The 71,533-nt window shown below is 47.4% G+C and overlaps 2 protein-coding genes across 2 annotated transcripts; one reads left to right on the top strand and one right to left on the bottom strand.

Moving 5' to 3' along the window:
• The first annotated feature begins 18,285 nt into the window (after positions 1-18,285).
• Positions 18,286-19,350, top strand: NPBWR2 (neuropeptides B and W receptor 2). The gene has a single exon (XM_010215617.2). The coding sequence runs from the start codon at positions 18,351-18,353 to the stop codon at positions 19,347-19,349; it is 999 nt and encodes a 332-aa protein (XP_010213919.2). The 5' UTR covers positions 18,286-18,350; the 3' UTR covers position 19,350.
• An 8,973-nt stretch (positions 19,351-28,323) lies between these two features.
• Positions 28,324-37,985, bottom strand: OPRL1 (opioid related nociceptin receptor 1). The gene is made up of 3 exons (XM_088529220.1): positions 37,721-37,985; positions 30,033-30,388; positions 28,324-29,766 (listed from the first exon to the last, which is right to left on the bottom strand). The coding sequence occupies exons 1-3, from the start codon at positions 37,945-37,947 to the stop codon at positions 29,243-29,245; spliced, it is 1,107 nt and encodes a 368-aa protein (XP_088385346.1). The 5' UTR covers positions 37,948-37,985; the 3' UTR covers positions 28,324-29,242.
• Between the last annotated feature and the right edge of the window lie 33,548 nt (positions 37,986-71,533).

A 71,533-nucleotide genomic window follows, 5' to 3' on the forward strand; every position in this document is an offset into this window, starting at 1 on the left:
CCTGGAGCTTTGCATTCACTTCATTGCACCCCTTCAGAGAGGCCAAATGCAGCTCCTTGCACGGGGATTATCAGCTCTCGGTCAAACCACATGGATGTTGCATTGCCAACCTTCTCACTGGGTGCAAGAAGGAAATGCAAAACCCTGGCAAACAGCTTGCAGCATCGTGACGCACAAATCAGTTAAATTAAATGAAATTGTCCTTGACCAGCTGCCTCTCAGTGCCTCGTTTCATATCAGTGGCATTAGCAAATCATCGCTGGTGTGAATAGACCTGTCAAACTGATGGTTCTGCGTGCTGTGGGGAGCAATTACCAGTCCTGCCTACTCACAGTAACATTATTTTGGTACTTGGGTACTTAAAAAGTGCAAACATATTCCTTTTAATTTGCTAAACTGTCAAATTCACTCCGCGCAAGACACAAGCTTATCTCCACCTTCAGCTCAGCCTATGGTTCGTAACGTGAAAAGGTCCTTTCTCTTTTTTCCTCCGGGAAAAAGGGAATTGATTTTTTTTTTTTTTTTTTAGTGTGAGTAAATTGACAAGTTGACCAAAAAAAATCCACTGCTTGTCACATCGAAAGCTGGTTCAATAGTCCCTGTTACTCCAGTAACAGAGATCAAGGATGAGCGAATTAGTACAACAGGAAGCAGTAGATGCAATCCAGCTCACTCAAAGGAGCTTGGATCACCACCAAACTTCAAGAACTTTCTGGTGCTGCTTCATGAACCCCAACCACATGTTGGAACTGGGATCAATCCACCACTAGGTACTAGTTGCATCCATCAGTGCTCAAGTCAACCTGGACCTCATCAGCCTGGAGTGAGGACTCTTGGCCTCCCATCAACCAAATGCTAGGTTAAAAAGATCTGCTCCAATGACTCTGAAAAATACCATGCTAAGATTTTTTTCTTCAATATTTCTCAACTCATAATTCTTACTGCAAAAGTTTATTTAGGCAGTGCAAGTTGTTCAAAAGCAGGACGCTCTTGTGCATTTTGGTAAGAAGTTTTTTGAAGACTGAGGATAATGGAGAGATTTCACCCATTCTCACAAATATTTCAGCATCCTGTTGCTTCAGAATTCCCATTTTTATCTCCTGCTGTCTGTTACCTGCTGGATTACCTCATTTTGCTGGCGACTGTCATTCTCATGTGCCATTTGTTGAGCCCAAAGCTGAGGGAGGACCGACATACTAATTTTTCAGGACTGGAGGAGATCTTGCTTGCTCAGGTTGGAAGCAAGATACTTTGCTTTGCAAAGCCACCCCACATGGTATCACGGATACATCTGTGACTCAAAGAAATCAGCCTATTGCCTGCCCTTGAATAAAGTGAGAGCTGATCCTGCAAGTAACATTGTGGCACAGGAAACACAAATAGATGGTTATTAGATCTCTGCTTCTGGAGAGATTGTGCCTTGTTTTTCAGATAAGATTAAGAGCTCAATTACAGTACAGAAAGGGTCTTTCATTAAAAATTCTCCCATTAAATAGCATGTAGAACAAATTACAAATCTTTTGAGGAGCACCTCTGTGCCACACTGCTAGGTAGGAAGGCCCATCAGAGGGAGCGTCAGATGCTCTACCATCCTTCCAAAGAAACGAGCCTCACGCATCTCATCTAAGGAGGGAGCCCAGCTTTTTGAGGAAAACACACCAATAGACACCTATCTGGAGCATCCAATGCTTTGAACATATCTCTTCCAGTGATGGAGAGGAACAGTATACACAAACACCTACTTGTGCTTGCCGTCACGGAGGTGAAGCCTGGCACAGCTTAGCTGGGTTCATCTAGCTTGAAGAAAGGCTAGAAGATCCATCCCAGGTAGGAAAGATGAGATGTTTCACAGCATTTCAATGTTCTAGGTGGCAGAAGGGACATGGCAATAAGTTGAAGCCCCCACATAGGAAAGGATGGGTGCCAACCAGCTCAAGAGTCTCAGCCACAGAGTTGTCACTGCTTTTTTTTCCTTCTGTGATTCTGTTCTCTTGAAATAGGTTATGTTTAATTACCAGAGGCAGTTAGCTAATTGAATTGTATTTAAATGGTAGTGAAAAAACACTATTCCTAGCTGAAACACAAAACCAGGACTCACTGAAGTTCCCTTTGAAAAACATATAAAAGCAAAAAAAAAATCCTAAGAACTAATAATCTACTGGGGAAAACATGGGGAAAACAGTCACATGATAGGGAAGAAACACAAACTTCTTCAGCTGGTTTCACCATTCAGGCAACTGTCACCACCCTCAAGCAACAAAATTGCAATTTTTGTACCTGGAAATCCTTTGAATACCTCAAAAATCTTTCTCAGGACATTGTGCCATGCAGAACGATCTATGAAGGATTGATATTTTCATCTGGGAGAGAATGAGAGCAGTAGAAAAATATGATTGCAGTTTCTCAAAAGCACTCTCTTCTCCAGTCCTAACTTAATTGGGATAATTCATAAGGCATGAGGAAGACCTCAGCAGGCAAGAGTGTTCATAACAAAATATTAGCAAGCATGCAGGAGGAGTAAGAGAAAATATGGCTGAATATATCCTGATGCTGTTTGCTGGGCTGCCTTGATGACGAGCACATGGTGCAGTGAGTCATTGGCACCTGGCTCAAGGACGTGGGTGGCAGAACTGAAAAGTCCATTGAGAATCAATAAAAATAATTAAAAGCAGGTGGAAGAGATGGTGACAGGTAGGACTTAGAGAAGAATGAAGCTGAAAAGGCTAATCATATAATAATTGGTGTAGTGAAGACAAAATAGATGCTGCTATTCATCATTTATCAAAAGAATGACAGACCATTCAAAAGGCTATAGATTGAATCTTAGCAGCAAACAGTGCTGAAATCAACTAACAATTATAACTGAAAAAATAACTTTCAGAGCATCTTTGAACCAAAACTCAATCAATACAGAGACAATAGTCTAGTCTTTATGGAGATAACAATATGCCACTTGTCCTGGGACGGAAAAGGATGCCGGGCCACAGCTTCAGGGCTGTAGGAACCAGCAACTGGGTAAAATAGAGACAATAGAAAATCCAAGATATCGCCATGGTCTTGTGTGCCCAGCTCAGCTTCAGCCCCTTTGCAATGACAGAGCCATCAGGAGCTGCAGATCACAGGCCCCATTCATCAGCACATGGCCAGGTTTCCTCAACTTCTGACATTGCCCGGCTCAAAAGAGGTGGCAAAACAGCTGGTCACGTCTGTCCTTAAGTCTGCTTTGTCCATCTGACAGGGTCACAGGCACTGGGGTGGCATCACACATGCAAGAAAAGCCTTGGACAAGGTTGTTTGTTAGCAGAACAACCCTTGAGGCTGCTTTTTACAAAAGGAAAGCAGCTCCAGCTCTTCCAGGGCACCCAAAAACGAGGGCTTTGGCAAAGAACAGCCCGGCTACAGGACAGGGATGAGACACTCATCTTTCAATTTATCTTTTTGATTATTCCATTTATCTTTTCAATTCCCTCCAGAATTGAGGGGAAAAGGATAGTCTACCATAGTTCAATTTAAAAAAGGTTTCTTTCACTAACCTGTTGCTTCTGAGAAGCAGAAGTTCAAGCTTTGTCTCTTTTCCACACAGGAGGCCAGCTAAAGACTTACACCTCTCCTCTCAAACCACGTTCTTCTCTAAGGACCTCTGTTATAGCCCATCCAGCATGTCACCTGCAATGAGAGATTTACAAAGAGGTGTCGTGGGAGGGTGGGATGCAACCACAGGAGGTTTTCAGGTCAAAACTGATTTGGGGCAAATGGAGGATAAATCCCAGCCAGGTGTGGACCCCACCTGCACATAACTGCAGCATCTCTCCTACAGAACAAGGCAGTTGCTGTCTGTGTTTCACTCAGCTCTGAGCTTCTCTGGGAAAATAAACAAAAAACCCCCCACACGCTGCAGAACAACCAGCAGGAGAAACCCACCATCGCAGCAGAGCAGCAGGCTGGGTTAAATTCTTCTCATTAGGTCATTAACTGCTGGTTTCATTAGGCTGCCTACAGACAAAATGTAATTGCTTGGTGGCTACTGCAGAGCAAATGGCCATTTCAGTTCATTAATGCTTTCACAGCTGTGGAGCCTGCCAGGGAAACTCGGTGAAACGTGCCTTGCAAAGTTTGCTCCTCTCCAAGAAGAAATTCCTTCTGCAAAAGCTGTTTTAATGCAGGCTCCCGGCTCAATCTCGAGTGTCTTGTAGTTCTTTAAAGGGTTCTGCCCCAAGCCTCTGCCTCCCAAATACAGACATTCCGCTTGGCTGGAGCCCTTAGGAAATCTGGGGAAACTATAAATTCTGGGTTCATTTTACAGAAGCCCAAGGCCATAAAAATCCTGAGCTCTGAGTTCTCTCAAACTGAAGACAAATGTATCTCTACGCATCTCTTTGGAAGTCACATCTACCAAGTCCTGTTTAGCAGGTGTCAGTTTTAAAGCTTAGCTTGCAATGAAAACACACCGTTAGTTTCATGTAGTTAATGCTCCCCTGAGCTGGCATAAGCTGTCATCATTCTGCTAAACCTCACAGCCCATCCATTCCCAATTCACTTTTCTTTTTAGTGGGTCCTAAGCACCATCCTCACTCCCCAACAGCTCGATGGCTCCTGTTTCACTCCCCATCGTGCAGACACACAGGGGAATGGGGCAAAGCAAACTGCAATGGGATCTCTATGCAGTTTCTGCAGAAGCTAATGGAGAAGATATTTCAGTGCATGCAATGCAGCTATTGCCTCAAAATAAAAGTTGCTTAAATTAGAATAAAAGTTCTGCCAGGAATCAGTATTCTTTTGCTTCACCCAAGCATTCCCTGAAATATCACTTTTTATATCATTTCTAGCATTCACGTTGTAGCTAATTCTTAAAAGAGCTGGATTGATAGTGCTGTTAATGATACTCTCTGGCATATTTTTTAATTTTCTTTTTCTTCACAGGTTCTTCAATAGCAGATAAACCAGGTTCCCTGCCCCTTTTATCTCCCACTTGATCCATTTATTGTCATCTTTCATGCCATGGCACATGGTGCCCACAGCAAAGCCAAGGTCAGTCAGATGCAAACGAGATATTTGAAAGCAAGGCATGTAGTGGTCCTGACTGCTTGATTAGTACAAAAGGAGCAAAAGGTCTTGGCTGTGCCTCATTTATTAAATCACTGTTGGTTGTGCAAGGAAAGTTAAGGACAGGACCATGACACTTCTGAGGCTGCCTTCCCCATGCCACCGTTACTGCCACCCAGACAGACACGTGGGTTACAAATATCCTCCTAGCCCGACTCCTGCCGCAACGAAAATGTTGCTTCTGCCCTCCAGAAAAAGAACTGCAGATTTTCATCACTTAGGCTTGGGATTTCCAGCTTCTCACAAACAGGGCAGAGAATATAAAGGTGAGCCTCAGATCCTCAGAAATATCAATAGAGATGATTTTTCCTCTGCAAGCCAAGTAGGTCTGCCTTTTTTGGACCTGTTTGCATTTCTGTGCAGTTGCTAGGACACATCTTGTGGAGGGTACCTATACGTATAGCCCTGCCACATCCCTGCCAGCTCCAACACAGACACCGTGCAGCTGGAGCAGACGCTGCCCCACTGGAAGAGACACGTTTGCATCTTGATGGAAGGAAGAACAAGTGCTCATCATCCTCCTGCTACCCAAGCCCTTTTTCCCAGTAAAGGGCTGAAGACCTTCAGTTTATCAGTTGGGATATCCAATCTGTCCCTTCCCTGATTCATTCCCTCCCATTCCCTTAATTTGTCTGCCCAAACAAGCTTGTCCATTTATCCCCAGAGAGCCACATAATGGTAGCCTTGTCCTTGCAAGGAGAGTCATCGTTTCATATCTCGAATCTCTGCCCCAAGACTCCATCCCCCTAAAGTGGTCCAGGGACTCAGTGTTGAGGAAGGGATTTAAGCATGATGATTTTGACCCAGCAAAGCTTCCTTGAGAAAGCGAGCTGCGATGAACAGTGGGGAGCAAATTAATCTTCACGTAGCAGGGGTGTAATAGCCATGTGACAGGCAGAAAGTTGAATTCAAAGAATGAAAGGAATACTAGAAAGAAAGCGGAAAAAACAGTAAGGAATAAAAGGTTAGAAAAATCCATCATCCCATCAGGTAGGAAAATGGAGGTAAACAGTTTAAAGAAACATATAAGTAATTTGGGGGAAAAAAAACAAGTAGCAAATAGCGAGCATGACAACCAGAGCAGAAACAAGCCCACGGAGATAGATAAGAGCTAAACAGTTGCTCCCCCACCACGCAGAGGCAACATGAGCTCCTGGTACAGGGGAATAAAAGGAAAAGAGATGCTGCAGGAAGAGGAAAAAATATGTCCACTCTTCCCAAGCATCTGATCCATTCCCTGCCCATGGCATTTTAATAACCCATTGCTTCTTGTATCACTAGATAGAAATCTGGGAGCATGAGATTAAAGCCTGCAAGAGGGCAGCTTTCCAGAAATGTCCCTGTAGATTATATGGGATGTCACCATGCACAACAGCAGGGTCACACCTGAGGGACAAGACAGCCCCGAGACAGCACAAAATGAGGAAAAAGAGGCTCAGGAAACACCAGCAACCTGCAAGGTGCTGCTCCAGGCCTGGCACCCACCTCCCGAGGCAGGGAAGGGAGAGCCAGCTGCAGCAACAGGATCCAAGCTACGGCAACGCACCATGCGGATGCATTTACAGAAGCTGGGCCTAATTACTCCAATAATTAGCACTCACAGTGGTGATTGCTTCCTTCCCTCATTCCAGGGATGCAGAGCTGCCTTCTCCAAGTCAACTTGCTTCTCCCCTTGGCAAGCGCTCCCAGGGCTGCGTCCTCCTCAGTGCACCCAAACCAAAGGCAGCGGGTTCATTTGCCACTAATTACGTTGATTAACTTCCCTGGGCACCATGTTCAAGGGCCTCGGAGTGCCTTGGGCTGCGATGGACTGCACAGAGAAAAAGCACAGGGAAAAAGCAATGCCAAGCAGAGCCTGCAGATAAAATTGCTCTGTTTTGCCTATTGAGTGCACCAGGCGCTCTCCCACCGACTGCTGAAAACATCCCTTTGTTTGTGAGCTATTGAAATCACTTAGTGTTCAGGGCAGCGCGTATCCATGCAAAATTAAATGGGATATTTGCAATTCCCCTTGTGCAGGTGTGCATCCAAATGGAAAAATAAAAGACCTTCTTCTCCTTATTCCCAGGCCTAAAGTCACTCCAAACCTAGTAACAGCTCTTTCCATTGAATATCCTAATTTCACAAGGAAAGGAACCCACCAAGCCCCTCTTTTTCCTTTGCATCCAGCTCTTCAAAAATCAACAAGAGCTCCTCAGAAAGGGCTGCTACCAGCTCACCTTATTTGTCTGTGCTTGGGGGAACCATTTCTGTGGGGTGTTGTTGTTTTTGTTGTCTGAAGCAGTTTATTTTTACAGCCGGCTGAGGCTGCTTAAAATAGCCCAGCTAGGTAGCAAGGCACCAGAGATGCAAAACTCGCTCGTACGCACCCAGAGTTTCTTTTGTTGGAGGCCTCGAACCCCACCGCTCTGGAGGGAATAAATAGATGTTACTAATCCAGCTTCTAAAATAGAAAACTTTCAAGCTGACGCTATTCTAAGATTAGAAAAGAAAAGCCAATTTAATCAAACCTCTGCTATTTTCTCTTCTTTCTTTTTTTCTACTTCACAGTTTAAGGAGGAAGGGAGGAGAGGGAGGGTGTTTTGGGAACAGTGTTTTCAAACCTCTAAAAATAAAATCAAATTGCTCCATCGCACAAGGGGCTGTCAGACCCACAGGCACCAGCCCCAGATGCACCCGCTCAGCTGGCACCCAGACCCCAGCCATTGTGGTGGGACCATCACACCAGAGCACCCACCACAGCAGCAGCGACTCCTCCACCACAAAATTCAAGTTTGCAGCCCAAAAACCTTCTGTATCGAGTCAGAACCAGCCTTAAGCCTCTGCTGGAAGATGCATCGCTGTGCCCTGACGGCGGCTCCGCAGCCAGGAGGGCTTCGCTCTCTGCTTGCTCCACGTTGCTCGGAGCACGGCAGGATCGCATCCGTCCTTCCCTGTCTGTGCCGCCACTAATTGACAGGTATAAAGCAGGAAAACCATTCATGAGCAGCGATGAATTATTTAATCGTTGTTTTTGTTGCTGCCACTGAGAAAACGCGCTGGCGCTCCTGATGTGCTACCCGGGCTCTGATTTTTTTTTTTTTTTTTTGGTCCTCGTTTGCATTCCACGGAGGTTCAGAGCAGATTATTTACCGGCTTCAAACGCGTTACCTTTTGCTCTGATGAGTGGATGGAGAAGAATTCAATTAATTGTAACGAGATGCAAAAGTCACAGCCCGCGAGCAGCCTGCAAAGCAGCCAGGCAGAGCAGGGGTCCACGAACCACCAGCTCGGAGCCCTCCATCCCTGGCATCCACAGGGATCTTGGGTGATGTTTGTCCTCACCAAGGCCTGGCCGAAGGGCACAGGTGCCTGGGACGCTGGGATGGGACCCCACGTGATAGCACTAATAAATACAGCACTCCTGCATAGGAAAGCAAACACAAACCTGTTTTAATGGCCCTTGAAATTGGATGAGAGACATCAGATACATGGAATTAGAAGGCAGCAGAAATCACAGCCCCCAGTATGAGAGAAATTAAATATATGGAATTAGAAGCCAGGAGAAATGACAGCCTCCAGTCTGTGATCTGTGAACGCGTCTTCAGGTTCATCCCACAAATATAAACCCCTGGTCTCATATTCTGCATTTTCCTGCCTGTCCACATGGGTTTTACCTTGGCCCTCATCCTGCATGCTCAGGAAATGGGGCTGGGAGCTTGCCAATAGAGATGTTCATTTTTTCCCTATCCTAAGGGAAAAGCAAAGCATTCTTGAATCTGCTCTTCTAGGGTGATGCAGGTATTAATGATGGTATAGACCAAAAAAAAAAAAAAAAAAACACTCCATTAAAGTTTAAGTCCAACATGGGTGAGATCTGAGTGCATCCTGTGTGGTCCACTCCTCCCTGGATCCACTTTGCTGGCTGCAGGATGCACATGCAGGAGGCCACAGGCTTTTAGAAGAAAAACACTGTTAAATAATTAATATTATGGAATGAAACAAAAAGAAAAAAAAAAAAAAAAAAAAAAAGAAACCTCCCTCTGCTCTCTGCCTTGTTCCTGATTTGCAAACACCTGATTCTTGCTCACTGACGGGAAGCTTTGATGTCACCAGGCCAATGGGTCAGCCGTGGTTCCCAGCTTCCCAAGGGAGCTGTGACCAGAACTGCTGCGAGGCCGAAGATCAGCGGGATCCAGGTCTCGAAGATGCATCGTCGCTTCTCGCTGAGCCAGAAGCGCCTGTGAATCCTCGCTTGCCTGAACAGGACTCAGGTTCGTACAAGTGACAGTGAAGTAAAACCGCAGTGTAAGAATATATTTTTCCTAAGAGCAGCATCATCCATATGCATGAATAATTACATAGATGAATAAGTGAAGTAAAGGAATACAAGCGCTCTGCTGTTCACAAACAAACAAATACGACGTTGTTTGAGGGAGAAAAGTCTTGCAGCAACCAGAGAACCTTCGGTGAAGACCCAAATCCATGAGCTGGGAAGGTTTTTCCTGGACTAGGGGTGGCCATGGATGGAGATGCCAGAGTTCACCTCCCACCGTGCTCGATGCTGCACAAGGAAGGAGGTCCCCACACATATCTCTCTTTTTTCGCAGGGCAAAATTGGAACCAATGTGACAGACCAAAAATAAACAAATAAATAAAAGCAGGAAGAAAAATGAGGCAATGTTAACGAGCTCCACCACGAGGAGGGACAGATCTTCCTACCAGCTGCTGCGCAGTTTTTATTGATTTTAGCTGTCCCGGCAGAGACAAATCCAAGTGCAATGCTCCCATTTCTCTGGTGAATCTGCACTTTGCAGCTGATTCTATTTGTCATCTTCCCGCTCGCTTTCCTTGGATCCAATCTGTTGCCCTTCTGCCTGAGAAGAAACGAATTTCTCCTCTTTCTGGTTAACTTCGCAGTTTTGCAAATTCTCCTCCTTTTGATCAACAGTTTGGAGCCCAGGATGCAGCAGGAAGCAAGAACGGAGTTTTTCAAATGCAAGAGGCTGCTGGATTCATCCCCCAAGGCTGCTAAGCCTAAAGGCAACTTGAGGTACCTTCCGCGATGAACATACCTTGCAAGGGTTTGCACCTGCAAAACGATGCTTTTTTACCCCAGTATAACACTGATTATTAATTAATACATTGCTGAGCTGCTGAGTGCTTTCTGGAGCATCTCTTTTGGCAGTCCATTATGCAGTTCATTCTGTAGTCTTTCTTGAGTATTTTTCTATGCTTTTGCTTGGTTATTGCTGCTGCTGCCTCCATGTGTGGGTTCCAGCATATTTAGCCCAATTTCTTCACCCTGTGCAGTCCAACAGCTGTGTTTTCAGTTTGTTGGCAAATACTCCCCGTTGTATCCCGGAGCCCGTGCTCGAGCTGGCTGCGTAGGAAGCAGCGGATCTTCCTCTAAATACACTGGAGCACAATCCAAAATTTAGAAATGCTAAAATAAGGTTTTCCGCTGCTGACAGAGTTACAGTCCAGGACCGGGCAGGATCCTGCAGGAGGAATCTGTGCCCACAAGGCAAAGGAAGGTTTTCCAAATAGCCAAAATAACCAAACCCTTACCATGGCAAAGGAAACCCTTATCTGAAAGCCAATGAGAGAGTCTCTTTAGAGAAGCAAAGATATGGAGTGAAAAAAAAATCTGTTTAAAATCACCACTTCGCCTGGTTTTCTCATCTGACTTTACGATGCAGAAGAGTCTGCTGAGATCAGAGCCAACTCACTCAGAGAGAGCACCCAAAAACCACTGGGCTCATCCAGTTGGATTTGATGGATGAGCCAGAATGAATCTCCAAGCGCCCATGGCCAAAGCAGTTGGGCTCCCATCTGCCCAAAGATCCCATCCCTCCTCAGCCAGCAGCTTCGAGAAATCAGCTTTAACAGGCTGTAAGGAGACATCATTAACGGGAGCCAACCTGGAAAGACTCTATTTGATACAAAGAGAAAAACAGGGAGCTGATTTTTATATATATATATTATATATATATAGAGAGAGAGATAGCACGCATAGAAGAAAAAATATGGTCATTTGGCATCTAGAAATTATCCTGCACCCATCCTGACAAAGCGGGATCCCTTCAGCACAGGCGGTTTGGCTGCGCCAGGACATGAGCAGGGAATCCCTTATCCCCAGGATGGGATCCTGGCACATTGTGCAGGTGTTCCAGATTTCCCCAAAATAAGCATTTTTCTCCCCTTTATATTCAGACTTGCAATCAGCTACATTTTAGTGCTGCAGAAATTCAGAGAGCAAAGCAATAATCAGGTTTAGGCATAAGGAGATGCCCCAGTTTTGGGGCATATTCAGCTGCTATTGTAGTGCTGAATTTTTAAAGCAAACTGCAGCTGAGAGGAGAGACATTTTACAAATAAAAACCGCAAATAAACCTGGCTTTGGGGAAACAGGCAGCGCAGAAGAACAGGCACAGAGAAAAGTGATCCGACATGTGTGTCCAAAACCCCAATAAATCTAGAATTTTGCCATTCATTATCCCCCATGACCTCTCCCATGAAACCACAGAGAACTGCCTCATCAGCTCTAAACTCATGCAAAACAACCTTTAAAAACTGTTTCATCGCTGCATAAACATGAAAACCTTCAATGCTATGGCATGTCTGCGTATCTTTTCTAACCAACTTATATATTATTCAAATAACACTTATTGCCATAAAATAAATCAAGTTTTTAGCATCCGGTTTTCAGGAAAAAGCTATGATAATCTGATTTTTTTTTTTTTATTAGAAAGATTTGAAAAATGCATGGCGCTGGGAAAGGCATATGGGAATCAAAATTCTGTGTTATGTCTAATGTGTTTTCATCACACTAACCAGATAACTCATTCTTTTTCCCCTCTCCCTTTGCCATTAATAACCTACATGACTTTCCTAACCATTTGCTACTATTTTGTGTTTTAGAAGCTGCTCCAAAGTTTGGAAAACTTCCTTCCTTCCAGAGGAAACAAGATGGATTCAACATGCTCACAAAGAGGAAAATCCCTGTGTCCAAGCTAAAATAAGGGTCAGAAGCAGAAAAATTTGCGTGTGAATTAAAGGGTAGCATAGTTAAATGAAATACTTGATAACAGGAAGATATGATGGACTGGAGGAAGAGCTGAAGCCAGCAGATAGAAGCTATACAATCTATTTATGCTACAAAGCTTTTCATCAGGATTCCTAATAACCCAAAGATTTTTTTTTGTCCAATGGAGCCACCAATAACCAAGCACTGTAACTTGGGTATTGACAGCAAATGAAGATGGGCTTGATCTGCTGTCTTTTTGTGTCCTCAAACTGTAATTAAACCTAATCTTTGGAAAAACCAACTGCTGAAAGCAGTTGGAGGCAAAGGGTTTCTTCTCACTACCTACTTTTAATTGGTCAAAAGAGAAATGCTTTCTAAGAAAATCTCTTCAAAATTTAGAGTTATTTTTAGTATCAAAATAAAGCAGCTCTTATTAAAAAAAAAAAAAAAAAGGGGGGGAGGGAAAAATCAACTTCCTAGAAAGGGGAGCATAGTGGAAATAGGCTGTTTAGGAGAAAATCCTTTTGGCCATCTTCAAGTAAAATTGAAAAGTGGGTAGAAACAGAGCAGCTCCCTGGGGCCCAAGGTGCTATTTATTGACCAAACGAGGCTCAGATATTGCTTCAAATCCCTGGCATTAGGAGGGCCAAGATGTTCCTGGCCATAACTGAGCCTCCAGAATCAAAAACCTCCTCCTGCTTCAGCAGCTCTCACCCGAAATCCCTCACCTGGAGGAGGCCTTTCCAGGCCCATGGAGTTTTAGGCTTCAGGAATTATCCCCAATGGAAAATGTGGAGTGTTTCCCACCCAATTTCTCATTTCTCAGTGAGAGTTGCTCTAATAAGTTTTCTGATGGGGACCCGATTTTGCCCTGCACACTGAAATCCCCAGGCAGAGACTTGGCCATTCCCAGAGTTTTTCCCCCTGGAAATTTGCTTTTTTGGGGTTTCCTCAGGGGCAAACCTGAGCTTTGGGGTTGGAAGGAGATATTCAAAGGGATAGAATTAAGTCCTGACGAGACACATTCCCTGCTTGGGGGGTTATTTCTGGTGCACGTGCTACGCCCATCCCTGCTGCTTGCTCAGAGCTAAGGATCCCTGGTGCATCCATGCCCACAGGACATGGATGAGGAGATGCCACCCACCCAAAGCCTCAGCAGGCAGCAATCCTTCCCCTCTCCTTTCCACTCCATATTTCACACCGTTTCCTACCAAAGCCCCCCTGGCTCATCACGCATCCGCTTGCTCCGTCACGCCAGCACTTGCAAGGAGGACCGTGCTCTTCAGACGGAGTTTTCATTAGCAGAGCTCGGCTGCATGAATTATGATGACCTATTTAAGCAGGTCAGGCAGGCGTGGATTGCAAGAGGGAGCTGTAATTAATGAGCGAGTCAGAAGCCAGGCAGTTGAGCTCAAATCTGGCCTCCTCTTCTCCCCTTTCTTCCTTAGGATAATCAAGGCTAAGTAATCAAATCCTTGCAATCAGCTCTGCTGCTTGGCACGAATAGCGCACGAAAAAAGGTGCCGGCTCTGTGTAATTGCCCTGGAAAACATCGTGCTGGAGGACAGATTTCATGTTTTTTTTTTTTTTCCTTTTTTTTTTTTTTTAAAGCAATGAGCATTGCACAAAATATTAAAACATTTCTCTAAAACATGGTATTAAGTTGAAGATGAGTCATTTTGCTGTCATAACACAGCCAGGGAGGGGGAACGGGAGCAAGCAAAGCTGCAAATTCGTTCAGCAATTGGTTCTCATAACCCTGTGCCGGGGAGGCTTTTAGGGAGGCCAAGCCACTTAAGTGGCCGAGGTGACAGGTTCAGCTCTTGTTCTGCGCTGGGGACGTGTCGCACAGAGCCAGCTCTTTGGCGAGCAGTTTTCTGATGTTTCTCGGGGATACATGAGCTCTACCCTGATGCTGATTGCTGCACGGCAGCGCTTTCAAAGAGAGGCCAGTGATGACAGAAGGAGCAACTTTTACAGAAGTGACATTAAAACGGTAAAGAAAAAAAAAGCCCAAAAGACTCCTGTCACTCAAAAGCAGCATAAAGAAACTAGGGCTTATTATTGATTGAAAAACAACCAGTTCAATAGCAACTAAATAACAGAGAGCTAGTGCATCAATTAGAGCAGTCAACCTCCTTTTACCTATCCTTTGCTCCTACTTATTTTTATCTAGAATTGCTCCTTCTTATGTCCTGCTTCGTGCCCCTGCCATTAAACTACTTCACTGGAAAATCCCCTTGACCATATCTACTAAAGGGGACTAGCAAGGAAATAGAAGCTTGTTAATATTTCAATGGTCATTGATGGGATGCTGTTAACCCCCGAACCTAAGCCAGTCAAAAAAACAAGCCACTAAATGCAGCTGCAGCACTGTGGCATAGGCAGCACAAAGTAGAGTTGTACATGGTGATTTTTTTCTTATATAGTCAGGTTACCTAAAAGCCCTGATGGAAGAAACCTGCGCAAACCGAGGGCAGCAGCTCAAATGCGGCAGTGAGGCTCCCTCCCAGCCCATTCCCTGCCCTGGGAGTCCTGAAAACAATCATGAAAAAATGCAAGGAAAAAGGTATTTAAAGACTACCTGGATGCATCCCACCTGTGCTCTTTAAATCCTTGTGCGTATTTTTGCATCACAACCAGACTGGTTCATGTCACTGCCATGAGGCCTCAGGTCCTTCCAGAGCTCCTGCTTGCCCCGAACTGCAGAGGACGAGCTCAAACTCACGACAGCTGTTGCTGCCCCCACCCTGCCTGGCCTGCAGGGAGAAGCAGCAGCTCCAGCCACCACCACATCCCCACAAGACACCTTTTATCATCCTTATCTCCCCTGCTCCTCAGCAGGGGATGGAAGTCATTGATACATTCCTTTCCTTGCATAAATGAAGCTGTTTCTCAGCAGATAAGACTCATTACTCCAATTTTCTTTATAAAGCGCCTCCAGTACCACCTTATCCAGAAAACCACCACCCCACTCCATCCTCATCATCAGTACCTGCTGCTTGGCAGACGCTGTGTGATAACAACTGCTCTTCTGCACTGATCTGCCCGGCCAGGGATACGGCCCTGGCTCCATAAGAGCCAGCATCTCCCAAGTACTCGATACAATCAGCTGTAGATATTAACCTGCAGGTGCTCTAACGCCTTTTGGAAAGCGCTGAACGCCTCACACACATAAATCACCCCTATGGCAGCAGCGGCCAGACGGTTATCAGAGAACATTTTGTTTCGGCAAGTGGGGAGTATTGATTGAGCATCGGTGTCCTTGAGACGAGCTCAGCTCAGGAGACAAACACCCCGGAGCATCTTCCCTGCTAATCTGCCAGAGGACGTTATGGTGAAAAAAGCAGCCCCTTATCAGCCCCAGCTGGTCCTGGGTCTTCTCCGGCCTGGCCTCCAGGTTCCTGAAAGCTTCATTTGGATCTTGAAGGCAAAAGCAGCACCAGCAGCAAGGTTCAACTTCCTCCTCCTGGCCCGGTCCCTCACTGCGGGGCTGAGACATTGCAGACATTGCGTGGCACTCAAACTGCCTTGCTGGCACCATTGCTATGGAAAGAGTTAATATACCGAAAAATATAGAAATTGCTGTGAATTACTCCTCTCTAAAATTCCCTTTGTTTTCTGTTTGCCTTGCTCATTGAGCTGTGCAGCAGAGCTCCGAGAAAGCAGGGGCACTGCTTATTTCTGGGAGGCATAAAGGAAACGAAAGCTCCTCTACCCACATGAGAAGGTAGGAGGAGATTTCCAGCCACCATCTCATTCCACCTGTGTCCTCACAGCTCTTTGTACCACCTTTGAACACAGTTTTGCACAAAAAATTCCCCAAAGCAGGAGCGGCTCTTCCAGTGGGGGCCTCCAACCAGATTTGCCCCCAGGACTCTCCCAGGCAGCCCCACTCAGCCAGGTGGGTGGCACCAGGACAGTCCCACTTGCTATGGGGCACATCTGCACCAACCTGCACATGCTGAGTTATGACCAGGCAGATCCAAAACTCTCATATTCTTCTACACATTTTCCCCCAGAGCAGCCCTCTGAGGACAGTAAATTTCACGTTGCATTCCTCTGAAATTTTCCATCTTCCAGTATTTCTTTCTCTTTGTCCAAGGCAACACCTACTCCTGAAAATTTCCTCCCCTCTAAGGGGTTTATCATCAAAATCCATTTTCCTGTACAACTACTCACAAACAGTGCCAGCTTTCCCAGAACAGGTGAGAAGAGCACTCTGGGGGTCTTTCACCTGAAGACATCATCCAATTCATTATCATTCCCAGGGACCTTCTCGATCCCCCCTCCAATTTCTGTTTAGTTTTGCTGGAGCCAAATAGCTGCTCAGTTTTCCCACTCAGGCATAAGAAATACCTGCAAGAATTGCACACCATGTGCAAGAAAAAAAAGAAAGTATCCCTGTCTGCTGAAAAGTCAGTTACACCCATGAAGGAGTTACATCCCTGCACATAGTGGAGCACTTACTTCCCTGCAGGAAAGCACTAAACTTGCCAGCAAAGGGTGAGCATCCTCGGAGCAGCAGCAGTCGAGCACAGCCCGTAGCTACGTGGCTCATAAGAACAGACCCCTTCACTGCCACAGACAACCTGCCCCGCTCCAGGGTGCAGTTCATGTGGATACTTGCATTTTTTTTCTCTCTGGTATTAAAACCAAGGTCAGAGAAGACATAACTGCATACTGCATTTAGGGGACTAAGACGGAATCGAGTTCCTTGCTTTGCTTTGTTTTCCTCCCCTCTCTTTACAGGCAGGTGAAGGTAGAGTGCTCACATCTCACTGCTGGTTCTGCTTGCTCTGGGGGGTGTTTCTGGCAGGCTCTGCTCCTGAGACTCCAGCTGCATTTCCAAGCCGGAGCAGAGACCCTGCTTGGGAAAAAGCAGCTCCCGGAGCAGCTGAAGGCAGCACAGCCCTGGCAGGGACATCACCCGGACCCGCGATGCCTGCCCTGCTCTCCCTCCTTGCACATTTGTGCATCCTCCCCTGCTGAAACCAGCCCGTTTTTAACCCAGCCGCTGGGGTTATCCGATTGCTCCAATGCTCCAAGCGCATCCAGAGCCACCACCGTGATGCGACGAGGACCGGCAACGTCAGCGGCTCCGGACCCTCCTCCACCGGGAGCGCAGCCTGGGCAGAGCTCGGCAGCCGGAGCCGCGGACGCAGCCGTACCAGGTAAGAGCAGCTCCGGCCGCGGCTCCTCCGTCCTCGCTGCAGTGGGATGCACGTGGGGACACTTCTCCTAGCCGAGCCTGGGGCCACGTTGTGGCTTTGATCCCCACGGGGGGTTGCTGCTCGTTTCCCTGTGGAAGAATTCTTGCAAGCGTGGGACAAGCAACAGCTACACGTGCGGTAACAGCTAGAGAGCTGCAAAGTGATGGGGTGATTCTCGCAGTAAACCTGAAGCGGAGCTGTCTTCAGGGCACTTTCTTTTTTCCCTTTGCTGGATAATCCCAAACTCTTGAGATCATACGTTTCTCCATCCAAGTTTTGTGGGATGGGGATAGTCTGCATATTGACTGAGATCATAATCTACCTCTGGCTTAAAACTTGTGTTGATTGTGGGTTAAGTCTCTTACATTTCTAGTTACATTTTTAAATTATTTAAATGCTCCTTGAAGTCTATTGCTTTTCCTTTCTTTTTTTTTTTTCCCTCTCCTTCTTTTGCCAGGGAGCCACTGTGTCTCCCACTGCCTCGTCTGGGAAGTCTTGGTCGATGAAGTGTCTGAAGTCCCTGACCCCAGGAAACGCACTGATTAAATACTGCCTTGCTTCTGCTCCGGTACGGAAAATCATGTGTTGTGCGAGTGAAATGGCAGACTTCCAGAAGAGCTCTGAGGGCTGGAAATCAGCTCCAGGTGCCAAGCAGATTCCTCTTCCCTCCGCTCCGCTCCTACAGCCCCAATGAGGATTCTTGCCACAGCCCGTTGAAGAGGAACAGCCGGGACTCAGGGGATGCTCGGAGCGAGAAGACCAGCTCTCCCCACCCTCTTAATCGCTTTGCTCATGGAGCCTTGTGTTATCCTTCCCTTTTCTCTGCTCTTTGGAAAGTGTTCCTTTTGCAAAGGCAGGGGACAGCAGAGATAAGCTAGGTGGTCCATGCTGCCTCGGGACCTGCTGTCTGGAAACGACCCACCTCTACATGAGAGCTCAGCTCAGCAGCACGGACAAGAGGCTCCGTCCCGGCTAAGGAGGCTCTCGGGGCACCTGAAAGCAGTTGGTGACCAGCAGGAGCCGGCATGGGAAACAGCTCTCGGTGGGATGATGGCAACGGCAGCTGCGGCAACGCAGGCAACAGCTGCTACCCGGACAGCAGCATGAAGTTCAACTTCACCTTCCAAGAGCAGGCACCCGATTTCTATGTTGTCCTACCTGTGATTTACTCCGTGATCTGTGCAGTTGGGCTCACAGGCAACACTGCTGTCATCTATGTGATCCTCAAGGCCCCCAAGATGAAGACGGTGACGAACATGTTCATCCTGAACCTGGCTATAGCTGATGACTTGTTCACGCTTGTCCTGCCCATTAATATTGCAGAGCACCTCCTTCACTACTGGCCCTTTGGAGAAGTCCTCTGCAAGGTCATCCTGTCCATAGACCACTACAATATCTTCTCCAGCATTTATTTCCTAACAGTGATGAGCATAGACAGGTATCTGGTAGTACTGGCTACAGTCAGGTCCAAGAGGATGCCACATCGCACCTACCGAGCAGCCAGGATTGTCAGTTTGTGCATCTGGGTCCTAGTCACCATCATAGTTCTCCCTTTCATCGTCTTTGCCAATGTCTACATAGATGACCTGGAGATCAAGAGTTGTGGTCTGAATTTCCCCAAGCCTGAAAGGTTTTGGTTCAAAGCCAGCAGGATCTATACCCTCATCCTTGGCTTTGCCATTCCAGTATCCACAATCTGCATTCTCTACACCATGATGCTCTACAAGCTAAGGAACATGCACTTAAACTCTAATGCTAAAGCTCTGGACAAAGCCAAGAAAAAAGTCACCATCATGGTCTTTATCGTCCTGGCTGTCTGCCTCTTCTGTTGGACCCCCTTCCATTTGGCCACCATAGTGGCTTTGACCACTGACCTACCCCAGACCTCCATGGTCATTGGTATATCCTACTTCATCACAAGTCTAAGCTATGCCAATTCATGCCTGAATCCTTTCTTGTATGCTTTCCTCGACGACAGCTTTCGAAAAAGTTTCCGAAAGATGCTGGAATGCAGAACTTCGTAAAGCAGCCGGTTGGGGATCGCACGTCCTTTCCCCTATAGCTTTGCAGGGACAACTTTGCAAACTTTTGAAGGGATGGCTAAGGAATTCACAAGTGCTCTCTTTCTCTTTGATTTACATATTGTATGTGCGCGTTTCATTTTGCTTGTTATCATTCACACGTAGTGTGCCTCTCCCTTGTAAATTTTGTGTTTTCCTCCTCTGTACCTCCCAGGTTCTCAAAGTCGCATCTTCGTAATCTCGTTCTTGTCACACCTTTAAGTACTAAAGGGAGGAAGCTACCCCTGGAACATGCACTTCTACTCCATAACAGTCCTTTATTGCCATCTGCTGTACAATACAGAAAAGCTGAGTTTCTTCCCATATATTACTATTGAAATAGATCAGCGTTTGGAGATTGGTGTAGGCTTCAGTTCATAATAGATTTATTTGGAAGACTGTTTCATGGAGCAGAGCTAACTGCCATTCATTACAGTGTGTTAAGAAATTTGACATAAAAAATGGAAGATAAATGAATATTTGGAAGAAATAAACCAAGCATTTTCATGTCGGTGTGTGTGTACACATGTGTTTTGGTTGTATGTTTGATTCTGAGGGATATCTAGCTCCTCTCAAATTCCTTCTTTCCAGTTAACACAAATTCAAATCTAAACCAAAAGCAAAATCTGTATCTCAAAAACGGTGTTGACAACAGATACTACGGCTACTGTGGGATTTTGTTCTGTATTAGTAATAGTTTTTAACAACATTATTTCTGTTAAATGTCAAAAATATATTTATTTAAGAGTGTCTGATGAAATAAAGTTCATGGAAAAAAGAGTGTGTTCCTCCTTTCACTTATGGAAGTTGTTATACTAGTTATCCCACATCACTGCCTTCTATGTTACCTTTTACCTACTGAAAAATAGGATATTGTCCATACATAGCATGATTAGGGTGTTGTAAGCCACAAGAAAAGCCCCAAAAAGCCTTGCAGATAAAGGTCCTCATTTAATAACAAAGCCAAGGACTTGAGTATAAGCAGGGTGTAAGAGAGTCTGGAGACAGAATATATTGAAAACCACAGGGACAACCAGCAAAGGTAGCTTTGGCATGCTCAGGGTTAATATCAACCTATTAACACTTGCTATTCCGGCTATTCTGGCTCAGTATTAGCCATCAAACCACTTTGTTATATGAGGATGATGATTTTTGTCCAAACAATGCCAAAGATCAACCCTGCCCCACACACATCACCTCCCTAAAGAATGAATGGGTACCAGCCCTCACCCTAGAGCATCAGGCCCTGCAGGGAACCACAACAAGGAAGCCAGGTGCCAAGGGTGGCCACACCAGTGGGGCACAGCTCCATAGGGTCCAAGCACGGGAGGAATAAACGGGGCTGGTAACAGGGCCCATCAGCAGCCCCAGACCCAACCAGTCATTAACCAGGTCCAAGCAAGGCTGGAGCAGATCCACCAGCCTGTGCTGGGCAGGGACATTGCGAGTTCCAGCATCTTTGCCACGGTTGCCACCTTGTGGCAAAGAGCTTCCCGGTCCCAGATGAAAAAAAAAGTTGTTTTGAGTGCAGAAAGCTGGCTGCAAATGATGCCACCGTGTTCACAATCCACCTAACGAGCTACAATGCCACTATTCGTTGATGTTAGGTCTGTAGGAAAGGTAATAGATTTTATTAGAATGAAAGCTGGAGCACCTTTTTGTTAACCAGCCTCTTTCGTATTCAATGATGTCATTGATGGAGTTTTCCCCCTTTGCATCAACTGTCACGATAGCTTTGTATTGCATTTGCGATTTCGCTATAACCAATGCATTAATGTGTTGCACACAGGTGCTGATGCACAGGACACTGCACGGACCCATGGCCAGGATCTCACAAACTTCCCGAGTCACCAAGGCTGGATGATGGCTCTGGAAACCACCTATCCCGTCCCCTCTGCCAGAGCAGGATCAGCTGCAGCTGCTTGCCCAGGACCAGCTCATGTTAGGCTTCAGTTATCTCCAGGGATGGAGACTTCAGCACCCCTAAGCAACCTGTTCAGGTGTTCGATCTCCCTTACAGTAAAAATAAAAATAGATATTTTTTTCATTTCTTTGAGTGGAATTTAGTGCATGCTGTGCCCATTGGCCACCACCACCCACCCCTGCCGGTGCACGGAGCAGCCACGGTGTCCCCGCGTGGCTGTGCTTCGTTGCGGCTACGCTAAGCGGCACTGTCTGCTCACCGCTCGCGGGCAGCATCCCCCGGCTAAGCCCCACGCCGGGAGGAAACGTCATTCTGTGTTGAAGCCGCACGCTCCCCGCAGCACCCTCACATTGGGGCAACCTCCCATCACGCTGCCCGGGCAAACTGAGCTCCAGGAGAGCAAATATAACCTCTGAGGAGATAACTGCCCATGCTTTGCACAGGTTCACTCCAAGGAAAATAGCTCTGCTTTCCTTTGAATGTCACTGTGCTGCTGCGGTGGCTTTGCTGCAGCAAACCCTCTTAGCCACATCCTTAACAACTCCCTTAAATCCCTACTAATGCCCTTCCAAACCCACCGTGCTGTCCGGGGTTTCTAGAGGCTGAAGGCTGCATGGCTGCTCATCCAAGAGAAGAATTGGATGAACTTCCCTGCCGGGTAGTCCAGGGATGCGCAAACGTGCTGGGTAACCTTGGCACCTGGCTCCTGCAGCAGCTAAGGGCTGTAGGATCCTATCTTGCCCAAGGTGTGGTGAGGAAGGCAACAGGCTTTGGTCTGCCCTTCCTCTCCAGGAGTTTCTTTTTTTTCCCTTTTGTTTTTCCTCCCTTTCTTGCTTTGTCTGAAGCCACAAGCAAACTACCCCCAAGGACTGTGCTTCATCATCCTTGGGGGAGAGGGAAAAAAGGCTGTTTTCTGCCTCAGGAACTTGAATTAGGGTTCATATAGGGCTCCTATTCCCACCGCTAGCTTTAAACACAGGCCTCTGAGATAAGAGGCAGGGATTGGAAATTACTATTGCTTTTCAGGTCCTTATGCAGCAGCAAGGAGTAATGACAGTATCAATCAATTGTCTTCATCTGAGTTAGTCTCCAACTTGTTCCCACGCAAAGTCGTAATCCCCTGCTACTTACACTGTCTCATGCTGTATCCTGCTGTCGATTGTGATTTGGGGTGAGAAGAGAAGTAATCACCACTGAGGCACCACGGCCTCATTTGCAGAAGTATCTTCAGATGCAAACAAAAATCTGAAAGTAGAGATTTAAAATGGATGAGTGAAAACGTGAAATATTGTAGCTATGAAGCAAAAGGGTCTCTAGACAATAGCATTAAAAAAAAAATTAAATGCATACTTTGCCCCTCCTTGTCCCCCACCACATGCCTTGTTGTCTCTGGCATCCTGGGAGCCCGTGGGTGCCATCTCCACCGGGGAAGGATAATGTTAATGTGCCAGCAGCCCCAACCATCCCAAGGAAACCCCCCTTGGTGATCTTCCTCCATTTCCTGCCAGTTCTGGGTGACGTGAACTGGGTCTGATGCTTTCAGGGAGCCTCAGCACTTCAGGTTTCAATCTTTTCACCGGCCTTTGAGAAGAAGGGGAATTGTCAGCCTAGGATCTCTTTCATCCAGTAAGTCATTTCAAGACCCTCTTTGATCCATGTGGACTGGTGGCTCCATGTCCCAGACCCTGGGCAGCCCAAATCAAGTCTTGCCCATCCACAATGACCCAGTAGCCCCAGCTCAGTCTGGAGCAGGGCAGGAACTCGTGGTGATAAACCCATGCAATCGGAACAGTTGGAATTGCTCCACGCATGCCCTTATTACAGAGCGAGATGACACAGGAATCCTTCCAAAAAAAAAAAAAAAAAAAACTTCCCAAAGAAAATCCACTTGGAAAGCCAAATGCCATATTGTCCCATTTCATTTCTCCCAGCCCTTCTTTTCTGGGTGGAAGAGAAGTTAACTTAATGCCAAATGACAAGTGTAAGGATGGTAAATATTGCCAAGAATTTCTAACTGACATTTGCTTTTGGTAAATAAAGATGCAGAGGGAAAGATCAAAGCTGTCTGAATAGCTTTTAATTACCAGCCTCAATTGCTCTATTTTCTCCCAGAAAAGTATTACAATTATCTAACAGAGCTCTTCAAGCGGAATTAGACACTAGCCTGAAGCTTCAAGAGCTGTTTAGTGGCTATCTTCCCTTTAAAAAAAATATTTGTTGTCTAGATAAAAAACAGACACTCCCATCAGTGCCTAAAGCCAAATCCGGTGCTTGCTACATGAACAGAGGGAGGCTGCAGAGCTCTCTCTGGAAGGAGATAAGGAGCCTCCATCTCACCTGTAGCTCATCACGGCTCTGCTAAATCATTCTGGCAATGGCCCTTCCTGGGGCCTTGCATTTTGTGGGGGGTCCCAACCATCCACATGGGACATTTTGTCTTAGCTGAGAGGGAAATATCACTCTGCTTTGATCTCTAATTGCTTATCTTCTCACCACTAGCAGATACAGAGAACAGGGATTCCCAAAGCCAAGGCTGGGACATCCCATCCAGGATCACAGCCGAAGAACAAGCCACAGCTCTTGATGAGGACAAGCTGGGTTTTCAGGCCTCCCCTAATGGAGGCACATGCATTATTTTCATTTATTGCCCTTTCAGGTGTTTCTGACCCTCCTCAGGGCTGCTCAGTCCCATTTATTTCCCCTTCTCCCAGTGTAGGGGAGGCTGGGGTTTCCTCACCAATCTCTGCTCCGCTGGAGCAGACAGATGATTTTTTGCAAGCAAAAGAGCATAAAGGGAATGGAGAGGGGGGAAATAAACTATTATTTGGGAGTAAGATCTTTGACAACCAGGCTCTTCCTCTCTGGGCCTTCCATGTGTCTCTGTCATCTCCACGTGCTCTGCCTCTTAATGTCTGGAAACCAAGACACCTCAGGAGAACCCAAGGCCCAAAACATCCACTGGAGAATACTCAATAAAGCAGGTGAACAAGGAAAAGAGAAAAATAAGGATTCAATTTCACAAACTCAACCTTCAAATGAGATTAGTGGCTGATAATGAATAAAGACGTATTTCAGCACAATGAAGAACATCTCAGGAGACTCAGCCCACTACTGCTTTAAATTGATGCAAATGAGATGGATGTAATTACATTTCTCCGCTTAGCAGTGGTGCTACAGGCCACTCTTGGACCATGTTGCTGACGGTGATCTCGCCTCGCTCCTTCCCACTGAACAGGAGACAAGGACACAAGATGAGTAGTCACCATTTTGCCATGGAGGTGGCTGGATGGGACAGAGACTAGTGGATCTACAGGCAGTCTTCAAGGGGAGTCAAGAGGAGGTCTTCCAACTGGGCATGGTCAAGCTCTACTCTCGTACAGATGTCAAAGCAAAATGTGGGATCAATGCAAACCAAGAGGATTTCCATACCCACCTCCATGCCTCCCACAGGAATGCAGGGAGTCAGGACAAACAGCATCACCAGAGGTCAGGCTCACTTTCTGCTCTTTTACACCTAAACCCCAAAGGCAAGTGATTTTCTCCAAGAATTTTCTCCATGGTTAAGCAAAGCAAAAACAGTGGAGTGCTGAGATTAGGGAAAGTCCAAAATGACTGGAGCGCATGGAGAGGTTGCTATTAATGCCTAGCGTTGAACAAATATTGAATAGCCAAATCACAACACAGCATTTGTTTCACACTGAGGAAAGCAAGCTGAAAAGCCATTAGTCTTGATTATATATTGTCTGTGTAGCTCATGTTTATGTTCCCCATCACTGAGCAAATCAGGGTGGCGTGGTCTTTCGACAGCGCTTGCTGAACAGGCTAAATGCACACAAAAAAACAGCACTTAAGAGATGGTACAGCCAGTTTGCCTGTTCTTTACCTAATAGAGCACAGGAGGGTATTGAAGAACTGGGGAAGGAAGAGGATATGAGAAAGCAGGAGCAAGAGGCAAGACCATGCATGACCCCATGGTGCAAGGAGCCACGAATGATCCAACCTGCACGTTCCTGGTAAGAACAGCATGTGCCAAGGAGGGGTTTAACCCCAGAGACCCTCAAAAGGCACCTCCACAAGAAGCAGGACATGAGACATAGTCTCAGAGAGAAGGCAATCCCAACTTGGTTTGGACACGATCCTGCACTTTCTATTCCAGGGAGCATTTAACAAGCTTTGGTGGTGCTGAAGCAGAACCCATGAGCATCGCACTGTGACAGGAAGGGCATCCTGTCCACGTCCTTCCCCGCTGCTGCCCGGACAGCTGGTGTTTCAGTACATTAAGGCAGAGAGAGAGAGCAAAGTGGCTTTACATGCTTGATTAACATCCTTGTTGCCAAGATACATGGCCACACTGCTCCGTGTATTGATTCCTTCCTTCTAGCATGCATTTTATCCAGGCTGCAGGGCTGGAAGGAGGAGCAAATGGAGCTGATGAGACACAGGGCTCTTTGGCAGTCCCTTCACTGGTCTTCTCACTGCTCAGCAAACTCCCAAAATGGGACAGCGTGGTGGCCAAGCCAAAAACAAGCTACTGACCCCAAGCCTGGCCTTAGATCATGTGGGATTTGTGCAAAAGTGGCACATTATCCCCATCCTGGTCATGGCAAGGACTCTGAAACATCATCCTTCCCACCAAAAAAAAAAGAAAAAATGCCATTGGGTGCCCATACCTAGCTCTGCTTCCTCGTAGTCCATCTCACTTCCTCACTTTGGACCACAAGCTCTCTGGGTTGTTGGCCAATGCCAAGGCCTTTCTCCTCCATGAGGAGGAGCCTGCTCAGCCACAGCAGCAAAAATACCTGAAAGACATGGGGAAGCAGATGGGGTTCTTCCAGCAGAGCCTGCTTTGCAAATAAGATGGTTTTTATCTTATGGCTTTGTCCTAAGAACTCACCCCTCGATGCCTATTACCTGCTAAACTGAACAGACATAATGATTGGGGACTTTTGCTCATCTGCACTTTTTTTTTTTTCCTGTAAAAAAAAAAAAAAATTAACATCCCCAATAGAGTAAACCCTCCTGGTGTCACCCAACACCTGCAAATATCCATCTCGGTAAAGGAAGCAGACACTTCTCCCTATTGCACAGCTCACTGGCTTATCCATCCTTCCAAGCAGCATGACAAGCGCTTTGCAGCTCACAGGCATCTTCCACTGCCCATTTTCCATCATCTTCACCCCTTCGGTTTCCAAACTGTTGCCAGAGAAAGCCGACATAAAAGTTCCCACCAACCTCACCAGAAGGATGCTTCAATTTTACCCTGTGTGGTCAGCAATAGTTTCAGCTGGAAAAATAAGCCCACATGCAAACATGCCAGCAACATCGCTCCACAGCGTTAAATCTCTCCAATCCCACAGCATTCAGAACACAGGAGGTTTATTTTTCCTTTATTAAAGCACACAAGTAGCCACCTAGGAAACTGCAGTAATTGTAAAATCATACGAACACAACCATTTCAGAGAACTAAAGAGCCCGTATTTCAGCCACCCGGCTGCTCACGAGCCTTTAACTCCAGAGGCACAGTACAATAAAGCTTTTGCTTTCAGGTTCCTTGCTCTTATAACAAACTCCACTGAGCATTGAACAGAATGTCTAAACACATTCACTGCGAGGGCCACAAAATTACCCAAAAGCTTAGTAAACGCACATTTATTGAGTACTCCATTATGCAAGATCATTGCAGCATAGTCATTATAACAAAATTATAAAAATTGCCAAATACTGGTGTAATTTTTAGAGGACATAAATCTATTTAAAAACCCAACTGAGAACTAAAAAGGGAGGGTGGCTGCTCCTCAGTAAGGCGCTGCCGTGTGCGCTCCGGCTCACTAAGGGGGCTGCAAGAAGAGCCCTGCGGCTGTTTCACAGCTTCATGCACAGCTCTTGGCAGCAAATAGGGGTAGAAGGAGTAAGGTTGTTCACTGCCCAACACTGCTATTTTATCTGTAGATATAAGAGCCACTAATGTGATTTTCCAGGGGCAGGGATGTGGTGGCAGCAGTGAGGTTCTTGGGTGATGCTTCTTGGCACACTTGGGGTTTTAGCCTGGGTGGTTGTACAAGATCTCCCAGGCAGTGCTTGGGGATTAATGTCCACTGAAAAAGTGCTCAAAGTGCCCAGATTTCCACCTCTCTCCATTTATTCGAGAGGTGCTGTTTGTCAAGTTTTCTCCGATATCCCTCCAGATTCCCAATCAACTGCTAATTAGCCAGAGCATTCTCCAGTTCATGCAGTTTACAAGGAATCTGGGCCCCACATGTGGGACATTGGAATTGCATCTATATTTTAAGCTCAACCATAAGGGAAACTCTCTGCCTAGAAATATAACACTGTAATCTTTTATATAGCATATATAAAGAACATGACGGCATTAAAATACTGGCAAATCAATACATTAAAAATACAGAATCTTATAGACCAGAGCACAATATATTCACATGAAGACTGTACAGTTCAGCGGCTGCTGCCATTTCTCACACTGGAGTTGACCATCCCTCTCCAAATTGACCTTATTCCCAGTCAGCTCCACTCACTGCCGCTCCCAAGATTTCCCAGGACAAGGAGAATACAAGGCAGCCTGCACAGAGGGCAGTTGGAGTTTAAACTCTTCCGAGTGCTTCTATTTTCAAATGAAATGGCAAGGCATTTCATCTTAACACATTTCTGTGTTATTGGGAAGGGAGAGGAAATAATAATAAAGTCAAACTAAAAATCAATTCACAGCTGGCAGGAGGGGTGACTCCTCAGCAGCATCTCCAGAGCTCACAAGGGGAAAGGGACTCTGTGTCCCCACTTCATGTCCTTCACTTCATTCAAATGAATAAATAAATAATTGAAACTCCACCTTTTTGACAGGCTTTGTACACCATTCCTCAAACGGAGCAGATGGCAATGTCCTATGCTGCCCCTCCTAGAAGAAATGTCCAGGACGACCTGCCAGCCCAGCTCTTTCAAAACAGCTTTCCCCTATACAGAAACATACTGATATTTAGGCCACTGTTTCCTTCTCCTCATTGGGAAAGCTCTCCAAGGCATGCTTGGCAAGGTGAAATTCAGTGAGGTATAGGTATAGCTATACCCATAGCAATATGGAGAAGTGTGTGTGTCGATATAGATACACACTGTCCACTATTATACTGAAAATGCAGAGTTAAAATAAAAAACAGCAGTAGCAGCAAGTAAACATGGATTTGTGTTCATTTCATCCATCTCTCCTCTTCCGAGCTACATTCATCAGCTCTGACAGTCTCTTCCCACCGCTCGAGGCAGAGGGTTTATTGCAGACCTCCAGCCGCAGGAGCTGGCGTTGTCCTTGTCCCCAGGCTTTGTGCCAAGGCTCCCAGCCCGGCGCTTCACCCAGCTCCGGACAGTTTGAACTTTCCCTTCCGCCAGCCTCTCCTCTGCTCCCTTCACTGCATGATGACTCACCCTGGAGATGATCTAGGGTTTTGTCTGACGGCTGATCCCCATGTTGGCTTCAAAGTCTAATTTCAGAGCAATGCCGCAGGAATAAAATCCACACGCGAGTGCCTGGTGAGCCATATGAGCCGATAGCATCTTAAACAGCTCAAGGAGGAAAAAGAATAGTTTGCATTTTGTCTGCCTCCCAGCAGCAAGGATGTAAAGCCCAGGAGCAATGCCTGGCTTAAACCCCTTAATTCCCAAAGTCTCCATAGTGTTGCAAACCACAAGGGGTTCTCAGGAATCAAAGGGCTGGTTTCAAACACATTCTGCAGCGCAGAGCGCATGAGAATTAAAAATGCATCAATTTGGCTCACTTTCTGCATGCTCTTGCAGAATCCGGTTTTCCCAACCCCCAGAATTGCCTCTCAGTTTTGAGGTCCTGCTAAAGAGCCGTTATCTGAGTTAGCTCTGACGTGGGGGTGGTCGGACTCTGCTGGGCGACAGCCACCATGGGAATTTCCATGCCTAGTCAGGCCGGATTGTTAGTCCCCTCCGAGTTCTTGCAGGCGTAAGCCACATCCTTGGCAATGCTGCACATCCTGTTGGACATCTGGAGCTCGGTCCTGAAGGCAGTGGGGAAGCAGAACTTCTTGAAGCACGCCTTGAAGTTCTCATCCAAGAAGGCATAGAGCACCGGGTTCAGGCTGCTGTTGGCATAGCCCAGCGCGGTGCAGAAGCAGGAGATGGCCAACTCGAGCTCGCTTTCTGCCTTGGCACCCAAGCACTGCACCAGCACGAAGATCTGGATGGGAGTCCAGCAGATGATGAAGACAGCCACCACCACCAGGACCATTCGGGTGATGCGCCTCAAGTTTCGGTCCTTCTCCTTGGAGCCTGAGAGGACACGGACATTCTTGAGTCGCCTAATCATGAGGCTGTAGCAGATGGTTATGATCAACACAGGGATCATAAAGGAGAAGAGAAAGACACAGATGCCAAACACTGGATCCCAGTAATCCACAGGTGATGGGAGTTTAATCAGACAATCAATTTCTGTTAGGGAAAAAAGGGGAAGAGGAGGCAAGATCAGCAAACATGTTTTGAGAGCAGGAGCACCTCTATGTTCAGTATAATTTAGGTATGTTTAATACTGGAAAAGCAGTTGCAGGGATACAAGAGGCAAGGGCAGAGGGGAAGGAGTTAAGCCAGCCAGAGAGCCGGCAGTTTAACCCACTATGGGAACTGGTACCCAACAGCTGCCAGAGCCCCGAGGTTGCTCCGGTCCCCATCTCCATCCCCCAGGACGCTCTTCCACTGACCGTTGTTTTCATTCTCTGCAGATCCCATCACCATCGCCGGGATGCCAAAGACAGAAGCCAGTGCCCAGATGCACACGTTCACCACCTTGGCCTTGTGCGGAGTGCGGATATCCAGCGCTTTGATGGGGTGGCAGATAGCGATGTAGCGGTCCACGCTCATCATCGTCAGCGTGAAGGTGCTTGTGAACATGTTGTAGTAGTCTATGGAGATGGCAATTTTGCAGAGGACATTGCCAAAGGGCCAGAAGCCCAGGAACGTGTCTGTACCCTGGAAGGGTAAGGTCATCAGGCACAAGGTATCAGCCAGAGCAAGGTTAAAGATGTAAATGTTGGTCGCTGTCTTCATCTTGGTGAACCTAAAAAATGTAGCAAAGAACAATACTCAGAGCCTTTGGGTATAAGTAATTTATACATTTGGTTTTAGAATGACCCTGGTTCCAGTCTCCTAAAGCCCAGGAGTTGATGAAGTCTGAAAACTTTCACCCAAGCATTTCATGCAAACGGAGACAATTCTGTCATATTTTTGTTCTCCCACCTAGAATCTCTGAAAATTCACCTGAGGATGAAATACCAGAGAAATGTGTTCACTTAACAGCCTAGAAATCACAAGATGATTATCTTGCAAGGGAGAGGAAGAACCATGTTTAACTGTGACTTTTATACAAGTCTCTCAAAATATAAAATTGAGGAAAAGGCCTCAGAGCAGGCAGAGGGGGAAAACACCATGAATACATAGAGACTTGACTTTAAAAAATTCTCTAGTTTTCCCTATGCTTTTGCAGTCAATTCCCCTTAACATCACATTTTTCCCTCCTAATATAACCAAAAACAGACATCAGAAACTCTCTGCACAAGTAGCTCCCTACTTATCTTCTATTAGGAGGAAGATGGAGAGGACAGAGGGGGACAGAGGGAAACCATCTCTCCAAAAGTGATGGAATTGATTTTGAAGTGTAATCTGGAGTACATGTGTCTTGCAACTGCTTTGTGAAGAGAACAAAACATCTGCAAATGAGCAGCAACTGGAATCCTAAGACACCACGATGATACTTGTAAACACTAATTGCACACATAGCAGTAGCCAGCAGCAAACCCATTACTAACGGGTGAAAAAAAAACAGCAGCATCTCCCTCTAACCAGAAAAGGCTTTTCAAGTAATCCAGAAAAAAAGAAAGTGTCTGGAACTGTGAGCCAGGGAAAGCGATTACCCTCTCTTATATCAAAGGGCACCTTTCCACACAGAAAACATTTTAGGTAACCATTTCAGGCAGCACATGAGGCTGAAAAATACAGTAAAACCCCTTTTTTTTTTTCTTTTTCTGCCCAAAATGAAAAGGAAAGACTTACAGGTTCCACCCTGTTTGGTATCTGGGGAAGGTGATGAGTGAGGAGCTGATGTCTCTTGAAGAACTCATTTTACCACTTTAGGAAGAAGATGCTCCATTTTTCTCACATCATATCAGTTGAACACCACCCTTTTAGTCCTACCTCCTACAACCTACTGACATAAGCTCAAACCTGCTCTTGCAATGAAAGAAATGGCACTTTCCCATCAGCTTCAAAGGCAGGAAAAGCCTGAGGCTCCAGCTCAGACCGTGCTTTCTGAAAAATGACTTCAGTAAAGCTAATCAAGGATTTTATCACATATGGCTTCGTTATTATAAATACTGGTGAGGGCTTTACACAGTAATCTGATTTGAAAGGTCCAGAGGCAAGGTGATTAGCTGTTTTGCAAGGGTTTATGGCCAAACGCTGTGGTTAATTCAGGCTGTCAACCAGAGCAGGCAAGACAGACAGTGCTGGCCAGTGCTCACAAACTGGTGAGAAACGTTTACATCAGACAAAATATCACAATGAATCTTTGTGAAGAAATATTATCTTTGGATAAAATTATGAGTCAGCCCAGTTCAAAGAGGGTTTTGTCCTTACTGCATAGTTTTTACAAGGAGGAATGTGTGAACCGACTGCCCCAAGATGGGGCTTGCCATGCTCTAAACGTTCATCATCTCCACTTCAAGTGGGGAATGAGTCAAGGAAATATTTGCTCATCTACCCAAGGTACCTGCCGAGCCCATGGAACTGGGAGCTCCGCTCCCAAGCTCCCGTCTTGGGCAGGCTTCCCATGGACAGCATGAGCACCAAAATGCAGAGATGATTTAAAGCTTCCAGACACCTTGCACTTGCGATACTAATAACAGCCTTTGTGGAAATGGTGCCAGAGACAGGGCACGTAATGATGTGCTATCAACCAAGGGTAAGTTCATTTCAGAGTGTCACTGAAGCCCATGAACTACCTCATAATCTCTGGTTTATAATATACTGAATATTACAGGGTTTGATTTCACCTATAATACCTTTTTTTTTTTTTTTTGTCAAATTGCTGCAGAACTGCCCACCTCAGGCAACACTACATCCTTCCCAGACCATCCAAGCTTCACTCCTGGCAGATGACTCAGGACTATTGCATCCTCCCTGCTCCCTGCTCTGGGCACCACACAGGAAATTAAATCACTATTCTGTATTCAAGCATATTAAAATATATATATTTTCAGCTTAGACCTCAGAAAATTATGCTATCATTTAAGGCTGCTTTGGCAAAGGGGCCCTGGGAGCCATGGACTGCCCCTGCATCCCCTAGACTTGGCTGGGCTTGCCCATGCTCCCCAAAGATCAAGCTTCTTCCCATCTGGAGCTTCAATTCAGACCCCTCTTACAAAATAAGCACATTCATCAAATCTGGGTGTCAGAAAAGACTGCTCAGCCAGCCCTACCAAGAACACCTTTAGAAAGGGAAACAGCACAAGGGTGCTTAAACTTTGCCTTGGCATTTAAAAATGAAGAGATTCCAGGGAATGAGGCAATTTCTGCACTCAAATCACCCAAGCCAGTTTGTTGGGAGTAACAGGAAACATTTCAAGACTGCTGCAGAGAGTTATTTTTCTTCTGTATGCTTGGCTAGGGCTTCAACCATTCCCATGAAATTTCAGAGATCAAATGACCTGTTTTGTCAAAAAAAAAAAAAAAAAAAAACACAGCTCCACAGGAGGATTTCTTTCCAGGAGAGAAAAAAATGCATTTTAGATAATGCATTTAGATAAAATGCATTTAGGCAGCTTAGCTACTGGGAAACAAAAGTGTTAGGAAGTGTTTTGTGAGCAATGAGAGAAAGAAGAGACCCTCCCACCTCAACTAGGTTGGACCCATCCAGCACCCGCAAGAGCCAATATTGTCTCCATGGGTGCAAATAGCCCAGGTGCAGCAGAGAGCCCCTTCATCTCAAAAAATGCTAGCTATAGGATGTCTACATTGCAAACTTCCCCTTCAAACTCTCCCCAATTGCACCCCACGAGGGTGAGCAAGCGAAGGCAGCTGGTCCTCAACCAACTCGTCTCCTCTGCACCACCTCCAAGGCCAGGTTTGTGCTCTTGCAAGGTGGGAAAATTCATTTGCCCCTCATTACTCCTTGCCCCACGCTCAGTGCACACTGCGAACCAGCCAGCACTGCTCTGGCCAGCCCGTGTTCCCAAACATCTCCAGAATGTTCAGTACAAACAACCAAAAAAAAATCAAAAAAAAAAATCAATTAATCACTTCTCTGCGGACTCTTCTTTTTCCCCAGGCACCAGCAGTTTTCCCTCTTAATCCCTCAAAAAGACAAATTAGAAGTGCACGCCGTGGGCGGCACCGTCCCCCCTGCCCGGTGGTGACGCGGATGAGCCCACGGAGGACGTTTGCTCCCTGCAGAGCCATTCCCTGCACTGGGTCAGGGGGAAATTTCCTAAGGGAAACTGTTCCCACAGGGCTGCCTGGCCAGGTCTCAGCTCCCACCTTGCTCCAGCCTTCTCCCAGTTCATGAAGCCCAAACGGGATTTATTGATATTAACTCAGCATTCAGCTGCACCCTCTGTTTTGCTATGGGGACCCCATCACAGCCAGCCCATCTCCACATCCCTACCCACTCCAAGATGCTTTGCTCTTAACAGTCAAGTATGCACACGGATCCCCACAGGGGCAGCTGTGAGGAGCACCACGTTGGCTCCACAAATGGTGTTTTGCATTCATTTTGCAGTAAAAAGCTTGCACAGCTGCAGAGGCAGCAGATCTCCTTCATCCCGCTGGTCCCCATGGGGCTCAGTCCCTTGGACACAACGGAAAAAAGCAGAGCAGGGCACAGCAAGTGCAATATGCCAAGCCCAGTGGCCTCTCATGGGCATCCGTGGGGCTGGCACTGTATTAACCACCCACTCTATCCCCCGAAACATGCAGCCGGTCACAGCTCTTCCTTCCCTTAGAGCTTTCTATTGAGGAGGCAGCAGAGCTGCAATGTCCTAATTAACTGGTCACATTGCATGGCAGCCCATGCCCTCTCTCCAGGGATCAATATTGTTTTTGGAGGAGATGAAACTCGTCCTGGCCTCCCACAGGCAGGAGATGCCTCTGGCCACGGGGCTAGCAAGCCTGACCACCATGCTCCTGGGTGCACTTCGCTGGCAGGAGCATCCAACATTGCCCAGGATGAGCAGCTCCAACACAAACCAAAGCCCAGACATCCAGCAGGACAGATGGAGGAGGTCCTGACCTGCCCCATCACATCCTCACCATGGCCAAATCAACTTCAGCAAGAGCCCTTTAATGTTAATTTTAAGTATGCAGTCACCTAAAAGTGACAAAGCACCCAATAAAAATCTAGGGGCCCAACAGCTCTAATCTGCCTAGACGGCTACTTAAACTGCTCTGAAATGGTGCAAATCAATACAGAGAATCAAAGCGAGCTCAGTGCTGCCTGCAGAGCCCTAGCTCCCAGGAAAACCTGCTCCACACAGGAGGGAAAACTGCCGCTGGAGCAGGGAGACACGGGGTAAGGGGCTGCATGGGGATCCGCAGGATGCCCCTGACTAAATTAATCCCTCCAACTGCTAAACCCCTCCAAATAGAACAGAGATGGAGGCTGGGCTGCACAGCAGAGGCTTTGGTTCTTATTTATTTGCATCTGAAATACCAAGGGGCTTTGCAACGTCTCCCCGAGCCCTGCAAGAAACTTGTTCAAGACGAACAAACAAGCCTTCCCGAAGCCTCCGGTTTCCTTGAGTGCCAATATTAATCTTTGTGTTTCACAACCAGATCAAAAAAAGGGAACAGCTACTATCTGCATCTCAGCAAGCCACACACAGGCTGCTTGTGGGCAGCTGCAGGCAGCTTTTGTCCAGGACAGCAGCACTCATAGAGCTGCAACTCCATTTTGCTCTTCTTCCATAAATGGAAGAGCCAGGACACCAGCAAAAGTCCCCAAATCCCACCTCGGAATGCCAGCATCCAAACTGCAACTCACTGAAAGATGCAGTTTAAGACATAGAGCCCAGAGCTTCAGTGCTGCAAGCTGGAGAGAGAAGCTTCCCGAGAGCATCCTGCCCGTCAGGCTGCTGTCCAGCTGCACTGCTCTGCACAGCCACATTTATAAGGTCTATGGCTTGGTGTTGAGACTAGTTTTTTTCCTTTATTTAAATTCAATATGGCCCCAGTCACTGAGCTTACCCAGTCACCAGCCACAGGTCATTTCCCCCCAGCATCAGCTGGGAGATCCCCATAGGGAGAAGCAATAGGAAAGAGCAGCCTCTTAAGCACGTGCTGCCAGGGCACGACCTCCTCCACACGTTACTCACACAGAAGTTTGGTAGAAAAAAGGTGAATCCTCCCCAAAAGAGAAGCCAAACAAATATCTGCAGGGCATTTTGTGGATATAGGAATCACTGAGCAGAAGGAGGGGCAGGAAAAAGGTTGAGGTGGCAGGAGGCCACTTGCTTTTGATTGTTTTAAAGCAGAAAAAAAAGTGACATAAAAAGTTAAGTTTCAGGAAAAATCCCATGAAATCCTCACTTTCCCATCATCTAAAGCACAGCAGCACTCACACAGCCCCCTGAACGTGACTGGGATGCTGGTTTGGGATAGTTAAGAATCTTGGCAATAAACTCGCCACTGACACAGTCTGTGGCCAACAGGGACCAGCAGGGTCGTGCTCCCAGTGCCACCCTGTGCACCAGCTGGGATCGCTCCCAATTTCATGGGCAGCAGCATCACACCCACAAAGAGGAACCCGCACCTGACTGACTGGGAGAAACGCAGCAGCTCTTCAGATCCCATGAGATCGTGACAGCTGGGGCTGAGATCCCTCCCAGGGCCTCTCCCTCTCAGATGTGTTAACATTTGGGCAAGGACTCCTTTCCCTCCACCCGCACCACCTCCCAGGGAGCTGCAATCCTCTGGGATAAAGAGCTGTGTGAAAAGATTCCCAATAAGGAGAGCTCCAGCACCACCGATTCCCAGGGCACTGGCTGCTCTTAGGGATGCTCCAGCTCTAGGACACAGCATGGGAGGACAGGGGGTCTGTAGCTGGTGCAAGAGGGTCCAAAGGCCTCATCTTACACAAACACTGATCCCAACCAAATGCTACTACCCACCCAAGTGCCACCAGGGCAAGGACTACCCAAACACAGCATTGCTGCACCCTGTCCTCGCGCTCCCCGTGCTGTTGCAATCCCTTCTCCCAGCCATAAACTCCTCTGCAGGAAGAGCTCCAGCAGGCAGCCTGACAAACCCCAGCGCTGCTTCACCCTTGCAAAGGGACACAGCCTCGCTCAGGCCTGCAGTGCTGCAGACCTCACCATGCAGCCGCTGCCCTGGGGACGCATGGGAAGGATGCTTCGGAATCAGCAGGATTCCCAACAAGAGCCAGACTTCTCAGTGCCCGAAGAGCTGCTAAGCATTTTCAGCCTTTCTGATGGAGCAGAAAGCAAATGTACCTGGTCTCTTCTGGGCTGACAGCTCCTATCCATGCCAGGAAACTGCACTAAGGTATGTGTGAAATGGAAGCTTGTGCTTAGCATGCAAGATGCACAGATCAGGAAAGGTGGCTGGCTTCACATGGAGGAGCACAGCCTTGATGTACACAAACTATTTAGCACTTAAAGGGAAGAAAAATATTTGCTGTTTTGGAAACAAGGTGGTTTAATCACAGCAGAGCTAGCCTGTGAAAAGCCCAGGAGGCAGCTGAGCATGCAGGAGGCCAGCAGCACTGGTGCATGCTCCACACTCTGTCCCTCTGCTGCCACACGAGCTGTCCTCACCCCTGCACCATCCTGTCACATCTTATTTATAGCCACAATTGCAAACTAGTTCTTCCAGTTACCTGAACATTTTGCCCTGCAGAAGTAACCCAGAGCCTCACAGCAAGCCCATTCCCTGGAATCTAGATTCTGCTCCTGAAAACGCCACCTCCCCGAGGAGCAGCACCTGCAGCTGGGCTGGGTGCAGACCCTGCACGGAGGGAGACGTCCCACTGCAGATCAGGCACCCTGGCATCTCAGCACTCCCAGCGCTTTGCCCTCTGCAGAGACACCCAGCTCCAAGCCTTGAGGTCTGCAGAAAGCCCCACTTTTTTACTAGATCTGATTGTTCCCTTCCATTCTCTGGGTTAAACTTTAGGAGGCACCAGAGGGCAGCTGAAAGCACTGATGAGAGCTTCATCATGCCTAGGAGGGGAGAAAAATAAAGCCAAAGAAATAAGATGAATGCCATATCTTTACCTGCATAACACCTAGCAAATATCAGGGAAGCACCTGAGGTGGGATTTGGAGGGGAAGGACCACTCCAATGATCCCCAATCCAGGAACATGCCAGCTGCGTGTCCTACCTGACGATCACATACATGACGGAGCAGTTGCCCACCAGCCCCACGATGCACACGATGGAGTAGACCACCACGATGGTGATCTTGATGCTGAGCGGCAGGAAGCCGTCGCCCGTGCCGTTGTTGAACCAGTTGCTGGGCAGGAAGCTCAGGTTGAGCATGGAGGAGTCGTTGAGCAGCTTCCTCAGGTCAGGGTCCTCCAAAATATGGGCAGGGAAGAGGGGATCCATCGCGAACCACTAACCTGCGCCAAGGACCTGGGGCAAAGAGACGGTTTGAATATCCGCGAATCAAACAGCCAGCGGGGCTGCAGCGAAGCGTGTGACAGCGGCGGGGGGACAAGGGACACCTCTCAGCAGGGACAAGCACAGCCTCTTCCCCGAGCGCACGGGAATGCGGCGGGAGCGTCCGCGGGCGCGCAGGGAGCGCGCGCCCTTCCCGGCCCCTCCGCGACCCCTCCCCGCTCACCTGCGCGCAGGCTCCGCGACACGGCGACAAAGCGGCGACAAAGCGACAGCAGCGGCCGCAGCCTCGCCCGGCCCGCGGCTTCGGCGGGGGATGCGGCCACGGATGCTGCGCCCCGGAGCGCACGGTTTTAAGGGAAAAGGGAGGGATTGAGGGGGGGAAAAAAAAGAGGGAGGGAGGTAGGAGCGCGGCTGGGCAGAGCCGGCGCCGGCTGCCTGGCTTCTCCCACTGCGTAAAGGGGAAAAAAGCAGGAGGAGAGAGGGGAGGAAAAGGAGGAAGGAGGGAAAAAAAGGAAAAAAGCAGAAAGCGAGTCCGCACCTGCGCCCCGCCCGCCCCCTCCACGCAGCCACCCGCGTGTCCCCCCCGCCCCAGACACTGCGAGGAGGCCGAATCGCAGGGAGGGTTTTATAGAAACGCTGCTCCGGGAAGCGAAATCCCACCTTGCTCTGCAGCCGAGCGACCTGGAGGCTCTGCCCGCGCGGGAGCCGCGACAGGGGGGTTGACCTAGAAGCTACCAGCAGGCAGAGGGCTGAGACCTGGAGGGCAAAGATTTTTTGCAGGTTTTAAGCAGTATTTAAGGGTGATTTTTGCAGCCTAAGACACCCCACACTTAGGATCAAAGCTGCAGTAGCACATTTTGAAACATGCAATGCTAAAATAATTGTATTAGGGTGGGCAATCCGTGCAAACCTTAGCACGTCCCTGCCTTCCCAAACCTGACATGGCTTCAGCACCACAGCACTGCACAGCACCTCCAAGTTTGCTCTTAGATGTGTAGGACACATCCTGCTCAAAACATGGTTTTGCTCACCCCAAAAGAGACTGATGGAGAAGGCAGAGAGGCTCTCTGGGCAATAAGTTCTGCTTCTCCCACAGATGCTGCTGACATCCAGTATAGAACTGCTCAGGAACCCCCTAGACATGCTCAGAGCTACCCCTATTTTAATTCCACTTTAACGCATTTTGGGGGATATTCACTACATAACAAGTAAAGCAGGTGCTGCTTAAGACAAGGTAATTTTCCTCTTTCATGAGAATAGCTCCTAGCTCTGGCAAGGAGCAAGGGAAAACATGACCCATAGATGAAGCCCTCCCATAAAACACAGTCTTAATCCTTAAAGAAGGTTTTTGTTTCAGCACATTAACAAGAGTGTGAGATAAACACTAGACATTAATCATTAATGGATTGATTTTCAAAGGCTAGAGGAAGGACAGCAGTAAATCAGTGCAGGAGAACATGTCTGGGCAGCCCAAGAGTCTGCGGGAAAAGCACTTGCAAATTCAGCTCTGCTCTCCTCTGCTGGCTCCCACCCCAATAAATGCACTTAGCCCTTCACATACCCATTTTATGCTAATTCAGTGCAACAAATACAGTGTGTTCCTCTATTTGTCTTGTTGCAGTGGTTGTTTTGACTCAATAGAGCCTGGTGTTTGGAGATGAGGGATAGATGGGACTGAGTTTGCCACCTTCAGCACCCAGGGCAAAGACCTGGGTAGATGACAAGTATGTCACCTACCCAACCTACCCTTAAAATCCCAGCAGCACCATTACTGTCTAGCCATTCTGGATGAACAAACATTATTTCAAGATAACCTGGTTTAGTACTAACAGTTGCATTCACAGTCATCTCAGCTAGGTTAACTTTTCAGATGCTGCCTCTAGGAGGGGAGGATTTTTTCAGAAAACATCCCACAACTACTTGCATTTTGCAACAGCAACAGACCACAATCCAGAATTTGTTTTTCTTTCCTTTCAGGAGGTGAAAACGTCTGTCAACCGTGTTGCCACCTTCAGAGCAGTTTGTTGATCTTTTTTTAATCAAAGCCATCAGGAGCACAGAATTAATTTCCACAAGATGCAAAATCATTCTTCACACTGGAAAGCAAGCTAGCCAGAGAGGAGAGGGAAGAAGGCTCCCTTGCTGGGAGACGAGAAGCAGGTCTGAGATGTTGGAGCAAGGCTGGAAATCCAGCTGCCACTCCTGGGACAGTGGATGGTTGTACAGCATCTGCCAGATGCTCATTAGCAACATTTGCACCTAAAGTGGCAAGCCACTGATGGGCAAAAATTGATCTTTGGGCAATCATTGCATATTCTAAGTCTGGCACCCAAGAGCAACATGCATCACAGCCTCATTTCTCCCACTTCTGTCCACAGCATAACACCAAAGGTGATCACTTAACACACTCTTCCCAGCAAACCCAACGACATTTCAGTGCATGAGTGCAGGTGATCCTACTCACTGCAGTTACCCAGCTCCATAACTGAGCTTATGGAAGCTGAGCTCCATAACCACGGTGCAAAGCCATTTGTTGCAAAGAAAACAGGCAGATTTGCTCTTTGTTAAGCACTTGTGCAAAAGTTAGCAGAAGAGGTTCCGCTTTCCTGATGAACAGTTCCTTCCTTTTCATAGTCAGCTGCTTGTTCCTCATAACTCCAAGTTCATGCTTACAGCAAAAACCATCCTAGAAACACTTTCCTTCCCCATTCTGTCCTCTTCAGCACTGGCTTCACAGGTGCTTCTCCAAGCTGACTCTCTCCAAGGTTTCAGGTTTTGCTAAGCATGTGGACAAACCTGGGAAGTGTCAGCACCCTCTCAGTCCCATGTTTCTCCTGAACCCCAGAATGTCTCTGAGCTCCAATGCTGCCTCCACCAAGGCTGCGTTTAGCACAGATCAGCATTGACTGCAGTGGGTAGGAGAGCAGCACCAGCCCTCGATGCAACTTTCAGCAAAGCACCAAGCCCCAAGGCCAGAGCCAGGCCAGGTAATGGGGTTAGTTAAAAAAAAGGCTGCACTAACAGAAGAGCAAGAGCTCCTTCAGAGCTGGAAAATCCCCAAGGGAGACAAAAAGCAGTATTTAGGGCAGCTGAGCTATGAAACAGCATGAAGAGTTCAGAGCACAGGGAAATTGCTGCTCACCCCTGCACTGACTTCAGAAGAAAGAACAAGAGCCATTTGATTCAGTATGGGAAAACTTTGGTGTATAGAAATCACAAGAGCCATTTGATTCAGTATGGGAAAACTTTGGTGTATAGAAATCACTAGTCTGTGGTGTACAGCTAGACCACCAGAGAAACCAGCTGGAAGAAGGAAAGGTCAGAGCAGAATGGAAGAAGTTGTCCCTTGGGCTCAAAAATGCCTCCCCAACATCTCTTCAATGAGGCAATTCTACAGGATTGTGCAAAGAGCACTGACAAACTCCTTCCCCGTGCAATGCTGCAAGTCATGCAACAAGGTAAAGCAAGAGGGATCCCAAAAGTGAATTATCTGCCTACCATCCTCAAAGGACCAATTTGAAGAATAAGAAGTAGCACCTTTTAAGAAGGGACAGAGTGACTTTGTCAATATTTGCAAATATATTCATTATAGCATCTGCATTTGCTTCATCAGCCTCCTCTTGGAGGAGACAGAAATCTCCATAAACTCTTTTTAGCAATCTTAAGCATCAGAATTGAGAAAAACAAAGCCACTGTGCTCACAAGGCTCAAATTGGAACTAATTTGGGAAAACAAAGTCCCTCTTCTAGAGCCTCAGAGCCCCCATATTCCTCCTGCAAGAATTGCACTCTTGGAAAAGACACAGTCAAGGGGAGGTTTTGGGAGAAGGCAAACGCACGCAGCAGGACAAGGGTGCAGAGCATCGCTCATTTGGCAGGAGGCACCAATCTGCTATAGGATCCATCTTCTCTTGTAAAAACAAGCCCAAGCACTTGTTTGCAGACAGCTCTTAACTCGAGCCTGCCATCTAACCGCACACACGCTTCTGAAAACTGGACATTGCTGCATCCAAGCAAGGACTGGTCCATAGGAACAGGGATATAACACAATAAGAAAAAAATCATGCAAGAGATAGCAGCTACCTGGGTACATCTAGGCAGCAGAGCTAAAATCAGTTGATTCTTCTTTGCTAGAATAGCAGGACAGTGAAACAAGTATAATTTGTGGCCATTCTAAGCACAAACACAGCAAAAAGACTATTACTTCCCTTCCATCCCTCTTTGCCTCTGCATTTGCCCTCCAGCTCCCAAATCCAGGAGCCCACAATGTTACCAAGCCACAAAATGCATCAGGTCCTGCTAGATACGCTGCAACCATGCAATGAGAGAAGAAAGGCATTGATTCCCAAAGCCCAAGCACAGCCCTGCAGGATGAAGTGCTTCTGCCCTCCTGCCATCCCTCCAGGCTTCCAGCACACCTTGCTCACAGGCAGGTCAAAAGGGAGATCAGGGGGTCCAAATCCCACAGGCTACAATGAACAAGGAGAAACTGAACTTGCTTCATGCTAGCAGCTGACTTCATCTTAGCTAACGCCATCTGCAGCCCTCACTGCTTACAAGTAATTAAAATTTTTGGTAGAAGTGCTATCCACTCAGAGCAAAATCCCTCAAGCTTTAACAGGAGAAGGAGAGCACACGATGCTACTCACTTCACTGATATTTTATTGTTTGCCATCATTATTTGCAATTTTCCAGGGAGTGATCATTTCAGGTGATTGAGGATGAAGCCATTAAAAATCCTCTCTGCAGATTCATATTCTTTTTTTTCCTGTCTCATTCCTCCCTGCCATTTCAAAACCACAGACCTTGAAGTGAGCAAATCCCTCCACTCTTCAGAGACATAAAACCTCCTTCCTCCTGCTATTGCTCCAGATATTCCCCACCATCCTGAGAAGAAACACCTGGCATCCAGGGCTCACTATTCTCAAGTCACCTCCATGCCATAGCAACCCTGAAGACTTTAGTCCAAATGCCAGAAGAGGAAGTAACTGATTTAGGGAAAAAAAAAAATGCAGTGACAACAGCATGATTTACAGAGGTATTAGGCAAACCAGAGCAGAGAAGCAGGTAATGAATTCAGATCCTAAAAACCCCATCCCAGCATCTAAATCTCTTGTCTCTTGGGCAGGAAAACATCTGTGCCCACACAGTCATGTCTGCAGAAGACCTTCAGAGCAAGGCAGTGCTTATCAGCTCTGCACTGCCCCAATTTCACTTTGTGAACAGCTTTGAGGACAACAAATCCACCAAAAGAAACAAGCCCCAGGATATTCAGTGTCCTTTTGCTGTTTACCTCCCTCTAACTGTGCTTGCTTCCCTCAAAGCAATGCTGCTCAAGATCTTGCTGTTATTTGGATCAATAGCAACAGATGTCTGATAACTTGCTCGCGGGCATTTGCTTTCAGAATTATGTCCCCTTGAAGACAGTTTCAAAAAAATATTCCTAAATCCCTGTTCTTTTTTTCTTTTTCTTTTTTTTTTTTTTGCAAGAAGAAAATGCAGCTATTCACCTAAAAATCCAAGTAGCTGCAGAGAGAAATGTACTTCCTTTCTATTTATCTGGGATTTCTGATACCTTTCTTGAAAAGACTCAAGTCTATCAAACCTATAACTAGGACAGGAGGGGAGGAGAAGTGAGGGAAGCAAGAAGGGAAGACAAATGTCTCTGAAACATCAGGTAGGTACAGAACATTATGTAAATACTATGCAGAAAGCAGCAGATATGCCCTGGGTTCTCACATATGCTATTTATGTTGCTGTCATGCTCACTCTGAAGATGTCATGCAAAAAGTCATGACAAAAGTACTGTGTACGCTCTCCAGGTCCCCATAATTTTATGTGGGATTTAAAGTCAGCAGCTCTGCAGGGAGAAACTGGTTCCAGTCAAGCTGTGCTACCTTGCAGAAGCCAAGAACTGGGGCAGGGAGATTTGACAGAAGAAAATGATTTTAAATTTGATTCAGAGGGATGCCAGCAATGGTGCCCTGCGCCATGCCCACACACTGGTGCATTGGTGACATCCACAGCACAAGGAGGCAGCTAGTGGGACAACAGGAGATGAGCCGTGCCAGAAGCATGGCAAGATCCCCAGGAGCAGGAATAGAGTCTTGGAGCCACACAACCCCAGCCCTGCAAGGCCTGGTCCATGCACAGCCAAAGCCCAGAGCATCTACACTGAAATAACCATCCGCTCCTGCCCCAAGGATAATTTTCCCCCACTCTACCCAACCACCTCATGACAGTGAGCTCCAAGTGCATGTCCCCAAAGGGACAAATTTGAACTTCTACTAAATGCAGCAGCTCTAGACAGGCCAAGCAGACAATGTGACTCCCCTTCTATCTGCAGGGAGCTCATGGCTCCCATGGAAGGGAGAACCAAGGGTTTGCAGAGCCAAGGCACCAGGAATGCTCCAGGCTGGGCAGGACCATGCCTGCTGCCCTCCTCCATGTCCTCCCTGTCCCAGCATTTCTTCCACAGACTGCCCAAAACAAAAGGGCAACTACAGCTAAGGTTGCACCCATCCTTCCCCTACAAAAGTAATACTTAATCCCAGCAGTAAGTTGCCTTGCCTTCCCCAAAACCACACACAGTCTTACCTAGAAAGGCCTCATCCCAGCAAGCCATTAGAGCTGCTGTTCCCCCTTGATTCTTCATGCCTTTCCCTCTATCAAAGAGCCTACCCTGGCCTTCCACAGCCCTTTTATCCCTCCCCAACCCAACCTGAGGCACCTGTGTCTGATCAGAGCCTCAGCACCTGGGGAGGCAGCAGCTGAGCAAGCTTCATCCTGCCCCTTTCCAAGGACTCTTCATTGCACAAATGGTGCAATGACAACTTGGAAACATTCAGACACTTCCAAACCTGCTTCAGTAAAGGCTCCAAGGCTTGAATTAAGTGTGCAATTAAATCAGGCTTTTGAATGGAAAAATTTGTGTGAAAAGCCTCTGAGGAACAGCTGTTCTACTGCAACTTCTGCTATAGGGCTCTTAGATGCAAAAGACGACTAAATATGGTGATGTTTTTAGGCATTTTTCTACCAAGAGGCATGAAGCTCTTTAAAAATCCCCTTGTGACAGTGCAGCTCTCAGCACACCATTGCCTTGGGTCCAGTTAGTCAGGTACTGGGCTTTAGGTGTCAGTGATGGTGGTCAGTGATACAGATCAGAGGCTGGGCAAAGTAGCAGGACAGGGAAATCAAGGGTAGCCTGGGACCTCCCCCCTTCCAGTGCTAACAAGCAGCTTCACTCAGATCTTCACAGGGAACCATGAACCTGGGGCTCACAGGCATCATTGCAAAGGGACAACTCTTCCCTCAGTAGATCCATGCAGGGCAATGCCATGCTACAGTTTGGCACTGGAGCAGCACTGCAGCCAGGAGAGGGACCACGGTCAGGAAGAAGGGGGAGGATAAGGCCTGGCATCACAGTAACAGGGGAGAGGAGGGATGAGAGGGATGAGGGGTCCAGCCCAGGCATCCAGAGCCCAATCCTGCTCCCAGCACAGCTGGTGGAGCAGCACCAAGCAAGGAGGGAGATGGAAATAGGAAGAGAAACCCTGATAACCTGCAACCTGTCTCCCTCCCTTGACTCAAAGGGCAGCAAGCATCTAAGCAGGACAATGATGATGTAAATATGCTCCTTCAGGGAAAGGAAGCCACAGGAGGATGCATGTGGGATGCTTCTCAGACATGAAGAGATTGAAATCTTCCCAAAAGGTGATCCAGTGCAGAAACCACTGACCCAGGCCATGGGGCATTGCAGGATTTGATGACATGTTATAGAGAGGCCACCAACACTGTTCGTTCTGCCACACCATATATACTGACCTTATGTATTTTCCTGGGTAGATTTGTCATGTCCTGGCTACCATCTACCCTCAATGGCGGCCAGTCTTATGGGAAAGACTGCCTCATTCTCAATTTAATCATCCATTAATGACTGCTCATCTCCTGGGTCGATACTGGGGGTACAGCAGTACCTCAGCACCTCATCCTCTCCCTCCGAGATTCTCCTGCCTCCAGCTCAGTGCCAGGTTCTGAACCTCTCATTACTTCTCCTAAATTGCCCACAAGATCATTTTGCTTCAAATCTTCCACTTTTTCCAGACTTGTGCCATCCATCACCTCCAATGAAGCAGTGTCAGGTTGAGCCCATCTCTCAGAATAGCAAGAGCTCAGCGCCAGAGGCAGAATCTGCCAGTGATGCTTATCACAGAAACAAGGACTGACTTTTTACACCATGATTCTGCTGCCGAGACCAAGGCAGTGCTGCACGCTCTGTAAACTTGCTTACTCAGCAGATGGAGCAGGGGAGATAGTCTAGGATGCAGGAGGCAAGCCCACGGAGCAGCCACTGACATCAAGATGCCCTAGTCCTGCAAAACACAGCATGAGAAGAGCTGCAACCAGCTCTTTGTCCAGATTGAGGGCAACCAGAGCACCATCATCAGAAAGCAGCATCCCACCCATGCAACATATGGACAAGGCACCTACAACCTTCACCAAATGCCTGAGCTCTACCTGCAGCAACAGCTCTCCCAACTGTCCTTCCAGCACAAGGATCCCCACTCCCATTCCTAGTTCTTGCATAACCAAAATCATTTTATTTGCTCGGTTTCAGACAGTCCAGCTCTACTCCAAACTGGGTCATATTTTCCCTAGAAACAGAGCCAGATTTGTTAAGAAATTCTGATAGCATCCTGAAGTACTGAAGCTTTGAGTCGACACACATGCTCAGGTTGCTCAGCCTGCTCTAAAAATCTACTGTGATCAAAGGGTGAAGCAGCCCATGCTGAGGGTTCAACCTCAAGAGCAACATACTCTCCAGCTGTTCTCTCAGCTGTTCTTGAAATAATGAAGAAAATGTCCAAAATTATAGAGATTTCTTGATATCTTACCTTTGCATGAGGTCATGCTTCAAGATGAAGCATTTTGTGAAAGGCAGAATGAAAAGTTGAGAAAAAAAGGAAATAAATGGCATTTTTAGTATCATTTCTAGAGCTTGGGGGCAGTTATATTTGGGAAGATTTGGATTGGCACCTTCCTGCATTTCAGATGAGATTGTGCAAAGGGTTTGTCTAAGTCCAGGTTACAAGTTATGTAATAGAAATGGAATAATAAAAAAAATCTGTATTTTTTTCCCTTGCTAGGAGTTCTTCCCCATAATAATACCCTGGCAATGTAATTTGTAAGCTAACAAACTCTCATTTATCTGCAGACATTGATTTTTCAGATGAGATGGATTAAATTTTATGACAAACTTGGAGCTGCTTTTACTGTCTTTAAACTAGATAATACAGCAGTTTGGTGCCACAGTCACTGAGGGTGGGGATTAAAGTTCGCCCAGGGTTGTCTTTAGTTGCCTCCTCATTGCAATTCTTGGATCACGACAGTTGCATTTAAATTGTTAAACTAGTCCCTGTCCTCTTATGTTGTTGGTTTTTTAATGTTGTTTTTTTCTCTTCTCTCTCCCCCCATTTAGGTCATCAGATAGGGAGCCATTGCACAGTAGCACCTATGATTCCCATTAAAAACCCTAAAACCTGCAACATGGGCTACTTTGCACCTCCTGCCCAACACCTCCTGAGCTCTTTCATCATTTTGCAAATCCCATTAAAACCAGCAGGTGATGCTGAAGCAGAAAACATGGGAGTTCATTCTGCCTTCTATTAGGCTTTTATTTTCCTTCCATAAAACTCACAAGTGAAAAAAACACTGTGATCTTCATGGGGGATTTAGAAAGTGTAGGATATAAATGATGACATGCAGCATATGGCTTTGTTCTTGCTGCCTAGTCAAGTCTGCAATCCCAGCTTAATACACATGGGCTTTTTCAAACCCAGAATACCATGAGGACACTTGAAAAGAAAAAAAAATAAGAGCCTCTCTCTACGGGAAGGTTAATGGGCTCTAAGCTTTCCTTGAACTGACCTTCTCGCAGCACATGCAAAGCCCCACAGCTGCACTCTCCCACACTTTGCCCTTCTCGGTGTGCGGCAGCACCGCGTTTCCCCTTGCAAATTGCAGGTGTTGTGTTGAGCAGAGCAGTGAGCAGCTGTGTGCAGAGAAGAGCCCCGTGTTCAGCATGTTACTGATTTCTGGTGCATCCTCTGCCGACCAAAGGCAGCGAAGCAGATGGCCCTGTCTGCAGAGGCTTTTCCGAGGCACGCTCCGTCAGCAGTTTTGGGAAGTCGTCTTCATTTGCAAGACTCAATGGCAAATTGTTTTGATGGCCTTCCCTGCAAGAAGCTCAAACATGGCAGATGCATCCCTGGGATTTTTATATGCCTTTATTGCTTGATTTAATTCTGCACCTAAGTGTTTCAGTAAAGGTCTAAGCCTATGACAGATATCTCATAAAGGGAAGGAGAAATCAATGGAAGCAGGGACAAATGCCCAAATAAAATCCTCTGCTGGCTTAACATTAAGGCTATCCAAGTATAAATCCAATGAGAATCATCACTAAATACCAGCAAAAACTCTTGCTATTGCCAGCATACAGAGAGAGACATAAAACGCTCCAACATCCTTCTCCAGCATTCCGGGATCTGACGCCTGCACATGCTCCCAGCACATCTCCTTTCCAGCCAGCCAAGGTGCAAACAGCTGGCGAGTCCAAGACATCCAGATGTGCAGCCTCTGCCTCATCCTACCCCCTTCCATGGCATTCTCAGAGTCCTGCACAATTTGTCCTCCCTCTGCTCACAGCCCTCCCAAATGAAGAGTTGGCCCTAAATGCCCAACTTGCCCTCATTTTTTTCTCCCTCCTCTTTAAAGTGCAAAGAGGGATCATACAGACTAAATGGCTTTTGCCTTATACAACTGGCCTCCTGATGTACCCCCAGGAGGGATTACTGTTTTTACTTCCCTGTCCATCCCTTTTTTTGTTTTGTTTTTTCCCCCCCTTTAATTGATTTTTTGGAGGCTGCTCAGGCATGTGACGCTTGCCAGCTCTTTTCAGACAAAAAACAAAAATTGAATCAGTAGACTTACCAGAAACATTAAACTGTGGGGAAAAGGCACTTGATAGGCAGCTTCCACTCTAGGGGATAGAAAATGCAGAAGATCTTCCTGACAGGCAGTGACATTTGCAAAAGTTGCCAAATTTCATTATCAGAAGGAGAAACACTTTCCTTCCCTTGAAATATCAAGGATGAGAGTTAGACAACCTCAGTCCTACTCCTCTCACCACCAAGGCCCCACCATTCAAGAAGACAGAAGACAGACACCAACAAACTACCCAGCAGCATCAAAACACCCTGGTTTTTATACAACATATTTACAACACTGTGTGAAAATGAGTGTGCCCACAGATTTTTTGTTGGAAACCCTTCACCATTCTACCCAGGTGTCTTCCACATAAAATTAAAAATAAACTATGGTCATTTAGGGATATGTAGAATATCCTATTTTTTCCCAGCATTGAAATATACTTGGCTTAATGGTTTTGCCTCATGAATATTTTTGTAAAGATTTTAGGTCTTTTTAATTTTATTTCACATGCACTGATTTATCTGAACACATGCAACAGTCATGCAAATCCAAGTAGAACAAAGAACGACGTTCAAAGCAAACTTTTGTATTCCCTTATAATTTCTCAAGCAATTCTTGATGAATTTAACCCAAATTTTCACCTAATTTTGCTCAACTTGACACCATTTTTTCTAGGAAAAAAATGATGCCAATAACATTTTCTTGAAAGCTCCGTCAAAAGTAAGATACAAACTCCAGTAAGAGGTAGGGTGACCTTGGTGGGAAATAAACAAAACCAATGTGAGGCTGAAGGGCTCAGAGGCCATCACAGTGTCCTCCCATGACATTGGCTACCTCAGCTGCAGAAAATGTCACCTCTGGCAACCAGATGGCGTGACTGAAAATTAATTTCTAGGAAAAAGGAAGAAATGAGGGAAGAAAAGAAGAAAAATATTTTCTTTCATTCTAAGAATTACCAGCTGCAGCTGCTGTCCTGAAGGAGGGTGTTGAAAAATCATTTCCTAGTTTGCCAGAGGGTTACTGGGGCTTTTGCTCATTAACAATGAGACAAATCCAGCCCTAACGAGGGGAAGTGAGCTGAACCAGGCGTGCTAAACCCTCCTGAGCCAGAGGAGAGCTCTGTGCTTCTCCATACGGCCCTGAAGAGGTGCAGCCGCAGCTGCCGGCTCTCAGAGCCGACCGGGCGCTATGCGAAGGGCTCTCGAGAGCGAGCGGTGAATTAGGGATTGCTAAAACACTGTTTATGGCAGCTGCGGAAGCCTGCAGTAAACAAGTGCTGCTATAAAAATGAGCCCTGCGAGTGCAGCAATAAACCTGCACAGCAGCAATTTCCAGCTCCTTCCCTCCATCCAGTCTACCCCCATCTGTCAGTCGCTCCTCTTGCACCCATCATGTTTGCAGCCCAGCCTTGTGCACATGCTCCCTCCATGCGAGTCTCCCAGCACCATCTTGGCTCTTTCCCACACCTCAAAATGACGCAAGGACCCTCCTCATCCTCAGCAATTTCCTCTTGCCACCACTGAGCCTCCACCCCGGGGTGCAGTAAAATACTAGCCAGAGCTCTGCTGCTTCCCAGTGCTCTGCAACTGGGTGTAGTTAAAAAGCATGGGAGGTCTTGGGGAAAGCACTGAGAGAGTCATGTTTCAAGTGTCTTTCACAATTCCCAAATCACTTTACAGGCTGCTGATTAATGCCAGGAGCACATTAGCTGCGCTCCACATGCCCTCCCCGGCTCTGAGCACACCAGTGATTTAAGAACGGTGCAGCGCTCTGCAGAAACCAAATGAAAGGCAGTTCCCTGCTATGGCAGGGCTGGCCATGAACGACCTTCACTTCTGGGAAGAAACACGACCACATTTGTACAGTCCTGAAGTCACAACTGCAGCCTCGGGGGCATTAGGGTCTAGACGAGCCCCTTCATATCTGCATGAGCCAAGCTCTCTTGCTGGGTCACACTAAGCCTTTTGGCACATCTTCAAGCCTGCCCTAGGAGGCTGGTGTGGTCCAAGACTTGGATGTCTCTGGAAACCTGTGCAAGGCCAGAACACAAGTTTGCTCAGTGCCTTTGCACGGGCCCAAGGTGACATTCGTGTGGCCTGGATGTGGCAATTTTAAGTATTTGGAAGGCCTGGGAGCACAGGGTTCTGCTGGAATGATGCTCTCACTGGATGTCCTTCCAGACTAGATACCCCCCATAATACCTGATGACTCCCGCCTCAAGCAGCTAAGCATGAGCCACCTCCATTCGGCATGGAGGAGCGGTGGTATCTTGGGGCTACAACGAGCAAATGGGCATCCTGCTCGAGGGGCTGGAAGGAGCTGGGCTTTACCTGCACCAAGCTCCATCATGAGCAGGCAACGACCCACTCATGCATCAGCCCTTGCCTGTCAGGGACCTGGGGGATGCAGAACCACTGGTGGCCCTGACCTCAGCCATCAGCCCAAACTTGTCACCTTCTGGGCTCACTTGCCCAGAGAGAAGAGCAGGCTCAGTGTACTGACCTACCTGAGACTCTAGGGACAGATTCAAACTGGGATGAAGATGCCCAAGGGCTTTCCACTTGGAACCCCAAGTTGCAGATATTGTCTCCAGTCCTGCTAGGCTCCAGGTAGAGACATTTCCACACCATCTTAGAGCATTTGCCCAATCCAGACAGACAGCCACTGCCTTCACTCACTTCACTAAACATCTCCTCTAGGCATTATGCACTTGAAAGATGCCACGTGTCCTTTTTCCCTAGCTAATTCCTGGTTCAGTTTATGTGTACTGTGAATTTCATCCAGCTCTGAATCACAGATTGCTGCTCTCCTCCAAATTTCTGTCCTTCGGTAAGAGCCATTCACATATGTCAAGGTTACTCTTTAGATCAGGTAGCTATTTGATTTTGGGCTGAATATTTAGATGGGCTGCTTGGAGTATTTCACTCTAACATGTTAGCATGCAGCTGCATAAAGAGGGCCCTTAGCAGGATTTTTCTGGTCTATCTTCTTTTTCTTCCCTCTGCGATATATGTTTCCTGAAAGAAAATAACCAACCAATTTTGCTTCATTATGCTCAAAGGGCGTTTTCTGAGATTCCTTATAAAATTTACCACACTGTTCCACCTTGTTCATCTGAAAGGTTGCAGGAACTTTAAGCATCATTAGATACTTGACAGGAATTATTTTTGCCTACAATTTACCATTGCTGCTTGCAGAAAAAAAGCTCGAATCAAAGGCAGAAGAGCTGCCCTGGAGCTTGTTAATTTTGTGAGGCTCTGCCCTCAGCACAGCTCACATCAACAGCTCAGCAAATACTTCCAAAACCCACTGGTGGTTTGTGAACTCTGCTCCACTTCCAGACCGTGTTTCCCAACCCATATGCAGTGACTTTTTTCAACTCCAAAATTAGCATAGCCATACCTCTCTTTCATCTCTGTAACACGTTTTCTCCATATTCTACATGAAGACTTCCCAAATCCAACAAGATAGAAGCATGTTTGATACCATTGTTGAAAATAATTTCCCATATTTTACCACCAATTCCTCTCTTCAGCTTTAATAGTAAAGATGTACCAATGTCCAGCTTGTATTTGCACAGCATCTACCATGGTAAGGTCATGACTTGCCATCTGGACATGGCACAAGACTATAAATGCCATGAGTTGCATCCTACCCCTTTGGCTGCAACCATCACTTCACCCTTCTGAAGCCTTAAAAGAGGGGGAACAGCCTGAAAACATCACAGTTCATAGGATTCTTCACCTCAGCCAGAGAATGTCACTGGAACAACACAGCTTATTCCCAAGAAAAGGGAAACTTTTCTTGATAATATCTTCTTAAGAGAAAGCACTCAGGCATTAGAATCATGGCCAACATGCCCTAAAAGTCTCCAATTTGTTGTGTTTGAAGAAGTGACCTTAAAATACTTCCTCATAGATTCATCCCCTAATATTACTGGATCGCTGCCAAAATAGCATTTATTCTGAAACACGACTTATATGTGGAACCAGAGAGAGGAAAAACCAAACAACATTTTTGAGTTATGCTGTAACTCGAGAAGATAAAAATCCTTGGAGGCCCACGGGAACATCTGAGTGTTTGCTTGCACACACACAGAGGTCAGAGCTTTCACCTGGGCCCAGCTTGGCCTGGAACAGGTCACTTCACTTTCCCCCAGACCTTGTGGTCCCACCTTTGCAGAGAGGATGGCAAAAGGCTTCTCTGCATTGCAGGGACAGATCAAAACTATTCCAACGAGGACTTTGATCTTCAGCCCAAGAGAACTAGCCAAGGAGATGTTTTTCTTTCCATGCTCATGTACCAAGTATGGCCCTTCAGCAGGGGCAAAGGATGAAGATGCTCCTCCAGGAGCAACCCCAACCCAGCAGCCAAGGCTCTCTGCGCTGGAGCAGGAGATCGAGCACTTCTAAGGTGGCAGGAACCTTTCTCGGCCAGCTCCAGGAAAACCACCCACAATCATCCACTTTTAGCAGGAATGACTCAAGGAGCAACACCCAAGTTACAGCATCTTCATCCAATGGATGCAAACAAAACCCATTGCTCATCCTCAGAGCATCACTGTTGGGTGAAGGCACCACCAGGCAAACACCAGTTCCCCAGCAACTCTGGAGAGGTTCTGTCAGTCCAACCCCATCTTCCTGGAATGTCTTAACACAGCAGAAGGTTGTGCTAAGTCAACAGTAGAAAAGAAGTGGGATGAGAAGAAGAAAGCAGGTCTGATCCTCTGCTGAACTGGGTTTGTTTTGCTTGCCAGGTCTTAAGACCCATGGGTTATCACTAGTATCAAGGGTGATGCCGAGAAGAAGAGTCAGGTACATGCAGCATCTCTCCCTGCTCCACAGAGTCTACAGGCAGGAGCAGTCCTCAGACCCAGCTGTCCATGCAGGCTTCTCCCACAACCATTTGCCTTTGCATTTGCTTCCACAGCTTGCTTCACTGGATCGCTTAATTCAAATATCATATGAAACTGCAAAACTTTGCGTATATTAGAGCTACCTAATAGCCATGACTAAGCTAATGAATTCAGGCTTGTTGCAAAGACACATGTTTCAAACTCTTTAGTTTTATTCTTGTCCTTTAATTCTTTATCATTTTAATTCCCTTTCATCTATTCCATTGTTTTGCTCAGGATTACTAGCTTGTAGTTTTCTGGGACATTATCCTGGCCTTTTATATACACATATACACACACTTCTTTCTGCCACTATTTAAAATGAACGTCTGCAAACCTCCATCTCCCGAGTCAGCTTTTTAAGATTCTCAGGTACAAGTTATATAGCCTGGCTGACTTCTGAGTGTGTCCCCTGACAGCACAGATCATCTACTATGCTTCCTGATTGCTGATGGGCTGAGAAAGGTTTCATCACCCTTTAGTGATACAAAGCACATCATGCTGCATCTTTCCAAACGCCACAAAGCAATCCTGACTGGATATTGGCATGCTGATGGGACACTCAGCACACCAGTGGTGATTTTGCCATGTCATCCAGTAATGAGTCCACCTGCTCATATCCTTTCTTCTCTTTAAACACACTTGGAATATTTTGTCCTTGCTCTTGACAGCAAGATTTAATGATCTTTTAATAATCCATTCTTATCAGTTGGCTAAGCTTTGTAATTTCTAATATATATCTTTTACTATCCACTCCCTTTTCCATCTACTGCCCATTTCTTTTATTTTTTCCTTTTAATATCTGCTCTGACCTGGCTCCTGAACATGGGTGAACCCAAGGCAAAGCTAGAGCTTCCTTACTATGAATTCCAGAGGCTCAGGCCATGCCTGAAAACTCCCAACTTCTCACTTTCCTGCCCATATTTCAGCTCTTGGGCGATTCCAGTTGCATTTTTGCTCAGCTGTGGAGCACAGCTCTGTGGAAGCAGCCCCAGGACCACAGAACCACAACAACCATGACCCTGATGTAAACGCTCATGAAGGTGCCCTTTGGCAGCCCATGCTGAACAGTCAGGTGCTGGGCACCCCTTCCTAGGCAATCACCAAATTCCTGTCCAGCAACAGGGTCCAAAATAGATGTGGGATTTGTTTTGGTCAAAATATCCTTTGTGTTAGAAAGTTATTAGCTGTAATTACAAGGAACCCTTGTGGGCTTTTAATTACCAGCTGCACAGGACTTCCAGCAGAAGCCACCCTTGGTGACCCTGGTGAGGACAGCGGTTTTCACGCTGTGGGTCACCAGCTGGCACGGCCAAGCTCAACTCAATATCCATGCACAGATCCAGGGTGGCTTTTAACTCCTTGAACACAAAGCGAGCAGAGCCCACAGAGCTGCAGCAAAAGCAGCCCTGGTCCTTGGAGGCCACAACAAGGTGCCTCCCTTCCCAGGCAGGTGATTCCCAAATTTCCAGCTTTCCAGCATCCTCTGTCATGCTTCTGGGCAGGCAGTGACTTATAGGAGCTGGATCTCTGCTGCCTCCTGCTCCTCTGCCCTTCTTGGGCTACTTAGTTTTCCCCATGGACAGAATTTAAAACTAAAAAGAAAAATTTCAGTAGAAAATAATACTTTTTCCCTTCAACTGAAAAAAAAAAGAAAGAAAAGAAAGAAAGAAAAAAAGAAAAGAAAGACTAAACTCATCCCTTTCTACACTTGCTTGAGGTCCTAAGCAGCCTGGAAATGGCAGGCAGCTTAAAAGCAGCAAAGAATACTCAAAAGAGCATGAAACAGCCCTCTGGAGCAAGAGATAAAAGAATCAACACAGCTGGGCATCTCTTGGCACATTAGAGGACCTGGACAGAGCAGAGTGCAGGAGCCAGCTGGCACAGGGCACAGCTAGGCAGAGAGCACAGAGAGACTTTGTCCTCCCAACCTGCCCTTAGATCCTCAGCAGGGTCCCACGAGAGCAATGTCCTCAGTTGTGAGGACATAAGTGATCCGGCCACACCAGACAAGGGAAAACTGCCAAGACCTTGGCTGCTGCTCACCACTGTTTCAAGTCCCCTTTGCAGCCTCTGTGGAGGCCACGTGGCTGTCACTGTGCTGGTCACTGTCAGAAGCAGCCTGTGGCCTCATGCACATCCCTCTCCCTCCATCCTTGGCTTCCTCAAGGCTCATCCAAGGCCCCTCCAAACCCCTAACACATCTCAGGCTCTCCCCAGATCTCCTGTTCTCCCCATGTCTTGGAGGCTTCCCAAGCTTGCTGGACCATAAGTCTCAGTGCAAGAAAGCAACAAATTGGAATTCAAGAGTGTCTCTGTTGGCCTCATTTTGAGGACAGGACTGTCTTACAAGAGGATTTTTTCCCACAGCACATTATATGCCTGCTTTCAGAGCAGCAGAGGTTTAAGGAGCCTAAATTTTAATGTTTTGGGACAAGATACTGAGGGCTTCTCACATTGCTACTTAAAAACACAAAATAAAGCCCCCAAAGGAGAGGATCACCTGAGAAAGGGGAAATATTGCCAGGCCCAGCAGCCCATAGATAAAAAATGAAGCTCTCCAGCTGATGCACAAGAACAGTTGATGACATAGGATGCTCTTGTGAGAGCATCACTAGATGATGCCACATCCTAGGATCCCAGATATTGGAAATAACTCAGTGGCTTTCAAAGTGAGGCAGGTTGCCTAAAGCTCAGGCATTCCTTGAGCTGCGGGAAACCCAAAGTCTCTGTATATCCAGGCCTCACCACTGTCTTCGAATTGCAGATTCAATCAACATTTCCATTATAAAAAAAAAAAAAAGGCTATTTTAAGTATAGCATGCGAAGATCAAAACAAAGAATCTCTTCCATGATCCCCACTGACTCCAAATGCAGCTTCTGCCATGGTACCAGGGAGGAGATGAGTCCTGACATCCTTTTCATCCAACATGCCCCCTAACTTTGTTCACTTATCAAAGGATTTGGCTCCAAAGGTGGGAATTTAAAGCTGTTTCTGCAATACCTCAGAGCACTCCCCACCTATTAGAACAGACCTTCCCCCAAGCAGTGCATTTGGAAGGCAACAGGCAGCACTTTGAATTCAGCAGTGTTATTTATCTAAGCAGAGCGCAATAACAACACAGCAGAGATTTCATTTCCTTTCAGCACATAAGGACTCCACCGCATGAAGGTGATATTAAATAATACAATAGACAGAGTGAGGAAAAGGAAATTTTTCAAGTTCTTTCCCTTTGCAAGGAGTTATACAAACATAACAAAAGCCTTCACATCTAAAGCTCCCTGGATATCTTCACCTCCTTATCAAAGATGGCCCCAATAGTCCCTGTACAAACCTACCACCTGCCTTCACACATGTACTTCTAATGGAAATTAATATGAACTGCTGTATCTTTTGCTCTTCAACCCTTCAACCCAGCTTCATTATCATACTGAAGAATTGCAGTTTTGCTCCTTCCATCAGGCAAGATGCACAGCTTAGCTTCAGAGGGCACTGAGCAGCATCCAGCACACGCAGCGGGAAGAGCTCTAATTCCTAATGCTGCTCCCAGCAAATATAAAATGGATATGCTGGCATTGGCTTTGGGGACACAGCAATGGGCCCATGGGCTCCAGGTCAATGAAGCACTTACATTATGTGTTGAAGTCTATCTCTTCCCAAGAAAAAAAAGAAAATAGGTGAGTGAAGCCCAGATGTGGCAAGCTGCAAAGCATCGGATTGCTGCAGAATTGCAAGGAATACGCAAGGGAGAGCACAGCAAGAGGAGCCCTTTGGCCACTTTATTGAAATCCAAATGCTGGGGTCTGGCCGTGCCATATCACTTCACTTTGAACAAACACAACTGAAAACACTGGCTCTCCTGAACACAAGGACCTCCTGCAAGGACCAGACTCATCTGAAACCAAAATACTCCTGGCCTTATCACCCAAGACTTCTTGAGATCTGAACACGAGCCAACAGCTGCAAGGAAATGCAAGGCTTAATTACATCTGACAAAAGCAAATCAATTAAATGCCATTTTATGTCTGTGTCATTTGATAGGGACTCCTCCTTTATCATTTCTTCCCTGCTTCCTTGCAAAAAATTGAATATTTATGGCCAAGAATTAGGTCAGAGCCCAGGAATGAATAAATGTTTGCTGCTCTGTGCAGGAGATAAGGAGGATTTCAGATTGCTAAACATGCAGCACAAACCACATCGTCTCCCAGAGCAATCAGATAACGCCAAGGGGGGTTGGTGACTTTGCATGGAGGGGGATGCACACTGCTATCAGTGTCATGCCAGTGGCATGTGCAAGAGAAGACCTTTTTCACTTGCTAATGTTTCCCCCACGTCTTGAGAAGCTGCCTGCAATGTGTTTGGAGCAGGAAAACCAGGAATTGCCTGGAATACAGCCATTGGGTTGTGGCTGCATCACCCCGACAGCATCCTAGCACCCTCAAACCCCTCCACCATCTCTTTGCCACCAGAATTCCCAATTACTTTTTAAAAGTGGAACCACAGTTTTCTTTTTGATGACTGGTAGCAAATCTTTCCTTCTATACCTAATGGTAAGGTCTACATCAAACATAGTAGAACCCTTTTAAAAGGATTTATTTTGAAATGAAATGTATATTACAAAGGCAGTATCCTGGGATTGTCTCATACTTTCTCTTGACACTTTAATATCTGTATTAAGCTGTTAACCCTGCTTTTATGCGATCTGCTGCCATTGCTCGATCTTTAATAACTCTCCTGCAACAAAATGGCAAGCAGTATGTGTTTTAATCCTGCAGCAAGAACTCAAGCACAGGATACATAAAGCTGACAGTGATTATTTAAGGTTTGGACCCAGAAATTCAACACAACTATCAATCTCCAAAGGAATTTTAAAATAAGAAAAAAGAAAAAAAGAAAAAGTGGTGCAGGTAAACAGGTAAAGCAATGGCCATGTTGGTGTATTCTGCATTGCTGGGGGCCTTTTGAAACCATGTCATGGCTAAGGTTTTTCTTGCACATTGCAAAAGGGAAAAGCAACCAAATTTGTAGGAAATGAATCCTCAATGAAAATTAACCTTGTCCCAAAGAAACACCATTTTTTTCCATGCGCACAAGAGCTCAAGTTCACTACTAGGAGGAAATGTCCCTCTGGAAGGGCAGGGCTTGGGCATCGCTCCATAGCAGACCGCTGCTCTTTCAGACTCCATCCACTCGGTACCCACCCGACACCAGCGGCACTACACGCTCATTAATCCCCTCTAGAATCTGCATTACCATCTCCTAGTAATCACACATCGCTCCTGATTCTTGATTGCTTATAAATAACCCACCAGCGACCTTGGAAGCTCCAAGGGAGGGCTCAAGGAGCTGCTGGCTTCTCCGTGTACCTCCAGATCCAGCTGAGCCCATGGCACTTACCAGCATCCCACCCCATCTCCCAAAGAGGCAAGGGACAGTGTTGATAGGACTGCACCCTAATTACATAGCTACAATTAGCACCACACCAGGCCCGTGTGGTTTGACATAGGATTTCTTATGGCAGCTCTTTCATTTCAGTCCAAGCTGCCCTTCCCCTTGGGAAGCAACAAAGGGTTGGATCTCCCCAGGAGTCCGTGACAGCCTCTATTCTCCCATGTATCTGTGAGGTTTTTTGAGTACATCTGCCTGCAACTGGACTTCTTCTGTTTTAATAAGAGGTAATAAACAACATCACAAAAATCTAGCTCTGTAATTAGGAAAACACTTGACTGCTAATCACGGTTTAATTGTTTTGTACTTTTTTTTTTTTTTTTTTTTTTTAAGGCCTGAGCTACTCAGGCAGTGATAACACTTGTCATTAGCGTACCAACCTTGGGGCAATATTATTCTACCATCTTTACATTTGCACTCTCGCTAGAGCACAGCATCAAATATGCAGATGAGAAATCAGAGCAGAAACCAAGGACCTCATTGGAATACCAAATGTCCTAATCAGAGTTAATGATCTCACTTCCATCACGGGTAGAGGCAAGGGAAAAACAGCAACAGAGCCGAGACTGACACCAGGCTTCACATATGTGCATATTGCAAGCGAAATCCATGCATTTCCAAGTTATTTGTGGTGCTCCAGGAAAAGCTGCAATGCATCGAGGGAATGTCACCATGCCACATTTGCGTGGAAAATAACAGCCTTTAGTCACACTGGTGTTCCTGCAGACCTCTAGCAATTTCACTGGAGACGAAGGATGCTGCTTACAGACCCAAGGTCTTTTCCTTAGCAACTTCACCTGCTTTTGCCAGGTACACATTTTCAGTTGGCCTTGTATTTACTCTTCCTTTCTCCAAAGCAATAGACTGTTATCAGAAAAATCTGCAGGGCACTCGTGGTCAATGGCTTCATAACAACATTCTTAGCATTATGTTCCCAAAAGCTCATGTAAAAAGAAAAATAGTCATAATAGTAATAGAAAAGAAGGGAAATAAACAGAGCAAAGCTCACAGCTTATGCATAGTCTCCTTGGATGGTTTAATAATCTACCAAGCAAAAGAAACCACAGGGGAGAAGTAGGAGTAGCTCTCCCAACTACACTGTGTTTGAGTTTCTTAATACACCAAAAAATTGAGACTATTGATGGTAGCCCCCATAGCCTAATGTTTCTCAGCTACCTGGATTTGCTCTATTTTGCTATTACTGCAATTTGAGACAAGTCCCAGGCTCCTGAAGGCACACGGGGGATGAGTGTTGCCCACACATGGCCTTGTTGTTCTCACCAAATGGAAGGCACCGCTCAAGCACTTAGGGCTTTGCCAAGGGAAACGCTGAATCTTTCACATATTGGCAAAATCCACAGCTTGCTGCTGGCTCCATCCAACACATCAGGTCCAGTGCAAAGCTGGTGGGTTCAGGTGCTTCCAGCAACCCCACAAAAGTGGGATTGCTCCAAACCAGGGAAGGGGGAAGCTCCAGTGTGAGATTCTCACCATAAAGCCCCAGGGTCCATCCCCAAATGGCCCAAACTTTGTTAAAGTCATTATGTCTCAGAGCAAGGGGAAAGCAAGGCATGTTGCACAGAGCTCCTAGAGGTTCCTTATTGCTGCACCTGCTACCAGAGCATCCAGGCAGAGCAAACCATGCCAGGTGATGATGGAGAAGACAGGTCCATAAGGACCAGCAAAGTCTTGTGCCGAGCATGGGCATATCCAAGCCTCCAGGAACTACAGTGACACCTCAATTTTGGTAAAAAATGTGCCAGAATGGAATATTTGCAAAAAAGCTAAAAGCCATTACTGCTTTTTGCTGGCACAGAAGCAGCCTGGGATACCAAGACTCACCAAATTTGCTGTTATTTTACAGGGCCTGGAATGGACATGGAATATTTCGCTGCTCCTTTGATTCATAACACAGTTCCCCTGGGAAGGGCATGCGGCGATGCACAAATAAGGTTTACTGTAGCTGATTTGTCTCCTGATTACCATAAAAATCCTGCAGACAACAACACGCAGCACCTCATATCATGGGGCCGCTGCTGGCAACTTTTAATGCTTTCAGTTTTTCAAGTTAGCCTGGAATCGGAGATATGAACATAAGGGATAATGATGAAAAAGAGTCCATCTCAGGGGAAAGTAACTTTTTAAGCTTTCCTTGGTAAAGAGTTGTCTGTCATTTGCACAGTACTAAGCAAGCAAGGCATTGTGTTATATGGACCTTTTAGGAAAATTAAAATGCTGCTGCTGCTCCTCCAGCCCTCTGTGGCACTGGAAGCCGACACCAGCACTCACTAATAAGCTTAAAGGATTTCACAATTTCATTACAAGCCCCTCGCTATCTGGATGTCACCCCCGTCTCAGTCACAGGTACACACCAGAGTCACGTCACGCAACTGGAAAGGAGAAAATTAATTTGTGAATTGAATGAGAGCCCAGAAATATGTCATGAATAACTCCCCCGAGCTCAGCTGAGCAGGAGCCAAACAGGCGGCTTTGCCGTGTCCCTTTGGCTCTGCGCTGGCTGACGGTGTCTTACATGTGCCCACAGACAGGGACATCCTGCAAACATATTTGGGTTTGCGCTGTTCTGGTCCATCCATCCATCCCCTGCTACTTCCAAGGAGGCAAATCTCCTTCCTAGGGAGTTTGCTTTCCAGCAAAACTCTCCATTTTCCAGCAAATTCTCCAGGAAAAGAAAGACCAAACTCACAGAGCACTCAATGTGCTAAGAGATGAGGACAGAAAACCAGAGATACTCCGTGGAGCAAGGAAGGGGCAGCCAGTCCCCGGCAACATCACCCTCCAACGCAGCACCACGGAGCGGCGCAGAGCTCCCCCCAGCACCGCTTGCACAGGGACCTCATGCACCAGCATTTAAATTTTCCTCTGGCAATGTGTCTGCAAGGTGCAAAACGACTTATCAGCACTCACAGATAACCAGGCAGTGTGCAATTACTGCAGTAATTGCATAGAGAGATTAGAACCTTAATTGAATATCTGCTCTTCTAAATGCAGCTGCATGCCATGTTTGATTTGCTTTTATTTATTTATCTTTTTTTGGAATGAGGACTCTTCATGCCTCTACACAGCCATTAACATCTACTGGGAGTCTCATTTTCCTATTGGAAGCTCCTTGGGATGAGGAGTAGGATGTATCCTGCACCGTTCTCCCACCCGCCCACATCTGACTCTGGTAATTGCAGGACACAGCAGAGTTTGCCCAATTAGCTAATTGTGTTAATTCATAACATCCCAGCAAGGCATACAAGATGCAATTTAACCCATCCTCACTTACTCTGGTGACTCACATTCTGCAATCATTACCTTGTTTTCCAGGGCACTATGGAATAAGGAGCTCTCAGAGGAAAAGAGCAGGTTCGTTCCCTTGCAGGGAAGTACAGGCCAGGGAAAGGAGTCAGTTATTCCTGCACCCAATCTCTGCCCCTCAGAGCCCTAGTGGTACCTCTTATATCTGTATTCTCAACAGCTGTGCCCATGTGCCCTCCTTAGGGATTTCACAATGGGAAACAGGGAACATGTCGGGACAAGATGTTTGGCACTTTGCAATTGCAGCTAAGTAGCAGAAAGACTAAGAGGAAAAATATATATATGTATATATTCCCAGCTCATGTTCCAGCCAGGAGCTGGAAACACAGCAATATCCCCAAGCCAAGGAGCAAACTGGATCTTGCACCGATAGCAGAGACAAAGCTCCTGAGCAGCAGCTTTCCAAGCACCTGCTTTCATCTGCCTTACAAGAGGCTCGGAATTTCAATCAGGGTTTCCAGCCTGTGCCAGCTCTATAGCTGTAATTGCATCCAAGAGCACCTCACGCCTGCTGCATCAAGCGCAAAGAATTGCTAAAGGAAAATTAAGGTAGAATGAGAGCCAGAAGCCAACGCACATGAAAAGAGCCCAGGCAAAGGGAGCCTTCCCATACGCACATCCTCACGCGGTGGCTGCGCTGGTGGGAGCGGTGAGCAAAGACTCCCAGGCAAGAAGGTCTTATCAGGCCACCTAAGTGACCTCCTTCCGCCCATCAGCTCCTTTATAAGACCCTCTTCAGGTTCAACGAATTAGGAGAATTGAGGGGTGTGTGTGAGTAACTGGTGCCTTCGCCTTGCTAATTAACCAGCTGCTTCCACACACCAGCCCTTTTTTCCTTAACGGCCACCAGCAGCGGCTCTTTGGAAAACACCCAGCAACTTTTTTTGTTGCCTAAAGAAAAACATGAGATTCATATTGTCCTTTTTACTTTTGCAGCAGAAACATAATTTAATTCACAGAGCTTTGTTAAAATAACCTCTTGGAGGGCCACGGCTTACTTGAAGGTGTGAAGTTACCAATGTTATGAGCTGTTTATTGGTCCTTAGGCAGCAAACCTAGTCCTGGAGATGGATTCATCCCCACAGGATGAACCTGGCCGTCTTGTGTGCACCTTGCCAATGCCATTGCAGTGAGATTGCTAATGGCTTCGGAAAATAAACATCCTTTTCAAAGTAAGTGGGTTTCCTTAAGCCAAGTTTAAAGGAAGAAAAGTGGAGAAAAGGGTTGCACTATTTTCCCTGACTCCCACTGCTGGGATATGATTTTTCTCAATGGGAAATTCCTGTCTGGGACAGGCCACCCCACTGCCACACTGGGAGCATCCCCGGCTGTTAGCAGTGTTTATCCGACGTAATAACGGAGGAGGTAAAACATTAATGCCAGTCAACAAATTCCGTCATTTTTTAAGTGCTTTCCCTTCCGATCGCTGCTGCTGGCAGAGGGGAGCACTTGGGGATGTTCCCAGCTCGCTCATAGTAAATAAATCCCGTGCGTCTCCATCTGCCGCGCCGAGCATCCTCCTCGGCAGGAGCGGGAACCCGCCGCGGTCCAGCCTGCGGGGTGGGAACATTCCCACCAAATGACTCGCCGGATTGTGCGGGCACACACGGCCACTTCCCGCTCTCTGGAGGCACCAACCTGCATCGCGGAGCTGATCTGTGCACGGGATGGGGCAATTAGCTCCCCTGGCTCTCATTGCTAATTGCTCTTGGAGGGGAAGATTTTCAACCAAAGCTGAAGTCCAAGAGGGTTTAAATGGGATATCTTTCAAGAGGGTTTAAGTGGGATATCTTTGAAGTGCCGGGCAGAAGGACTCATGGTGCTTCCTGAGCATCCCTGGGAACCGCAGGCTGCTCTGCCAAAGCTAAAGGTCATTTTTCTTTATCATTTCTTTCAGGGATGCAGGAGAAATGGATGATTTTAAGGAGAGGAGAGTGGTAAGAGCAGCAAACCAGCAGAGCTGCCAAGTTCAAAGCACACTTGAGCCCCTGCTATTCTTCCTTGCATCAATTAAATGAAAAAGGGAACGTTCACCTCCAGCTGGGCTGCATCTCCCAGGACAGAGTGGCTTGTGCACAGCCTGGAAAAGTTCGCCCGGCCTCTTGATTCCCCCACAAACCCCTCTCCTATAGCAAAGCAGCAGAGAGGCAGAAAGGGATTTTCTCAAATTGCAGGAGAAGAGCCTGGTGGCCTCACGCGCTCCCCAGTGCGGCTCCCAGCCGCCCCCGTCCCTGCTGCCGCGTTTGCAGCACGCGGATCCCTGCATCCCGCTGCCAGGCGGCACCGCGAGCATCCTCCCACGGCTCGGGCTGGCATTTTCCCTAATGACACACTTAAAGGAAACGATTCCGCAGGCAAAGCGTTTCTTGGTGGCATGGGCACACGGCAAGCGGCACTGGGAGCATTTGGAGGTGTCGCAGGGCTCCCATGCAGCCCCGGTGTCCCGTGTGCTCGAAGCAGGGCCGTGCTTGCAGGGAGCGAGGGTTTTCTTGGCAGCATGGCTGCAGCCACTGCTTTTGCTCATCAGACCCATTTTTCGTCTTTTTGCACGCTGGGAACCGAAGTCAACAAGCCGTGAAGCAGAGAGATAGGAATTAGGGAGTTGCATCCGACTGCAAGAAGGATGCTGCTTGCAATGGCAAATGTCATGCACGAAGAGAGAAAACTCGGCTTGGGAAACGGCAGCAACAGGGAAGGCAGTGCCCAACACCGGGAGCTGGCGCCTGCTTCCCAGCCTGCATCCAGCAGGCCCTTCCCACAACGAGTTTTCCCTTCTGTCGCCTTGGCGAGCTCGGAGGGACACATTGCACAAGAAAGCTGGGACGAGCGCCCCGGGCTCGTGGCCAGCGCAGATGGAGGCTCCTCGCCGCCCACCCTGCGTGCTCCCCGTTTTCCAACTAACCATTTCCTTCCCTTCCGGATGGAAGGAACTCGGAGCCTCGGATCTGCCAGAGTCTTCACAGCCTCATCCCATTGCTCCCTCATCCCATCCACTTCTACTTCGCACTCTCATGCCAAGCTCTTAATTATGGGAGGGGGTGGCAGCAAATCCTCAAGCTGTCGGCATGCCGCGTGTTTGCCATACTCGAGTATTAATTTCTAATATGTGAGTAATTTAGAAATCTCTAAAGCAGGGGGTGTGTGATTTGGAGCTGTGTGTCAGCACGTAGAAAGCATGGAGACGGGTGGATTTCAATCAGCACCGAGTCATTTAACTTGCAAAATACAGGTTGCAATTCTTGACAGAATGGAAACGTCTCCGTTCCGTCTGAAACGTCGAGCTCGGATCTCTCACCAGGAGATGTTGTTGTCACTCAGTCTTATTCCAGGAGGCATTATTATTACTAAACACTGTCTTCTGCTATTTCTGGAAGAAAAAGCAGGATTTCTGTCGCAGTCTGCAGTTGCACGGTAGCTTCTGTATTGGGTCATTTGCAGCTATGGACAAAACGTTGGCTGAGCTGCAGTGATGCAGCTTGCACCAGGGTGCACCTTGGTCTTCAAGGATGGAAACACCAGTGACACTCTCTGAAAACTGGGATTTCTGTTCCCCAAAGGCCTTGTGGGGAGAAGGCAGTGGGGAGGGAGCTGCAGAAATGCAGCCACAAAGTGGGGCCAAACCCACAGATTGGGCCTGAATATGTCTCCACCATCTCCTGCTCCATCACAAACGTGAAGGAAAACCTTGGCCAGAGCCTAAGATTTCCTCCAAACCAAAACTCAGGATTCATTTCCTGGCCTGGGGAGAACGCAGAATCCTCCGGCTGGAGGGAACCCAACAAAACGATCTTTCTCCTGGAATAACCTTTGGGATTCTCTGCTGCTAAATCTCCACTTCCCTGGCAAGCTGGGACTGCAGCAGGGCCTTGGATCCCGGGATGCCCAAGGGCCCTGAACGAGACCCATCCCTTTGACTTCCACATCCCTTTGATCCAGCTTGGAGCTAATAGCTCCCTTTCACTGCCGGCTCCACCATGCGTATTTTGCTGCCACTTAAATTCCTTCTTTGTCCTGATTTTGCTGCTGGCACCGAGCGCAGCCTGCTTTGGATGATCACCAGGCGAGTGACATGTTCTGTTCTCATTTCCGTGCGCGGCGTTGCCTACAGAAGGAAACCCACGGAGCTGTCATGCCTCATGCAGGCAGGTTCTGCACAAGCACCGGCCCCGGGAGCTGCCGCAGGGCCACCCTCGGGGGTGGCATCCCCTGCTGTGCCACGGGGACAGCCTGAGATCCCAAACACCCTTTTTCCTGCTATGCCAAGAAAAAAAAAAATCCCTTGACTATCTAATATTAATTGAGGAAGGGGATGTGACAAACCCTTAAGAGACCAAATGAGTGTCAGTAATTCGAAGCAACCGCTTAGCAAATGTCCTGGGAGGAAAATGGGCTCAACTGCAACGTTCAAACATCTCCATCAACGTGCATTTAAAGACTGTAATAAAGATTATCCATGATTTTATTTAGGTAAAGGAACCTCTGTGATTTTAATCATGAGACAGGAAGGCTAATTAGCAGCAGGGAATCATGCAGACAGCGCTACTCAGTGGGGAAAGGAATGGGAATTCCCCCTGTGAAAGCATCTCTGAGTAACTGCTGCTTTTTTTTAGCCGTTTTTCCATGTTTTACCCCAGGAAAATCAGAGGGCTCCCATTGCTGCAGAGGCGAGCGCTCCTGCTCAAACCCAGCCTTCCTTTCTGCAGCCAAGGCCAAAGCGTGGGCGGATTTAGGCCACCCCACAGACAGGCTCCTTCCCTCGGTGGCAGCCAGGACCTGCGAGAAGCGTCACGTAACGGGTGCTGAGAGCACAAAGCACATTTCCAAATCACCAGATTCCTTCCATTTCACATCATTTACTGCTTACAGCAGTGCAAAAAGCCATCACATTCCGCTTACGGCTCTTTGAGCCACATCGTTGCCACGCTGTTTGGTGGCAGGAGCGGTGTTTTATATATTAAAGAGCAGCTACCTTGGGCTCCAGGGAAGCTGATGGCCAGAGGAGGAAAAGTAGTTCTGGAAAAGTGGGAGTGATTGTGTTTGTGCCTCCGCCCTTCCATGCCTTCCACTGGTGCATGTGGAAACCCGGGTGCGTGAGCTGGGTCGATCCGGGCTGCTCCGGCATTCCGGGAGGAGGCCCTCATGGCAACACTGCGAATCCTCTTGGAGAAACGGCACAGCGATTCCCAAAACAACCTCCTGGGAAGCAAACAAAGCATCTAAGTGAAAGAGTTAAAAAAAAAAAGATAAAAGCTGTCGCTTGGCGAGCCTGTGATCTAATCCCATGAGTCACCCCAGGATTGCGGCCGTGCCTGGAAAGCGGCGCCGGCTTCTGCTCCGCTCCTGGGGAGGCAATTCCTGCTTTTTTGTCGGTCTTCCCATCGGCTTCCCCATACGCTAGTGAAGTCCCAGGAGATCCATCCCCATCACATGCCCCAACCCCAGGAATAACACTGCCCTTTTATAGAAGTCCCCAGGAATTAGCAGCCCCAGCAGGCAGGGAAGCTCTTCCGCCGATCCCAGCAGCTGCGTTTGCACCATTGGAAGCAGCGGCAGAGCTGCAAAGATGGAAAAGTTTGAAGGCAGAAAAATACTCGTTCACAGGGAATGCCCCCAGGGTACAAGCATTTCTGGAAGTCAAGTGGGATAATCCTTCAAGGAAAGGTTAAAATTAGCATCCTGATTAAGCTGCAGCTCATAGGAATCCAAAGGCAGGAGCTGAGCATGTAGGGAGCCTTGGGAAGGTCTGCGGGGAAAGCCTACGTGTCTTTAATCTGCAGCCTCTTCCAGGAAGGAAAATCCAGTAGCATTTGGCAGACAAAAGCCCCAGATCCCCACCTGCATTCTGCAGAAAATTCAGTTTTTTATGTTTTCTTACAATATGACAATTTTTGTGCTGAAAATGGGACTCTGCGGGCTAGCTCCAGCCCCCTGCTCACTCCCTGCCTCCTGCGTGGAGGCAAGCGCAACGCGAGATGATGCATCAGCACCATTAAAGTCTCGGCTCTTTGGAATAATTGCTCTCATTAACTTTTCTGGGAGACTCGTGGAAAACAAATAGACTTTGGAATTAAATCGCCTCTTCCGCGGGACATGAATTATGGAAATGCCATCTCTCGATCTGCAGCAGACCACTCAGCATGGGGCTCAATCAGGGATCATTATGAGTTTTAATCAGAGATGATTAGGGGATACATAACGTATACAGGCCGCCTTCCCTAAACAATTTGCTCGGGATCTTCTAGTAAGGAGCATTAACTCTTGGGTAGCAATCCTGGCCAGAAAACAGCACAAAGAGTTTGCACAGAGCAGAGAGGGGGAGAGAGAAGGAACTGCTTTTGCATACTAATCCTCGACGCAGGCTAATTAGTGCAGGGCTACGTTCATCACTGAACAGATTGCACGGCGGGATCACTGCGCAGAAGTGCTCAAGGGCTCACGGATCAAATGAAACTCAATGCCAAATTGCAGCGCGGAAAAAAACAGCGAGCCATATAGGCCAAGGAGGAGCCACCGGAGAGGATCTTAGTGTTAAATATGCTCTGTGGAAACAGCCTAAAAAGCTCGGAGTAGTAAATCCTGGAGTAAAACACAAGCACCAAGAATCAAAAATAAGATTAAGGAAAAACCCTGCTTTAGCCTTATTTCGATGGAGCATCAGGGCACACACCGGTGCTGGCTAAAGAAACCTTTTTTCCTTTTTTTCTGCAATGCCTCTGCTGTGTTTCCTGCTGTCTAGACATCTGCACTCTGCATGCAGAGCACAAGCGCCGCTTACGACACCGCAGAGCTCTGACTTGCATTTCCCACCCCGCTCTGCAGCGTTTTGCAGAGACATCACTGATGACGCACCCGGCTTCACCTTCCGCTGCACAGACGTGCTCCGAAATCGCTCCCCTGGCCACAAGGGCGTTTGCAAGATCACGCCAAGCGTGCAAGGACAGCGGGGGGTCCTGGCCCCACAGGCGCGAGCCCCAAGCTCAGCAGCATCACAGATAGGGACCGTGAAGATGGATGCCCCAGGGACACTTCCAGTCGCAAGAAATCACCAGAATTAACGGGTTTTGGGTAGTCCTGTGGTGGAAGAACAGCCTTAAGCCACGTGTCCTCACAGGCTCTGAGCTCCCGTTGTCCCTCACCCGCTGCCGCGTCGACAACGATTCATCCTCCCACGTGCAGGGTGGCGCGAGCGTCCAGTTCCCTTTGTTTTCCCCATTTATCCTGCTCCTCACAGTCGGAATTAACTAACTTAAATTAGCAATTTCCTTGAAGGACATTTCCTTTCCTGCTCACCATTTTTAAGAGCAATGCAAGTTGCCATTTAGTCGATGGGAAAATAACTTGGTTTAGCCTCTTCCCGTGTCATTAGCTGGCAGCACATTAAGAACATGGCAAATCACCAAAAAGAGGCAGAAACACTTGTGCTAATCAGATTTAAGCAGCTGACAGCCCAGTTCATCAAACCAAGTTGCTCTGCAGAGGACAAGGGATGGCACTGAGTGATGGGAAGCCCAGGACGCAGCAAGCCACATCCCTCCGAGTGCAGCATCTTCTCATCAGCCCAAGTCTGAGGTTTTCTCTCCCTGTAGAGACACGAAATCCTACATAAATCACGATTACAGCTGGGTTATGATTGTGCACATTGCACATGGATCCCATATGCACCAAACATCTCATGGGGCTCGAGGGGCAGGAGGGAGCCCCCGGCTACGGAGGCAGATGCTTGGAGAGGTGGTTCCTGTCCTGGTTCCTGCCCTGAAACACCAGCGAGGTGGAGAGAAGAGACCTCACGTGGGTCAGACCCTCTTCGGGACATGCAAAGTGCTCCTGCTGCTCTCTCCATGCCCCAGCCTGGGCCCGTTTGCAGCAGAGCAATGCCCAGAGCAAGGGAGGGCGAGCGGAGGGTCCGGCGCACGGGGACAAAGCCGCCGGGCTCGGGATTGCTGGGCAAGAGGGACGGCAACCGCGGGCGGCCCCGGGCAGCCACCCCAGCTGCTCAGCAATGGTTTCCCAAGCACGTTCTTCCCAGGTGGTTCCCATTTAAAAGCCAGCACAGGAGGAGGAGGAGGAAGCAGCAGAAAACGGGGCCATCCGTATTGCTCCTTCAGTCCCTCACTGCATCGCGAGCTCTGCAGCCCACGTGTGTGAGCTCCATGTGTTCCTGCGGCCTCTGGTCCCCTGGATCAGGGTTGGTGACACCCGAGCGTGTCCATCGGAGCCTCTCCAGCTCCCGATGGATCCTGGCCTGGGGAGTCTCTTTCCCCCCACTTTCCAAACCTCTGTGCTTAGCGGCCGGGAGGAAGCGGAGCGTCCCCTCTGCTCTCGGTGTCACCCGTCCCCAAAGCCGAGCATGTCACGAATGACCATCCTCGCAGAGCTCCCCACCGCTGCGGCGCACACAGCGGTGCAAGGAATGGCCACGTCACGGGGACGTTTCTGCAGACACCAGCAGCCCTGGTACTGCCCAGGGACACTGCGGGTGCCATTGATTCCCAGGGACCAGAGATAAAACAAGACCATAACTTATACAGGCGTGTGACAAGCCCCCAGCAATATGGGGAAAACAGAATGACAAGCAAGGCAGCCTTGAGCAAGCAAGGGATGGCCAGGTCTTCTCTCAAAGCTGGATGCTTGCACTGACCGCTGTCATTGACTAGATGATTTCGGGTCTCATGAGACCCATTCCCTCTTTCTAAGCAACCCATTAGGCAAATTTATTAGCCCAAATCATCCAGTCTCCTTCCCTTCCCGCTGACCGTCTCTCTCCGGTGCGCTTGCTGGTGTTCTTCTGAGAACAGGTAGCAAACGGGAGCGAGCGCAAGCAGGGATGAGAAACGAGGCGCAGTCCTTAACGGCAAGGGTAATGCCAGACTCGCTGCGGGGTTGCTGTCGTGTAGCACTCTTGGAATTAAGATGCAA

The sequence above is a fragment of the Tinamus guttatus genome, unplaced genomic scaffold, assembly GCF_059628265.1.
Source record: "Tinamus guttatus ecotype Peru unplaced genomic scaffold, ASM5962826v1 Tinamus_guttatus_pri_ptg000027l, whole genome shotgun sequence".
NCBI lineage: Eukaryota > Metazoa > Chordata > Aves > Tinamiformes > Tinamidae > Tinamus > Tinamus guttatus.

Coding starts and splice junctions, on each gene's coding strand:
- NPBWR2 (XM_010215617.2), top strand. CDS start 18,351: ATGGGAAACAGCTCTCGGTGGGATGATGGCAACGGCAGCTGCGGCAAC.
- OPRL1 (XM_088529220.1), bottom strand. CDS start 37,947: ATGGATCCCCTCTTCCCTGCCCATATTTTGGAGGACCCTGACCTGAGG. Junction 30,389..37,720: donor GTCATGTATGTGATCGTCAG/GTAGGACACGCA, acceptor TACATTTTTTAG/GTTCACCAAGATGAAGACAG. Junction 29,767..30,032: donor TGCAGAGAATGAAAACAACG/GTCAGTGGAAGA, acceptor TTTCCCTAACAG/AAATTGATTGTCTGATTAAA.